The 72089-nt window shown below is 41.5% G+C and overlaps 1 protein-coding gene and 1 pseudogene across 1 annotated transcript; one reads left to right on the top strand and one right to left on the bottom strand.

The window, feature by feature from the left end:
- Positions 1 to 6544: 6544 nt before the first annotated feature.
- LOC127199658 (60S ribosomal protein L13a-like) lies at positions 6545 to 7144 on the bottom strand (annotated as a pseudogene).
- A 17397-nt stretch (positions 7145 to 24541) lies between these two features.
- Positions 24542 to 67831, top strand: Cog6 (component of oligomeric golgi complex 6). Its single transcript, XM_051157124.1, has 19 exons — positions 24542 to 24723; positions 25721 to 25864; positions 29082 to 29153; positions 30825 to 30883; positions 32972 to 33083; positions 34180 to 34262; positions 34620 to 34690; positions 36497 to 36590; positions 41095 to 41223; positions 41298 to 41389; positions 43856 to 43920; positions 48555 to 48646; positions 50310 to 50427; positions 53270 to 53401; positions 53714 to 53881; positions 56521 to 56628; positions 57382 to 57435; positions 59749 to 59828; positions 67482 to 67831. Exons 1-19 carry the CDS (start codon positions 24571 to 24573, stop codon positions 67627 to 67629), a joined length of 1974 nt encoding a protein of 657 aa, XP_051013081.1. The 5' UTR covers positions 24542 to 24570; the 3' UTR covers positions 67630 to 67831.
- The last annotated feature ends 4258 nt before the right edge of the window (positions 67832 to 72089 follow it).

Here is a 72089-nt window from a genome sequence, read left to right as displayed (position 1 = left end):
ATCAGACAGTTTTATGCAGACTTATCAAGGAGAAAAGCAACCAATAGATTTACACATATGTTACTATTAACTACAACAATAACTAACATGACAAGATGTTCCTAAGGATTCCACAGGAGCACCCTTACCTTGGTGAAACTAACAGGTTTTTGGTTTTTGTTTGTTTTTTTTATTTAAAGTCGATTCCACAGAATGGAAATCATATCTGCTACTAAAAATTTAGCCAATTACCCAGGAATAATAAATTAATAGATCTTAGAGGGGAACTTACTACATCTACTTAATAAACAAGCATAATTATTAGCTGACTGCTGAGATAGATAGCTAGATAGATACATAGATAGATACATAGATAGATAGATACATAGATAGATAGGTACTTATATGCACAGATAAGTGTAACCCTCCCCCAATCAAAAAGAAAACATCATTAAAACAAGACAATCAGTTAAAATACAATAACCGCATTTTGTGTAGCACCTAGGCCCAACATATACATCTTCTACACAATTACAGCAAATTAGACTCAAGAGAAAACACAGAAAGAGGCCAAGAAACATGGGCAAGACAGAGGACTAAAAATCTACTGTGAGTTTTTGTCTCCTAGAAGTAGCAAAGAAGCTTTATGTGTGTTGATTCAGCAATATGGATTCCTAAACAAACAATATCAACTGACATTCTAATGTGGAAGGGAGAAATTTCCTAGAACTCTTCCTCCAACAAATATAGGCAACTAAGAAATGGAGAGAGGGGAAATATTAGTCTTCCCAAGGCACAGCCACCAAATTTATTATCTAACTCCAATGATCACCTCTGAAATGTACATAAAATCAACACTAATCAAATATAGCAGGTTCTATTTATATAGTTATGTACTTAAGTAGTAACAAAAAAAAAAAGGAAGAAAACATGAATTTGAGAGGGAGTGAGGAAGGGGTAGATAGAAGAAAGGATATGGAATAAATAATGATACAATTATAATTATATAAAATAAACCTATATAATTATATATCAGACAGAAAATTATAATTCTATGCCCTGAAAAGCATGGCAAGTGACATAGTAGGATCTAGAACTAGGAGTATTATGACCCTATTTTAAACAGGGCTTGATAAAAGTGGATTTCAAAATAATTTTCATGTGTAAAAGGTAGAAAGGCAATCTGTGACACTAGCTATTACTTTTTAAAGATTAGTAAAAATCTCACTCTGAGGGGAAATAGTATGGACAGTGGAAATGGTTGAAAAGAGGTTACAGGGTAGGAGAGTGAGTATGGTGCAAAGTGAAGGTGGAGATCAGACATGGGCAAGAGGGGACAGGAGGACAAAGGGCTTGCAGATAGAAGAGAAATGTGGCTGGGGCCATCTCTGAGACAGACTGGAGGCCTACAACAAGGTAGGCTTCTGGGAGGATATGGGGGTGACTCTGGCTGAGGATCCTAGTAGCAGGGGTCCTGCAGACTGAAGAGACCACCCTCTTAACTAATATGGCCTCCTAGTGGAGGGAGGTGAACACTAACCCACGCACAAAGACTTTGACCCAAAATTTACCCTACCTACAAAATGTACAGGGATAAAGATAGATCAGAGACTGAGGGAATGTCCAAGCAATACCTAGTCCACTGTGAGACTCACTTCATGGCAGAGAGCCAACTGCTGACACTATTAATGATACTCCACTATGTTTATAGATGGGAGCTTAGAATAGCTGTCCTCTGAGAGGCTCCAACCCAGCAGTGGATCAAAACAGATGTTGAGAGTATAGCCAAATATTGGGCAGAGCACATGAAGTCTTGGAGAAGAAAGAGAGGAAGAATAGAAGGACTCAGAGGGGACAAGAGCTCCACAAGAAGACCAAGTAAGCCAACTAACATGGGCCCAGAGGAGCACACAGAGGCTGATGCACCAACGAAGAACCATGCATGCATCCGACCTAGGCTCCCTACACAGATGTAGCCAGTGGGTAGCTACAAAAGGCAGAACTGAGGGAATGGTGCCCTTGGTAACACAGAGGACTGTGAACATTCAATATATTATGTGGACTGCTTACACTTTTTGAGATTTGGCTTGTTTTGATCTGATTATGATTACGATTTGGTCTGCTTTGATTTGATTTGATTAGGACTGTGCTCTGGCTTTTTCTTGGTGAGTTAAGAAGCATTTAGCTTTTTTTTTTATTTTACAGGATGCAGTAGTTGAAAGATTTTGACTTTTGGAGAGACTTTGGAGGTTTCAAGAGACAATATTTTAGAGTGTCAACTTTGTAAGTGACTTGTATATTTTAAAAGGACGACTTTCAAAGTGTGTTATTTTGTAAAGACTTGAGGAAAGGCCCACGAGGTTCAATTCTACACAAAGAACGAGAGGAACCACTTGTGTTGGCAGGTTAATATACCTGAAGAAAGGCCAAGAGGAGACCTTGGTGAGGGGACAGCCTCAGTCTGTGGAGATCCCAGAACATTGGAGAAACCATGGTCAGGAGAAGAGCATCGAGGGCAGCAGTAGCTGTGCATGGAGCTGCCTGAGCCTGGGAGCTAAACTATGTGCTGGGAATGCAAAGCAGAGGAAACGGAGCTGCTTGGGCATTTTGGAGACCAAGGGACCCAGAGTGGCGGATGTCAGGTACTAAGATGCTTACATTGTTGGATTTGGTTTAGTATTATTATGACTGTGACATTGCTTTACCTTAAGTTAGAACGTATGCATTCTTTTTGCATGAGTTTGCAGTTGAGAGACTTTGAATGTACAAAGGGACATTGGATGCTTACACATAACTTGGACTTATAAAGTCCTGAAATTTATAAAGACTGTGGAACACAGTATTATACTGTTTCTAGTATGCCATTAAGACACTAACATGACATTTTGATGAACAAGAAAAAAGTCATGGTTTATTAAAAGATATTTGTGTGTCAAATTGACACCAGATCAATTGTGCTAGGTTTGTTTTGCTTCTTGTTTTGGTTTGTTTGTTTAGTTGGTTGGTTTCGTTTGGCACTATGGCACAAGCTAAAACATGTCTGGTAAGAGGGAATGTCTGGGATAACGCCTTCATTAGACTGGCTTTTAGGCAACTCTGGAGGGCATACATTTAGATTGACAATGGATAAGGGAGGGCCCAGATCAGTGTAGTGGTGTCAACTTCAGACAGTTGGTCCTGGGATTTATAAAATGTAGACTGAACAAGCCATAGGTCATATGCCAGTAAGCAGCATTCTTCCATAATATTTGTATCAGTTCCTGCCTCCACGTTTCTTGCGTTTGAGCTCATGCCCTGACTTTCCTTCATGCTGGCCTGTAACCATCAGCTGAAATAAAGCCTTTAATCCCCAAGTAGTTTTTGGTCAGAGTGATTTATCATATAGAAACATAGAAAGGCAAACATGAAGTTGTAGAGATTTTTGTTTGTTTGTTTCAACTTGTATATAAGGACTAATGCTTACATGCATAAGTATTATAAAAGAAAGATTTTTAGTTTCTAGTCAGCTATGAACTATAGCATTTTATTCTAACTGTTCCATGTTATTTATTTAAGGCACTTCATAGACATTCCTATAAGTTTGATCAGGATTCTATAACTTTATATGACTGGAAATTACATAGATGAAATTAAAAGATGCTTTGGTAAGACTGAGTCCTTTCTTTAGGATAGGATACTCGCGAGCATCAGTGTCTTACAGAAAAATGGGCAACTATATCCAACTACCACCATTGCTTTAGGAAAAGATCAAGAGATTTTAATTAGTACTGTGGAAAAAATACGTGCTTCTTTAAACACTCATTTAAAATTGTTCTATTATTTAGCTTGAATGTTGCAACATGTGTGTATACTTACTAGCTTTTATGAATTTGGAATTTGAGGTGTATTGTATTGCTTTTTCTTATGAAAATATCAGCCTTCTCATTTGCAAATACTGTCTTTAAGAATATTTCAGCCTTATTTATCATTTGTATATATTGTGTTTAAGAATATTCCAGCCTTATTTATCATTTGCAAATATTGTTTAACTTACTTGAGGAAATCCTGCCATGTCTGAATGCACCAGTCAGAATCTGTGGCTTCCTTCTTTTACATTTTAGCATATCTTTGTAATGAATATTTCGTGATTTGAGGCTTTTAGGTTTAATTATGTTGGTGACTACAAGATCCTCTGCTTGTGTAAATCACCCAATGACAAATATTCTACAGAATTTTGAGTTTTTGTTTGTATGATACATGAGATTATTATACACCTTCTTCAGGGAATGACCCTGGGAGAGTGAGGCCTAAACATGCAGCAGACAAATGCTGCATGCAATAGGCAACCTCATTCAGAGAATCAGACAGGGTACACTCTGAGGGGTAAGAAAGGCCACATGAGTAAAGCACACAATCACAAGGAGAAGCTGCATGTGGCAAAACATGATTTTCCATACAGGCATATGAATAATAGCAGGAGAAGCAAACTCACTCCTGTTTCTTACACCTGAGAGAGACAAAACAAACAAACAAACAAACAAACAAAGGAAAAAAACCCACCAATTCAAAGAACAATTCAGTGCTTTTGAAGAAACTGAGGTCACAAGACTTTAGCCTTGTTTATTTGAAATTTTCTCACAAACATTTCTGAATTCCCTTCCCACAAGTGTATTCTTGGAATGTGTTCCTGAAAACCAGTGACTGTGGGCCAGAACATGTCTCCAGGTGCCTGGGTGGGTTGATACACTGTAGGGGCCTCTCCTTCCCTGAGAAAAAGGAGAAGGGAAATAGGAGAAAGTGGGCGTGAGGGTGGGACTGGGATGTGGGGAGCAAGGGACTGGGATCAGGCTGTAAAAAGTTAAAATTAATAAATAAATGGAAAACATTCCTTTAAAAAAGCAAAAAGACCAGATGATTTCGGCTCATGCCTGCATTTTCAGCACTCATTTGATTATGACTTGAGTTTTGAGAGTCCTTTACCTGCCTGGGCTCAATAGCAATACTCTGTGCCTTTGTAAAAAAAAAACAACAACAACAAATAATATCAAATGTGTGGGTAGATTATGCCCTGGGTATTACCCAGTGTACTAAAACATGAAAATAAATATTGTTGAAAAATAATAATAGTCCAGTCTCAGTTTACTCCGAATATTCAAGAATGTCCCCAGATTGCTTTTAGGAAACACGAGAAAGGCTTGAATAACAAGAACATGATCTCCTATCTCCAACAGACATGGTTTCTGTCGCTTGTCTGAGGGTCACTGTATGTCTTAGAACTTCACATTTTCAGTAGCCTGTGAACGGGAACGGTCAGCCTTGCAAGCACTCTTGGTCTTCTCATGTTTATAATTCGCATCCATTTGCATCTGATGAGTCTATCACTATTACCTATTTGTCCATAAACTGGTGAAAGACACCAGAAAATTGCAGCAAAAGCAGCAGCAGCTTATTCAGTCAGGAAGTTTCCAGAAATCTGAATAGGATCTCTTACTCAATGGAGAAAATTAGTGGTAATAGGGAGATATCACTTGAGTATTTTTACACAGATTTAGAGAAATGGCTAGATTTCCAATTTTCATTCCAAAACAGTAGCTATATAGCTTGAAGCATGCAGAAAAAATTAAAGGTGTTACATGTCCATTTTAGCCTTACTTATGTATGTAAGTGTTTTTGCTCACATGTATTCTGTGTACCATGTTGTGCCTGGTGCCTGAGCAGCTCAGAAGAGAGAATCAAATCCCCTGTAATTTACAGATGCCTCTGAGCTACCATGTGGGTTCTGGAGGACACTGAGACACCTCTCTAGCTAGTAGGGTTTCTTCCTTCCTTCCTTCCTTCCTTCCTTCCTTCCTTCCTTTCTTCTCTTTTTAACAGTCAAATACTTTACTATCACACAGAACCCTTCAGCTGTAGGGATGGAGCAAAGACAGCCCATGTGTTCGGCCATGTCATCAAGCCCAGTTGTGTGACCCCCCCCATGCTCACAGCTGCAGAATATGTCACAGGGGCAGATGGACCGGACAGCCCAGCTACTCTTTTTTCATTTTAAACACTGAAGCCCAAGTCAATCCAATTTAATAAAACTCAAAAGAGCTGTCTAAATGGATACTCCATCCATAGGAGCAGTGTCTAAGGCACCTGTGGAGGAATGCCTTGAGTGGATGGAGCAGTTGTCAATAAAGCTTTCTTTAGCCAATGGGCAGAAGAACAGGGAGTGGAAGGCGGGGCTTCCTGGAGAGCAGGAGGAGCCAGGAGTTGACAGTTGAATTTGGAAAATTAACAGGGAGTTGGTGGAGAAAAGCTGCCCAATGCCCATCAGATTGGCAAGTGCTTGGGATACAGTAGGTAATGAAGACATAGGAACAGATTAGTTTAGTTTTAGTTTCCTAGTAGAATAGCAGCAGTTTGGATTCTGCCCAGGGCAATCCCTGCAGCTATGAATTACATTTCAGTCTCTTTGTGTCAGTTAGTGTTTTTCCTAGGCTATACAGATACAAAATAACTGCAACAGGCACCTTTTGTCCCCACTTCCCTGGAGGGCTGTGGGGGAAGTGCAAGCCAGGCAGGCAGGAGGCACAAACAGTGTCTACTGGGCTCTCACCAGGAGTCTCTTGGTCTTGAGAACCTTTGTGAACCTGCTGACCTTCTCCACAGTCTTTTCTGCCTGTTTTGCTAGCTTCAAGAGCTGCTGTTGCTTCTGATAGTGGGTCTTGGCCTTTTACTTCCATTTCTCCTCCAGAGTGGCTGTTGCTGACTGGGACTGCCACAGGATCTCATGAGAGAGAGGACCCAGGTAAGCGACCTTTCTGGTAGGCTTCAGCCCCACACCCTTGAGGACAGCAGAGACCACCATCCGCTTTTCTTGTCATAGGGTGGAGGGATCTCATCTCACACCTTGAGTCATTCCAGGGCAGCCTGGCCTCTCTTGGTCTTGTGCTTCCTACAGTGTGCTAACAACAATGAGGCTCAGAAGAGATGGGGGCCTGGAGAAGGGTTGTTGTTCATCTGCTTCCAGAGTAAGGTCAAATACTTTAATTTGTTTCTGTACAAATTTCCAGATATGCTGATGCTCTCACAGCATACAACCACCACCTCTGGACCAGTAATATTTGCTTGGCCACAGTGGCCGCCAGGCACCCCAGAAGAAGGCCTCGCCACCCAGCACACGAACCTGACCCTCCGCCATCTTAGGCAGCCCCCTGAGATTTTCTGTAATGTACAAGAAATGAATTTTTTTTTCAATTTTGTTCTTTAAAAAAAAAAAAAAAGATCTAGAATTTGGTTTTGTTTGTCTTTTTAGAAAAATTCTGTTACTCAAATGGAAAACCACCACACCTCAGACTGTTGCATAAAGAGAGGGAGGCCTGGTGGCACTCAAAGAAGGAATAAGCAGGCTACCAAGATGAGACTTGATAGCCTATGACCATATAGTGGGGGAGAAAGTTCCCCTCGGTCATAGACCTAGGGGAGGGGAATAGGGTGAAAGTGGGAGGGAGGGAGGAATGGGAGGATAGAAGTGAAGGGATAACAAATTAGTTGCAATCTGAATAAATTAATAAAATTAAAAGTAAAAAGTAAAAGAGAGATGTTATCATGTATCTGATGGTTATACTAAATATTGTTAATTATGAATTAAGTGAATGAAATAATGTTTAAGTTACATGTATTTAATTTTAATACTATGTAATGACAATATTAAGAAACCAGGGTTAGAACATTAAACTCAGTTGCCCCTTATGGAGATTTTCCTGTACTTACATTGGAACGGTCATGGAGCTTCTTCATGGCTACCAAAGAACAACAGTTGGTAATCTAGAATATTCTGGGAGGTAAAAGTACCCAACCTTCATAAATAATGTTGCAGTGGACTCTTGAAGAGTCCTTCCATTTCCTTTCCTTACCATTTCCAGTTCGCTGGCAGGAATATTTTAGGACCAGTACCAATGATTTGTCCTCTGACCACAAGTTTGAATCATCAGAGCTGATTTCAGGAGAAAACCCTTGGGTACTTGCCTGTCATCTCTGATGGAGCCTAGATCTACTGATCCATAGTTGGATCTGAATGGCTGTGGGCTAAGACTTTGCATTCACTCATCATCACTAACCAAGGAAAATATTATTACAAGATCTCTTACTCTATCTGTTCAGACTGTGTGTGGAATATTGAATGAACTTCAACTTGACATGACCACACAACCTAGGACCCAGTCATACACTTATAGTTACTATGATGTCTTGGGCAAAGTAACATTTGAAAGATATGGCAAATTCAGCAAAACGTAGGAAAACATAGAAAACACAAAGATGATACGGGAGTACCTAGCAGTAAAAACTTCTGCCTTTCATTCAGAGATGGTTAGTCTGAGGAGAGGAGGGACATGTGCCTACCTGGAAAATAGGTCACATGCTGAAAACAAGTTTCACAGTATAATTATTGCACATGGGCTAAGTATCCATTTGAAACAACCATCTAAATAGAATATTCCATTGAAATATTTAGCACCTTAAAGGAGTGGTAAAGTGAAAACATTCTCGATTTGGAGTTATAATTAATTGTACTTTATTGTTGAATTTTGTACTTAATTGTTAAAAAACCATGGCAGTGCCCCACAGAATTCATAAGTATTCAAGCTAGAAGAAATACACACGCAGGCCGACACATACACCACCCTCATCACACACATACAGAGTGAGAGAGAAAGACAGATGCACAGAAAGAAAAACAGAGATAGAGAGACCGACTGATGGAGAGAGAGAGAGAGAGAGAGAGAGAGAGAGAGAGAGAGAGAGAGAGCATACACAGTCACAGAAGATGATAGAAAGGGACATATACACATACAGAGATACATACCCAGAGAGACATAATTACACAGGATACACATGCATGCTAAAAAACAGAAAGACAAAAAAATGCACAAATAGGTATGCAGAGAGAAAGAACAGAAGACACATTTATTAAACATTAAAACACACACCAAGACACATAGAGCTACATCTACACAGAGAAATGCAAAAGAGAAGAATGGGAGAGGAGAAGGAATTATATACCATATAGGATGTACAATATAATTTAAAAGAAAAGAAAGAAAAACCTTATTCCCTCTAAAACTGACACCCTTTAAACCAGGTATATGCATGTGACCAAGTAATCTCAATTATTTATTATGATGAGTTTTATTATTTAGTGAGGCTCAAAGTATAACTCAATGCCATTGGGCTGTGAGTTTCATTTCACCTGAACCTTGGACAAATTCAAGAAAAATATTGCTCTAAAGACTTGTTATATCTTAGATGCTTTAGTTCCAAAGGGAGGAGATTGTACAATATGATTTGTAAATTCGTCATGAACAAATATCTTCTGCATATATTTATATGCATATCTCCACATATGTGGAAATTAAGGACAGAACTCGATTTTAACTGGATGTGGTTTGAACGTAACTTACATGCATTCCTCTCATCAGTACTACTTTGTCCATGATGTCACTCACTGTATCCATGTTTGTTGCTTTAAATACAGCACCTATAAAAAGTACAGAAGAAAATGCTATAAAATAACTTAAAAGTACATGATTATACAATCAGTTACTGTCTAATCATTACTTATAATCTACACTCTGTAATGACACCTCTAATGTGGAATGAATACCTTGGTTTCTTCCCTTTGTATAACCTCTCTGGAAGACTGTCAGTCTGACATAATCATCTTAAAATTAAGTGCTTGAGTAAAGGGTACTGAAACACGACAGGTAAGAGCTTGTGTGTAATATAAGGAGACTAAGGAGCCATGAGTGCTGGAACTCAGCATTCTGAGTTTTCTTTCACTATGGCAGCAAGCGTGGGTGGTAAAAGAGAGTAGAACCGTTTCCTTCCTCCCTACTGTACTCCCACCATTTTACAGCTTCACTGTCATGCGCAGCCTGTGCACACTTCTAGGGAAAAGGATAAGAACTGGCTGCACTTTTTTGTCGTAAAAACCAATATGAATGAGCACTTTCTCCATATTGGGCTTTGTATATAGATGGTATACAGTGTTGAAATCTATTGTGGTGAAATGCCTAGGAATCCAAAAATAAATATTTTAGATAGGAAACCCCATCTCTTAATACTATTGAGAATTATAGTGTTAGCTTTCTACTGCCTTTGACATTTAGAATCTGCTCCTGGGACCCATGAAGACAATACTAAGAAAACAGAATAAAATCAGTTGACAGGAATCTTAGTTGATATCACTGATTTACTGGAATTCTAAGATATCACCATGGAATATGACAATGGAGAGATAGGTCTATTTTTATGTGGACAGTTTCTATAGTATCAGGTTATCTGCAATAATCTTTGTAAGACTTTAGAAAATGGTCCCTTAAGGAAGAAAGACAGCACAAGTACCCTTCACTTATCCAGCAACATTGAAGCAAAGCCAACAAAACTACTACATAACCCATACATTTCATCTTTTACCTGTTAGGTATAACCTACCTCCTTGGAAGTGTGTGTGTGTGTGTGTGTGTGTGTGTGTGTGTGTGTGTGTGTGTGCTGATTGATCTCAGTCCCTACCATAACATACCAAGCAAATTAAATTTTATGAACAAGGACATCTTAACCTTAGAGATGTTATATGTTACTAACTATAGGCTAAGAATTATGCAAAAGCACCTCAGAATCTGAAAGAAGAGCTCTGACCTGGTGGTGCTAATGGAAATAGGAAGGAACCAATGTGTGCTTTTGCTCAGGATGTGGATTTAATACTCTTTACAGTAAGAAAGCTCAGGGCTCTCAAAACACACATGGTGAAAGAAACTAGCAACTCCAGTAAGTTTTCCTCTTACCTCAACATAGGCACTTTGACCTAAACACACTACACACATGTGCAGGAATGCACACACACACACACACACACACACACACACACACACACACACAATGAGAGTAATAATTTTTAAGATAAGTAAATTTTCTCATAATTTGTTGAATATATAAAAATTTCTGTTTAGTTTCAAAACAAGGAAGTATTTTATAGAAAACCTGTACATGATAGGGCAGCAATATTTTAATGCACATCATTGTAAGATATTGTGTTTTCAAAAGATTTGAAACATAAATTTTCCATAAATGAAAAAAATAAAGCAAGGAAAGGGGTGAGTGATATAATTCTATCTCAATTAAAATCATTTTTAAAAATTTAATATAAAGAATATCCATTTCTTTTGAGAATGAGGTTTACCAACTTTATTCATAACTTAAAAATAAATGCAGCAAACACATTGCAAGACATCATATTGGAGAGAAGAAATATTCACACACTAGAGGGATTCACAGAAAAGAAGCTTGATATCCAACGTTAAATGAAGACAACAGTAGGAGACTCATAAAAATTAGCTATTGGAGTAGCAACATGGAAGCCACTGTTTAGCTGAGTGCAAAAATATGTGTGCAACACCAGGAGGAATACTTGTGCAAAACATTGTGAAATGTATAGTTAGTCCCATTTATTAATTTCTAATACATTAGCCCATCCTAGGTCACTTAAACATGCAGCATAGGAGATTTTAAAAAGCTAAGTATTTTCCTGAGATAGAGTCAGAGAGCTGCATGCACAGGAAAGTTAGATAGCTTCGAAGTCTACAGAGGAAGGCATACTTATTTTTTTATTCATATACAGTAAGGTTTATATAGTAAAGCCTAGAGACACAAAGAATTGTGACTGAAACAACCTGGGAAACACTATATGAAACTCATAATTAAATATGCAGTATATCTTGGACACATAATAGTTACGGACAGATAATGCAAATTTAGAATGACTGTCTTTAATGTGATTGAAATTTTCTCATAGATATAAGTTGGACCTTCTGAAAACTATGTAGCTTCATTAATATATGCTGTTACTCTGAACTAATTATGATAGCAAAACTCTATCCACAATAAAGTTCTTCATAAGCATTTTTCTTTAGAATAATTCTTTCAAATGACTGATACATTACAGTGTAGTAAAAATATATAGAAATATACATCTATGTATTCATATGCTATAACTAAGCCCATCCATTATTTTGGGAGTATACATAAACAGATGTGAAGAAAATAATCAGGTTTTCCTTGTGTTTTCAACTAGTTGGTTCTTAGAGAGCATGTATATCTATATAAGGAAATAACAATCTTTGTTCACCTCAAGATGGAGGACAGAAGCATTTATGGTGGTTAGAAACAAACAAACAAACAAACAAAAAAGCAAAAGCAAAAGCAAAAATGCAGCATTCATCAAGAATTTGTGAGATTTTAAGTGTCTGTCTAGAAAAGGCATTCCCCATGTCTCTGACAAAAGGAGCATACTGCACTTTCTTGACCTTTGGCTCATATCAAGGCATCAACACCCATGCTGGCCTCAGGGTAACTAGGAGAGAAGTAAAAGCTCTTGTTACACATCTCAAAGCCCCTCCCTACACTTTTGTCCGTTCCCAAACATTCCGATCTCCTTCTGTATTCTGCTAACTCCCAAAATGTTTTATAACTCCTCTCTATCTCTTTATGAAGGAAGAGTTCGTCTCTCTCCCCTAGATATCTCCATTTTTCTCTCCTAACAGTCTCTTTTCTCTCCTAGTCAACCCTGGTCACATGAAGTCTGTTTTTTTTTTCCTTTGTCCTGAACTCTTTCAGTTGCCTTTGAACATTTTTTGTCTCAAATCTGTATATTTTTTAAGTGACTATTCCTCTGCCCAAAACATGTTACATCTTTCAAGGAATATGTACAAAGACACCACAGCTTTTACCTAGGAAGCACTAAAGAAAGATCTCTTTGACTCAAAGTGTCGAAGAGAGACAACAGCCAAAGGTTGTCAGCACACACGTAAAACACTAATGCAGAGGTGCGCTTGCTCCAGGGCAAGTTCAATGTGGTGGACTACTCATCAGAAGGATATGCTAATTCTTAACTGTCTGCCATGGAGTGAGGATGGCAACATCTGCTGAATGTAAAAGTACTTGATTCCTTTTAGTAGAGAAGGAAAACAGAGGGCAACATCCAACTTCCTGGGAGCCTGCTACATGTCAGTGGTGGACTAGTCATTTTGAAATGTTTTTATTTATGAAGGATAATTTTGGTAAGTGTGACTTAAGACATGTTTTTGTAAATCACACCTTTAGCATGATTATTATTTGCTTTGTTATTACCTCACAGGTGTGGTCAGATGTGATATCTATTGGGTGATTTGCAATGCCAAACCAAAGCACACCTGACATATGAGGAAGTCAACTTCCAACAGAAGGGTTTCAACTGTGTCTTTGTGATGAATCCTTTAGTTTGTCAGACTGTTAACTACCATGCCTCTTATCCTCAGGTAAGTTTCCATAGTTAAAGGAAACTGTCCTCATCAGTTTATCTTAAGGAAGGGAAGCATCTCTAGAGGGATGCTGAGTGTGGAGGAGGCTATAACCCTCTTCATCTTTAAGATGGGTCCAATGACAACCACACATTTGTTATGCAAATTTACTTTTTGTCCAGAGTCAATCTTTTCCCTTAGGGCCCAGTGTCATTTGTTTGCTAATGTTCTGAATATTTTAGCTTCATCTGGTCCCTTTCTATGAATGAGAGATAGCATGTTCTGTATGGGACAAAGACAAGCTTCTGTCATTACAGATCCACTTGGTTGAAGAATGAAAGTGGCTCTAATTGTGCAGCAGAGCAATGGCAATTACAGGTCAAGAGGCACAACTGGAAAGGATAAAGGTTTTGTATTTTTTCTTTTCTTTTTTACCTTCTGAATATATTTTCTCCCCTAATCCATTCTTCCCAATTTGAAACATTGCGGTTTTGTTGGAATCAAATAATTCTCAGCATTGAATCCTACTTTTGCTCCCCGAATAATTTTGGTGAGTGGTCCTCTCTCACGTTTTCCCTTTCCTCTATGAATACCCTTCCCAGGCATGCCACTCTCAGTTACTATTGGGATATTTCTCTTTCAGTAACACAAATGCTATTATTAATTCTTGTCTGCTGTGGGTTCTTATAAAATTTAAAATCTATGATGTCAAGAAAATTTTTGTCTCATTACACTTCCTATGACAGAGACTTGCATTCCCTTTTTCTGCAACTTATTTTCAACTCTCAACGTGAAAACATACATCAGAGTCAAGAACCAAAGGACACTTTCATTTCCCTACACGGTTTCACTATGTAAAACTGACTGCCTTACACAGATTTACCCAGTGTTTTCTATTTTGTATTTCTTTCTTTCTTTCTTATTTATTTATTTATTATTTTGGTTTTTCGAGACAGCGTTTCTCTGTATAGCCTTGGCTGTCTTGGACTCGCTTTGGACACCAGGCTGGCCTCCCACAGCAATCCACCTGCCTCTGCCTCCCAAGTGCTGAGATTAAAGACATACACGACCACGCCCAGGTGTGTTTTCTCGATTTTCAAGGTTGGAATGATTACAGCCATGAGGACCAGAAAGCTTTGCTGTAAAATATTCATGTCATGGGCAGCAATTATCAAGTATCTGACAAGATAGTTCTGTTCAAATACAGGATAGTGCTAAAATGGATGCTGGAAAGGAAAGATATATTCTTTTCCTATGACAATTTAGTAACTTATTTAAAGTTGTTTGAGCCATATTAGGTAGCTCTGAAATATATTCTGCTAGGATGAGAGGATTAATGTATAGCAAAGACCAATGCTTGCGCCTAATTCCCTGATAATAAAACAAAGCTCTCTAGCAATTTTAATTATAAGGTTGAACTATCTCAGAGGCAATGCTATTAAGGAAGCCTGCAGAGTCATATGCAGTCATAAAGGAAGCTGGAAGAGTTGAGGGTTGGCACTATGCGGGGACTAAATTTCACATACCCCTATTTCCTCCAACAAGATGGTGGGTTTGGGTCTTTGCTAAAATCCATGGGAAAATGAGTATACTATACTTTGTAAAATTTTTCTTGAATGACATCACTGGAAATTCATTGGGAGTTATTTCTGGGAGAGACTGTGTTAAAAGGCTCTCACACTCATGGCAAGGTTCTCTAAACACTCCTATATGATGAAATAGTTCATTTAGAGCACAAGTTCCACAGGAGTTATATGGACAGGACAGTTCCAGACGCAACAGTAACTCACCGGTATAACAGCAGGCAGATTGCCATCCTCACAAATGCTCATGAAGGACTTTCCAAATAGGAGTCCCTCCATGGGTGCCAGGGCAAAGTTATAATTTTCATCAAGTTCCTCCTTGTTTGGTGGTATTGGTATTATGTAAGCATCCCCCTTGGCTCATACAGGAGCCATATGCAATCAATGATTTGTAAAAGATGTTTTGTCAGATTCCTCAGCATCTAAGAAATAAGGAAAGACATTGTAAATTATAATTGAACTCACTTAACCCTCAAAAGCACTTTTCATTAAGTAGAATGCAGACCTTCTGCATCATCACAAATAAACAGGAAATAATTAATCAATATTATAACATTTCTAATAATGAGATTGCATTGTGAGTCACTTGATATCTAGTTGTATGTGGCAGAAACTTTTAAGTATAATCAGTAAATTCTGGTTTTTACCTTGAAAGCTATGCATAAAGGTATTAGAATCAAGCACTGATAGTGTATTAATCTATCAGTGTGTGTGACTTTCTGACCAAACCGCCATGGGCAACTGTAATTAACAATAGTATCTGCACTTTATAACACTACTAACCTGACAACATTTCTATGACAGCCCTTGGCTTTTCCCCGTGAACTATAAGCTCAAATCTGAGATTATAGATTCTACTTCTTCCCTATGGGTATATTATGCTATATTAAGACTTGCAAGGGGGACAGAAATGGTGGCGCATGCATTTAGTCCCAGCACTTAGGAGTCAAATCTTAGACAATGTCTGTGAGTCTGAGGTCAGTCTGGTCTACAGAGTTTCAGGACAGCCAGGGCTGCTACACAGAGAAACCCTGATTTGCAAAATTAAATTGACATTTTTATATATAGTATTATGAAAATACAGGTGTCAGTTTACCAAGGTAACTGACATTTCCCATATATCCTTAACGACTTAATTAATCCCATTCCTGGAATTTACTTCTTACATAAACGCTGGACCACTGGGAAGAGGGCATGGAAATTTAGAGAAGTTTCTAACAATAGGAGAAGACCTACAGTGACGTTTCCCTTCACAGCGGCTTTAGTACACTCCCCAGTGCTCTCTGTTATCAGTAATATTTTCAACACTAAATGATTCTAACTTTCAAGCTACGATGATAGAACATCACTACTCACCTACCATCCCCTCATGATTAGCTGAAGAGTTGGACTTCCGGGAACTGCCTTATTTCCTGTGAGGCATGTCATCTCACTGGGACAGCTGTTTCTGAATGTTGTTTTTCTGTTATCTCACCGTTGTCAGACTGATTTTTCACGGAACCTGAAGCTCTCTTTCCACAGTGGCAAAACAATAAGATCTCATAATAAGTCTTTGCCAAATAGTTTTGGCGAGTTTTGAACTAGAAATTTTACCAGAGAAATATGTGACAAAAACAAAAGTCTCTGTTATTTTGCAAGGTGGTAAATCACATTTGATATATGAGTCTTGGATGCTAAAAATGTTTCCTCAAAGTTAGAAGAAAAAAGAGAAACGTAATTGGTATACAAGTGCTGAGATTACAAGCATAAGCTACTGTGATTTCCCCAAGTTGTCTTTCTTTTAAATATGTCTTCCGTGTGTGAGCAATTGAAATCTTTTCTTCTCAGCCAACATTGTTAGTACATAACTGTGTGGTATGTAATCTAGTGTGTCTAAGCAAACATTGTGTCTATTTTGGTTGCTGTTGTTCAGTCAGGTGGTAGGCATTTCCTCTGCATAGCAGCGAATTTCGCCTCTTTATTCCTTGGTCACTTCTCATATACCCTGGATGTCAGCAGACTTCCTTTCAACAAATCCTTGACAGTTTCCAGACACATGTAGTTGGTACAGGTATCACAGATTAAACTTTCCAATAAATGCACCAAGCTATTTTTATGATTACACTTCAGTAATTACTCAATAATTCCAATATTTTAGAGCTGACCCATGTACCAGGCATGGTTTGAAGTACTTGGGGTAGACTAGTGAAGAAACTGTACCAGTCATGACCTTCTATAGTATAAATATATAAGAGATGCACAAACCCTACGCTGGCCTTTTCCATTGTTCATCATATTTTTTAGGAATGAATTGCAGTGTTTGAAAATAGAAAACTCTTCCAGCTGTGGCTGGCTCAGGTAGTCTGGGAGGGATCATTGCCTGATGTCGCTGAACGTATATGTTTCTCACAGCATGCCTAGCCTCTGAGGATTTCTGGGTCAAAGTGTAACAGGGGAAATTGCTGTTGAGCTACTCACTGCACATGCACAGCTCAACAGTAAGTTCTAGGTGGTGCTGACACCATGTTTACTAGTTAGGCTAATTACTGAGAATGCGGCATGGCATGATGAAGGAAAATTTAGAGTTTGTTAATACGTGTTCCTACATAATCCAATCAGTCAGCGGTCACCTCACATAGGCAATACCCGGGTGTCTTATTCACCTGTTATATGGGTAGCTAGGTCTGCGGTAAGCTGTTTCTGAACTCTTTGTATTTGTCATGTGACCTGCTCCTTTTGGGTAGCATAACTATAGGTAGTTTAATTTCAGTCCCACCAGCCCCATCATCTCAGCTCATTGCTTATGTAAAAGAATCTCTATACAAGGCCAGATTGAGCATAAATTAGGCTTATGATCAGCATACCCTGTCGCTTTATTAAAATCAGCAGAAAGTCCCCAATCACAAGCCCAGCTGCTCCCAACTGCCAGACGCACTTTCAAAGTCGGCTAGACCTTCTTGTTACCAAAATAACTTGAGCCAGAGTTGCCCACCCTGTTCCACAATCTGCTGCCCATCTCCCTTTCAGAGATAATTGCAGTTTTCATATTTAAATATGTAATACAACTTTCTCCTCAAAGAGGAGGCCCCCAGATCCAGAACTTGATGCCTCCCTGAGCTCCAGAAAATAAGCCTAGAGATTTCTTGTCTCATGTTGCTAAACATGAGATGAGGTCAGTCTCTTTCATGTTTTTTTCCACAGAAACGGCCTCTCATCTTCTGTGCCCGAGGCCACACTGTCTCTGCCCATGGTGCCATAAAAACCCCAGGAGACAACTGTCTAGGTGGTGGACTGATTAGTCATCTCTATCATTTTAATTGATACGTAAATTCTTCTAGGTTATGCTTCTGAGGTCTCTGATCACATTGATTACTAAGCTAATGGTTGCCTGACAGCAGGAAGACAATTAGACCCACTGTTAATTCATTAATCAATTCACTAGCTAGCTAAAACTACTAGGTCTTTTATTAAAAGGCAGACAGGCTTGCCTTACTCACAGGCTTCATGTTAAAAGATAAAAAGATTGAATGTTCCCAGTAATCAAGTGCCTGTATCTCCTGGTGAATAACTGGATAGAAAAAAAACCATAAAGTTTATGTAAGGTCTTAAGATATAGAAGTTTAATTATAAAGCTCTAAGAAAATGTCTGAGGATCTAAAAAGGTGTTTGGGGGTTGGTAAATGCAAGTTATGAAGAAAAGCTTCTAAGAAATTATTTGAAGGTCCAAAAAGGTATTTAACGGTCTGAGAAAATGTTTAAAAGTTGGTAAATATAAGTGAGGAAAACTGGAGGGTCTAAAATATTAAAACATATAAAATTTTAACATTGACGAATAGAGTGTGATAAGCAGGTGGACGGTGACTACCTATTATTCTGTCTCAGCACAAGGTCTTAATTTCCCTTTGGATGTCTTCTGTATATGGACTTGTGTTTCTCATTACTTGGTGTCAAAGGCACGAGTCTACTCCTGTTGTGTTACAGACTCCTGTTAACTGCTTCCTCTAAAATATAGACCTCAGTACAATGGCAATATTAATATACTTCCTTTGTAAACTAAAATTTATTTAAGCTTCAGGAAATCAAAAAACGCATAAGATCCACCTGCCACAGTTCAAATGAACTCCAGATAAGTATACCTACCTGTTCCTGGAAATGGGAATTTTGCCTGTCTTGGGATTCTCCACCTTCTCCAATGACTAAGAATTTTAATTCTGTCCCTAGTCTGTATTTGTCTCAGCAGATTTTACACTTGGCTGTCAGACTCCATCCAGGGATCACCTGCGACTGCAGGCTGCTGAGCTCTGGACTTCCTTTAAGCTGATGTTAACCAGTCCAGCTAATGTGATTGCTCCCTGTCTTTCAACTAGATCACTAATGAGATGCTTCTGATAAATACCCCCATTGCCTGCCCTTTGGCTGTATTCAGCCTTCCTGGGTCCCTGACAACAACGTCCTAATGTCAGCAGGAAGAAGATACAGAAGAGAACAATGTCGTCCATTGTCCCACATAACAGGCTAAAATGCTATGTCAAAAAGGGCTCCCTGACATAAGGGGCAAATGGGCCCTTAATCTTGTATGACCATAAACTAGGATTATGTTTAATGAGAAACTCTATGACCTAGCTGTTCCCACAAATTCCCCAGACACAATCCCAGCTGCTCCCAACTATCAGGCACATTTTCAAGGTCATCTAGAACTTCTTGTTACCAAAATAACTTGAGTTAGAGCTGACTACCCTTTTCCACCAACTGCCTCCCTGTATGAGCTAATTGCAGCTTTTGCCTTTAAATACGTAATACAACTTCCCCTCAGGAACATGGTTCAGATCCTGAGCTGGCTGCTTCACTGAGCTCAGAAAATAAAGCTTTCATTTTAAACTTCTGCCTCTGGAGTGAGGTTTCTTGGCTTCCACCTCAAACCCAATACCGGTCTTCTGAGAAATCTCGAGGTTGATTTGCAAAGTGGTTGTGCAAGTTTGTACTGTCACAAGCAATGGAGGAGTGTCCCCCTTTCATCACATCCTCACCAGCACATGCTGTTACTCGAGTTGTTTTTTGTTTTGTTTTGTTTTGTTTTGTTTTTTGTTTTTAGCCATTCTGGTAGGTATATGATGGAGTCTCAGACTCGTTTTGATTTTTATTTCCCCAATGACTAAGGGCACTGAACATTTCTTTAGGTGCTTTTCGGCCATTCAACATTCTCTGTTGAGAATTCTCGATTTAACTCTGTACCCCATTTTAAAAATTGGATTATTTGTTTTGGTGGTGTTTATTTTCTTATATATTTTGGATATTAGCCTTCTGTTAGATGTAGAGTTAGTGAAAATCTTGATGTACTTCTCAGAGATTCTGGACAAAAACCAAGAGCCAATTTTCTCCAGAGAGTTTGACTTAGGTTGCATGTTCTACATTAAGCCCATTAATATAGAAAGATTCTTTTCAAGTTCTTACCTTTTCTTCCAAATGGCTGCAGCTGGCTCTTTTATTTTTACTACAACTTCCAACAGAACTCTCCCTCTAACCACTTTCATAAATCCAATTGCCTAATTTGGGTCTCTGACATCTTATTGCTAACTTGCCTCTCTCCCAGTTGGAATCAATCTCCACTGACAGCTAAAGTTAATTAGTTCTTACCCTTCTACTTGCCTGTATTAGCACTGTGACTAATGTCTTTACTACCTAGTTGGATTTTGCACCTTTATTATATGGATTGCCTTCTTACCTGTCTTAGAATCCACAAATTTATAGTTATTACATTGACTAGAAATGATTCTCTTGGGTTGTATGCTGTCAGGTTCAGTCTGTAAATCATGACATCTTGATCGACAGATGGGCAAGCAGTCAAAGTGAGCTTGTGTCCAGACTTTTGAGCTTTGTGTAAAAGCAGGAATATAGCCAGTAGTCCTAAAGTCTGTCCAGTGGCTCCTCTGCCAAGACCCCACACTGCTGGTTAATTTCCAGCTATGTTTTCATCATTCCTGCAGTTCTATGACCTTCCTTTTTATCTTGCCAATAAATCAAACTGGGGATCAGAAAACACACACACACACACACACACACACACACACACACACACATACACACACACACCAGTTTTGAGTCCTATGAAATGCCCTAGTACAATGCTTGTTTTTGGTAATCAGATTAACATGTCACCAACTCTATGTGTCAGTCACCTTTTTTCCTGGTTACCCATTTAGGCCCATGAACAAAGCAAAATAGTGTTAAGTCTATGGATTCAATAACACCTGTCACCCACGACTGACAGCCAGTTTACCTAAGCAGCCGAAGCAGAGCCTCTGAATATCCACATAACCCAGGAGGACTGGCTGCATAAAATACTTCATATTCTTCCTTTAGGAAGAAATATTTTGTTGTTTTCAGCTGAAGTCATACTTGAAGGTACTTGATTTTCTGTTACTCTCCAATTACACAAGACTTTCTACATTACCATAATTTTGCATACACCATGCTAATTACATAAAATATTCTTTACAAGGAATGAAATAGTAAACCTGCAGAATTCATTAGTCTTAGTATAGATTTCACTTTGAAAAAGGAACTGGCCTATACTGTAGAAGTTATGAACAACCTGCTACAGCAACATCCAGGAGATGGCTCCTGATTAGTTTAGGTCCCATGCTGTTCTTAGCTAGTGTTCACTTTTTGTTCATTACCACCCTTAATCAGAATATATACATTGGAAACAAATCTGTGTGTGTGTGTGCATGTGAGTGTGTGTGTGTGTGTGTGTGTGTGTGTAGAATGGGACCTCCCATCATATTGCCCTTGTCTGAAAAAAATCTATCATCATCTTAACACCAATATTGTAACATCTTGGTGTTTTCAATTGACAGACACGTGGTCTTGCATTAGAAGATATTAGGGCCATCCGGCTCAGTGGCACCTACCTGTAATCCCAGCACTTGGGGATTCAGAGGCAGGTGATCTCTATGAGGTGGAGGTCATCTTGGTCTACAACATAATCCAGGACAGCCAAGGCTACACAGAGAAACCCTGTCTCAGAAAGAAGGAAAGACAGAAAGAAAAAAAGACAGACAGAAAGAAAGAACGAATGAACTTAGGACCTTAAGATAGATGATCCGCAGGCACTCATTGAGCTAAGTGCTGAGAACGCATGATGCTGGGGGAACAAAGCACAAGAGACCCAGGCAGCTGTATGACAGACCCTAAGGGGGAAACCAGAGCTAGCTGTGGAGTGTGGGAGGACGGATGGGACCTAGAGAACCACCAGATCATCTCCTAAATTGCGGAGCCCTGGGGCCGGGGGTGGGGGGAATAAAAAAAAAAAACATGAAGACCTCATACAGAAGCATGAAGAGGCTCTGGTTCTTTTCTGTGACAGTGTAAGTCACCTCACTGAATATCAAATCTTGATCAGAACTAATATTGGAAACAGACAGAAATCTTACATTCTAGCAACAGCTTTATAACATCTGTAGGTATGAGAATTGTACCATTTGCCCTGTTTTATTCTCTTTCTTTCTTGAATAACTACTAGAGGATTGGTAATTGATAGTTACTTTACTGATAGACCACAGCATATGCTAGTGAGGCTAGCTTGAAACAAGAGTCAGAGCACAGAAAAAGCTTGGCTTGAATGGACTACAAAACCGGATTGGACTAAGGGTCCCCCTCATGCAAATATTAAACAAGAACATAAAATGTCTTTTATAAACCATGGGTGTTTGAAAGAAGTAAAAGAAACTTGTTCTAAGTACTGCCATTTTGTTTTCAGACTCCATTTTAATCATAGGGTGAAACTAAGTTCTGGTTCCCAGGCCTTATGGGGAACTGGGAACTCCTCAATAGCTGACCAGGTTCTGTTATTCATCTTTTGCTCTTCAAAACGTAAGTGTTTCTGATCAGAAAATAACAAATGGACTTAATTGGTTGGACTGTAAACCCTACATTCTGTATGAGTTGGCATAGATGACACAAGGAAAGACTTTATCTCTAAATCATGATTGTTGCAAAAGAAATGTAACTAACTTGGCAGAGATTTTTATTCTTTTCAAGCTTAAAACTCTGCAACCTTCTAGCTGTAGGGGTGGTGGGGGGTTATGGTGGGGCTGGAAGTTCAGCTTGAGAGTCTGTTCTGTGGGCCTGATAGATCAATAGTGGCTTGATGACAATATTGTTGTCATCTGCACTGACCTGGTGTTTGAGTTTTATTGGATCTGAGTGGACCCCGTAACAATGAGGAACTTACACTAGGAGTTACATTTTTAGTACTATGAATTTGGCATGGAGGATTAATCAGTTTTTAAAGAAGTAGTGGGAAGAGTTTTTATTTGAGAGAAATATAAAAGACATAACTGTTGATAAGGTTCCCAAGGTCTGACATCTTTAGAAGAGTGGGGCTGTGGTCAGAATGCTTGTGTTTCACTAAAATTTAGACACTAAGTTCCTGGCCTCTGTCATTTGGAGGCTGAACCTTGAGATCTGATTAGTTCATGAGGGTGAAATTATTTGTGATCTTATAAAAGCTCTCAGAGAGCTAGCCCATCCCTCCTTTCTATCAGATGAAGTCAGCAGCACAAGCATGTCTGTCCATGAACACCGAAAGGGACGCCCCCGGCAGACCCCAGAGCTGCTGTTGCCTTGATCCCGGACCTCTCATCCTCCAGAACAATGAGAAATAAATTTCTATTGTTTATAAGCTACCAAATCTATAGTATTTTGCTGTAGCAGCTGAAAGAGACTAAAGTAGGTTGTAGGAATTAATATATAGAGGTTTGAAATGCACAATGTGTTTGTTCCCAGCAAGATATTATGCTGAGAGTGTTGCTGCCGTGGAGCAATGCCTAGAAATAAGACCAGGGCAATAATGTGAATCTAAACATGTAGGTCTAATTGAGAAGGTCCGTTCACACCATCCCAATAGAGTCATTATTACTAACTGCCATCATGGTTTTTTTAAATCAAAAAGGGATAGTGGAGAACGGAGAGATGGCTCCAAGGCTAAGAGAACTGGCTGCTCTTCCATAGGATCTGTGGGGGCTTGAAACCATCCTCACTCCAGTTCCCGGGGACATGAAGACCTTTCTGGCCTTCACAGGTCCTGCATGCAGACAGCACACATACATACATACATGAGAAATACTTTCTTGCCTACTGCTTTCCAGCAACACTGTCTTTGGTTAGTTTGTGAGAAAGCAAAGTTCCTTGCTTCTGGGCCTTTCTATGTAGGCTTTCTCCTTTTTGGGAATTTCTCGCGGCTCTGAATCTCCTTCATAACTCAGATTAAAGGCCAGGACCTTGCAAACCTTGAGTAGCGCATTTCTTTCCTCTCTTTTTGTTGCCTTCTGTATATTGTCTTGCCCAAGAGCGTACACAAAGTATATTTTCCAGTGCACACCAGAGGCCCGGCCAAATACTGTAGCATCGATAGGCGCTTTTCAGAAAGGTGAATTAGGATAAAGAGAATTTAATTAGAACCCGTTGTTGACCACGTAGGCCAGCTACTGGTTTCGGTGTATTTTACATATAACTACCTCATTAGCTTGGCATTTCTTACATTCTGATTCCTGAAGTCCCTTTAAATACCTCCAATCTTTTCTCTTCAGCGCGTGCCTTCCCTCTGCCAGGACTTTAAAACAAACCCTGCTAGTAGAGGCCGCCAGTTACGCCACGCATGCGCGGCCGGATCGCGTATGCGCAGGCGGATACACATGCGCAGTGCTCCCCTTCTGCCGGGTCTGTCCGCGATGGCGGAGGCCAACGCGGAGGTGGTTGCGGTCCCCGTGTCAGGGGCGGCCAATGGCCTCAGCGATGGGGCCATCGCGACCCCCGCGCAGCCCAACAACCCGCTGTCGCGCAAGCTGCACAAGATCCTGGAGACACGGCTGGACAATGACAAGGTAAGCGGAGGGGGCGGGGACGGGGGGCGGTCCCCGGGGGATCCGGGAAGTACCTTCCTGACTCTCCGTAGCCGCTGTCGCAGGCGCAGGGAAACTCCTGCCTGATTAGCTGTTAGCTGTCCGTGGACTGTGCGCTCCTGCTGGAGTCTTTACTAGAGCACCTGCCCACACGCCCTCCCCGACCCTTCCAGAACAGGACTTCGCAGGTCATGTCAGAGCTGGCTGGCTCCTTGGAAGCATTGAGTAGCCAGTTACATTGGCTATGCCAACGTGGCACAAAAGACAGAAAAGTGAGAGCTGTAAAGCCGTAGGCCCATATGTAGGTAAGTGAGAATAAGCGATCACAACCATTTGAATCCTACGTGGTTTTTGTTTTTGTTTTTGTTTTGTTTTTTTAAAAAAAAAAACATTACAATGTTGAGTTAGAAACAAGGTTCAGGACTAGATAGGATAGCGACATGCTTCAAAACGCGCGTTGACAGTTTGGGTTAACAAGCTCGGGGTTTGCCTCTAAAAGAAACCACAAACCATTTCTCAAAGCTAACCTCCGCCTCACAAAGCAAAGCGAAAAGAAACAAACAAAAAAGTCATGGTCGCTGGTTTGTGTGGTTTTCTTCGGGAATGATCAACAACAAATTTCTGAATCCAAGAGGAGAGGAGGGGAAACTGTGGTCAGGGTGTCAAACAAATAAAATTACAATTGAAAAATGAAAAACAAAGAGTTTCCTCTTTAAAAAATTTATATATACATATTCATATTCAAAGCAGTTCTGCTATGTATTACCTTGTACATATATGAGTGTGTGTTACATGTAAGTATACTGTTACTGTGTCCTGGAAGTAAGTGTACCACTTAGTAATTTGAAAGTCAGACATTACTTTTTGAGTTATTTAATGCAAAGAAGCCAATTGAAAATAATTTCATTGGATTTTGGCGGGCTATCATGAAACCACTAAAAGTCAGCCCAGTGATTTCCCTCTGTTGCCACTTGTGTAGGAGATGTTGGAAGCCCTCAAGGCCCTTTCAGCTTTCTTTGTCGAAAACAGTTTGCGGACTCGAAGAAATTTGCGTGGTGATATTGAGCGTAGAAGCTTAGCCATCAATGAAGAATTTGTAAGCATTTTCAAAGAAGTGAAAGAGGTATGGAACTTCAGTCAATGTATATGGAAAGCTATATGTTTGGTGTTTTGACAAGTATGTTTAAAATTAAATTGCACTGTTATCTGGTAATATACAGTGGTCAAATAGGAACCAGCTTACCTCTGATTTTATTTGTATTATTGTCATATCTGAATTCTTTACGTCTATTAAAAAGTTTTTTTGAGAAATTATCTTGAGAATTTAATTTCTTAATAAAAAAATAGGATTTCTCTGAATGGATTTCCAAAGGAAACATTTCCTCACTGATGCACTGCCTTAGATGATCACTTCTGCACTGGAATTGATTCGTATTGAGTTACTTTTGTTATCTCCTAAAGTCCATAATGTCCAGATCAAGATGATTATTTCAACGTGAATGACAATTCAACATACTTGACTCTGTTTTAGTCAACCATCAGATAAAGATAAATGTTATTTATTATGTTGTGGATTTCTCTGTGTAGCCCTGGCTTTGTAGACCAGGCTGTTTTCAAACTCAAGAGATCCATCTGCCTCTGCCTCTGTTGGGGTTAAAGCTGTGAGCCACCACACCTGAGAATTCTTTTTTTTTTTTTTTTTTTTTTTTTTAAGATAGTTAAGAGTGTTTCCTGAGAACTCGGGTTCAGTTCCTAGCACTCATACCAAGTCGATCACAACTGAACTCCACCAGCTTCAGGGGACCTGACACCCTGTTCTGGCCTCGTGAGTTCACCATGCACACATACGCATGCTAGCATGTAAACACACACACATTTAAGAAAGAAAGAATCGTGGGGAACACGTTCAGACTGCAGTCTTTAAGCACGTTTGCCTGCTGAAGGGAAGGATTTCGTCATTACCAGAAGCAGAAGCTGTCTCAGAAAGCTGTGGGAAGGAAGAAGTGCCCTCATCAAGCCAGGGTGGTTTGAGCCTCAGGAAGAACAACTGTGCACTGACTCCATCTCACGTGTGAGTCACAGTGACAGTACAAGTCACACAGGAGCTGCTGGGATGAGACAGGCCTGCGGAGCAGATCCCACAAAATGGCAGGAGAGAAGCAGCTCCCAGAGGTTGACCTCTGCCCTCCACACAGATGTACACACACCTGAAATCAAACAGAACTCACATTGGTTACTTTTGGTGGGTATGCACACACCAGCTCACTATATTTGAGTTTTCTAAGTGAAAGGCAGAGGTCTAGCATATAACCTTTTGGGCCAAATATATTGTCAGGGAATCTTCTCCAAACTGTAGGATTTTTTTTTTTTTTTTTATCAGCATCCCTGTACTGTACCCCGTTGTTGCTGGTGTGGCTGTCACGTCTCCGGTGTCCCAACCAAGAATGTCTGCAGACATGCCCGTGTGGCAGAGGGGCAGGATGCCTGGCGTTCAGAGTCACTGCCCTGGCAGTGATACAGTGATACATAACCCCTGCTGGAGGTGCATGGCATCAGTTGGGAGGAATACTTGCCACAACCGGAACTGGGCATGGGCATGCTCTGGATCTGACTGACGGTGTGCATTGGTGGGTGCAGGCAGGACTGGGGACAGAGGAGAGTGGGGCCACTGGCAAGATGCAGTCAGAGCAGTCTGCCACTGTGTAAATAACTGAACCGGCTCCTTCACTGCCCAGGCTGGAGTGATAGTTTATGCATTAAGCAAGAAGTAATTGTCATCCGATAACTATTTGTGAATCTTTTTATTCGTTTTGCACATTGGTATTTTTGTTGTTGTTGTTGTTGTTGTTGTTTAAGAAAATTGAAGGTGTTGGGGAAATTGAAGCTGGGCATTAGAAGGTTCTTGCTGCTGAGTACTTCCCACTTTTGTAATCCTAGCGCTCTGGAGGCTGACGTAGGGCTTTCAAACCTAAGGCCAGGCTAAGTATATAATGAAACCCTGTGTCCAAAGAAAGACATGAAAAAGGATTGTTGTTAAATCTGAGCGGCAGTCAGCCTTTTAACCTTTTCAGACATAAAGGTAAGATCATGGATAAAATTTTACATTTGGAATTGCCTGAAAATAATGCAGTTTGTAGGGAGAGAGGAACCGTGGATAGGGACACAGGGCAGAGAGAGGAACCGAGGATGGCCCGAGTTGGTCATTGCTGAAGTGGGGTAGCGAGTACATGAGAAGTCATAGTATTGAAAGTCTACAGTATGTAATTACCACGAATAGAATTGGGTACAAATTAAAGTGAGGAGCTGGTAAGAAAGCAGTGGAGGCTCATGAGGGATCTGATGCCCTCTGCTGGCATGCAGGCATACATGCAGGTAGGGCACTCATACAATGAAAGTGAAAACTTTATAAACAGGTAGGTAGCTCAGTTGTAGAGTTCCTGCCTACCATCGCTCAGAAGTCACATCATCATGTTGTATTGAAGTGCTTTCCCATATTCTGAACATAAAGTATTTTTTAAAGAAATGAAGAGGCACCGTGTGTTTTAATTTATGACCTTTAACCCTATGTAGGTATCTTTGGAAAGCACTGGTCATCACGGTTGCTGATCTGTACATCCTTTCCGTCGGTTCTGTTTGTTTGGAGAACTCTTGACTGTCCTCTGTACACTGTTGGACATTTACTATTTTGTTCTGCATTTTTTCTTTTTTAGAAATTAACAGATAAAACTATAAATATAGAATTTATATGTAAATGTAATGTGGAAGTAAATATGAATTTGGAATAGGTAGGTCTGGCTAATATATTTATTACTTGGGTAGTTATTCTTATGTTCTTTTTTAAAGTTTTTTTTAAAATTCACCTTTATTTTATGTGCCTTGGTGTTTTGCCTGCATATATGTCTGCATGAACAGTGCCAGATCTTGGAGTTACAGACAGTGTGAGCTGTCATGTGGGTGCTGAGATTTGAACCTGGGTCCCCTGGAAGAGCAGTGAGTGCCATTAACTGCTGAGCCATTTCTCCAGCCCCTACTCTTATGTTCTTCAAATGTATAAACAGATGCTTATCTGTTAAGATGTTTTTGTTTTCATATGCCCTAAAAAGAAAGGGTCAGTTTCTTTACAACTTTGTAACAGTAGGTCTTATTCTTTTGAATCATTTTCATCTTAAAATATGGATTCTCTTCTCTTTGACATATATTAATTGTACATAATAATGAATTTTATAGAGATATTTTGTTATGCTTTGACAAAACAACAACAAAAACTGGGATTTGGCCTAAAAATGAAAAAATTTCTTTATTCTACATACAGTAATTGATGTTATTTTTTTCCCTTTCAGGAACTTGAAAGCATCAATGAAGATGTCCAAGCAATGAGCAGCTGTTGTCAGGACATGACGAGTCGCTTACAGGTACCTCACAGTGCCTGGGCTTTAATGTAGCTCCTGGGAAAAGTGAGCTTGCAAAAATATATAGACATTTGACACAGTGCTGTGTCAAATGTCATGTTTTTAAAAGAACCAAAACACATGAATGCCCTTGTGTTTCGTTTCGTGTTGTCTTCTTAACATTGGCCAACTCCAAGAGCCTTCATCTTCCATCTGAGCATGCGGAAGTATTTGTAGAATGTAGGTGAGTCTTTGTGGTTCTTCAAGAACATGTAGCCAGTACTTAGAGGAAAACAGCAAATGCTTTGCATCTGTGACTTTCTCTACACTAGAACTTATCACATAATAAAAATACTAATTTTCCTTGGGTTCTGTTTAGCTGAGGATTAAACTGGGTCTTTACAAGATTTAATTTCTTACTATTATAATGCAAAAGGGTAGAAGTTAGAATTTAATGCAAAACGTCAACCAGGGTAGGCCTTTGGAGACTCAGTTTCAGAAGCCTATGTAGAGCTGCCACCCTCACTTGGCTCCTAAGAGCTGGCGATATGCCGAACCATCTCTGTTCAAGTCTTTCTTAACAGTATTTCTAGAGATTCAGGTGCAGTCATTCTGCACAACAGGATGCTTGGGAAGCAACGGCAGAATTTTCCACTGAGAATAGAATTTTCAGGAAGGAGGTGGGGCTTTGGTTGCTTGCAGTTCTAGAGACGGGACCACAGAGGCTGGGCTCCTCGGTATAATGTTCCAGCGTGAAAGAAGACCCATTCTCTTGAGGTCTTTGATCTGGTTCCTCTCTCTCTGACTGATTTTCTTCTCCATGTGCTATGTCTGTTAAGGTAAACTGTACAATGTACACTTACTGGTGGCTTCCTTTGTTGATAATTCTGGCTCAGTGTCTGCATGGCATGGCCCATTCCATCCTTGGTCATTTGTTTCTATTCCTTGCTGTAGCCTTGATTTTTGTTTTATTATTCATTTATGTATTGTTTTGTGTGGGCGTATATAGATTGGAGAACAATTCTGAGTTGTTTCTCTCCATTTACCATGTGGGTTCTGGAGGTGAAACCTGGGTCACCGGGCTTGGCCTTACTCTACTGAGTCATCTTACCAGCCGCTGTTGCCTTATTTTTGTCATATTCTGTTGCTGGGGTCTTGAGATTCTTGTTGGGCTCACTTCTGCCTTGTTGGAGTCTGCTGCATAGGTGGCTGGCCAATCTTTAGACAGTGTTGTTGCTCACAATGTTCTCATTTTTTGGCCCTGGCATAAAAGGGGGCAGGAGAGCATTGCTTGGCATGAAACTCGGGCAGGAGCAACCAGGCCTGTCTCCAGCGCCTGTTTGGCTCCGAGCCGTGATTCCCATCACCTGGGCTGTTGAATGTTGCACCGCTGTATAGCAGTGACATAATTTATAGCCCCGTTGAGTGGACTCATGGTCTGACTCACCAAGCCATAGCTCAAGTTGCATTCTTGCCCTCACCTTGCGTTCTTGCCCTCACTTTGTTCTCCCAGTGCACCGTGTGGAGGGAGCCACCTGTTAGAAAGATGGTTCATGAGCCCTGAAACTTATGTGCCAGTTACTTGGGCCTTTGGAGGTCTTTGCCATTTGTCTGAACTCCTAGGAATGATGATATCATTTTATGAAATATAATGAAGATGGAATGTACTGATGCTCAGTGTATTTATACTTTTAGGCAGCAAAAGAACAGACTCAAGATTTAATAGTAAAGACCACTAAGCTTCAGGCAGAAAGGTAAGTGTTTCTTTATACAGTCGCCTCCTCATTAATGCAGATTAAGTGGAAAGTTGTAAATAATGCTAAGTTAAAATGGAAATAATGTAGACTGTGATTCAAGGCTCACAGAGGACACAGGCTTCTAAGCTATACCTATAGCAACTTTAACATGAAAATAGTCATTGGGAACGTTATGCCTGCTTCCTGGTTTGAGAGACGGTTTTGTTTTGGAATAGAGGCTATCTGGTATTTGGAATCAATTGTAATGGTAGAGTGTATGGTCACTCAAGATGGCAGAGGCACCACTTCTGTTAATGAACCACAGGGAGAGACATTCTGCTTTGTGCCTGATAATTGATGATGAAGGTAAGACAGCTCCAAAAAAGGTTGTTAGTAATGTGGTTAATTTCTATTGTTTCAAGGAATTTTATGATACTTTGTAATTACTTTTAAACCTGTATAATGAGGTTTGGACATTACCTAATATAGTTAAAATCCATTAGATGACTTCTGGGTAATAGGACATACACCTTTTACCTCTGTGTAGAACTAATTAGGAGTTACATTATTGTTTGTAGTAAATACCTGGCTTTTGTTTCCCTTTTAAATTTTTATGTTGTTCATCACAGGGACATTGGCTTGGTGAATTTAAAGTCTTTCAACTTGTGATACAAGTAACACAAGGCAGACCTGTTCCGTCATGAATATAATGGTTATTTTTATTAATTCTCAGCAGAATGTTTTCCTGTAGAATATTGCTAATCTTATGGGCAAGGGCTCTACCACAGATATATCCCAGCCTCAGATATATCTGAGATGCAATCTTCCTGTCTCTGTGCCTCCCAAGTGTTATAATCACAGGCATGTGCCACCGTGCCCAGCTGTGTACCCATTATGTATACAGCTCCAGATCCAGGGTTCAGCCTGACACCAGGAGTGTTGAGTGCGGCTTTAGGAAGTTCAGGCAGTGACTGGCCTTTAGATGGAAACCCTTATCAGTCCCTCGGTCACCACAGAGTGCCTTCTGCTATAGAGCATGCCTTTTCCTAAATGGCCAGCTCGCCCTCCTGTGTTACATCCAGATTGTATAGTTTACAATATTGTTTTTCCTGTCAAGTACAAAGAGTGCTATATTAGGGTTCTCTAGAGTAACAACTTTTAGGATGAATCTCTATATAGATAAGGGGTTTATTAGAATGCTAATCCAACAATAGCTGTCTGTGAAGGCAAAGCCCAAGAATCCAGTAGTTGTTCAGTCCAGGAGGCTGAATGGCTCAGTTGGCCTTCAGTATACCCTGGGATCTGAGTAAGTGGTCTCCAGTGCTGGTGAAGGAATGGATTTGCTAGTGAAGGCTGGAGCAATCAGGCAAAAAGAGAGAGCTTTCTCCTTCCATGCCCTTTATATAGGCTGCCTCCAGAAGGAGTGGTCCAGACTAAATGGTTATCTTCCCACCTCAGAAATCCAGATTAGAAGGGAATCTTTCCAGTTCAGATGATTTAATTAAGAAGAAAGTCCCTCACAGGTTGTGTCAACTGTTTAGGTTTTAGTTAATTCCAGATGCTGTCAAGTTGACAACCAAGCACAGCCACCGCAAGTGGGGAAGGCCAGCGTAGAGACAGGGCTTTGCACTTACAAGTCTTGATCTCCCATTCTAAAATACAAACAACCAGAACTGCTTTTCATTTGCTATGTGTTTTATGTGAAAACTTTGAAGTCAGGATATATTAATGAGTGAGAGAAAATGCTTGAAATGAACGGCATATTTCTGTCTTAGAAAATGCCCTTTGTAAGAGACTGTAAGTTGGCACAGGCGCCACATGTGTGTATATTTCTTCCTTTCCATATCGAACAATCCCGTTTCCTGTGTGCAGATATGCAGGGCAGAGCGATAGGAGCTAACTGTGTCTAATTGTGCCTGCCTGATGAGCTTAGAATGACGTCATCACATGCTTACCGATGACCTGTAACACCTGAGGTGGAGAGAAGGCTCTCTTGTTGGAAATCGTACCCAGCTTTGTCTTGTTCTCTAAGACAGTCTGTCAGGGAGGTTGTTAGCTTCGTAGTGTGCAAAAGGGTAACCTACTTCATTTTTCTTGTTGTTACAGCCAACGACTAGAAATTAGAGCACAAGTGGCGGATGCCTTTTTATCCAAGTTCCAGCTGACTTCTGATGAAATGAGTCTTCTCCGAGGTACAAGAGGAGGCCCCGTTACTGAGGTATATGTCTGTCAGGGTCACTTAGAGTGTAGCAATTATAGATGCTACAGGGAAGATGCAATTTTAAAAGCGTAATTTTCCCATCTAGGAAAAGTTAATTTGAAAATATTTCTAAATTTGAAATTAAGTCATGTGTTTCAATTAGTTTGGGGGGTTTTAAATTAGTTTGGGAGGTTTTATTTTTAAAGTTTTACATTTTTTTTTAAAAGTCAGAATACAACATAACTACATTAGCCCATCTTTCCACCTCTGATCCTTTCTGAACATGTTTTACTTGTTAATTGCTCCTTGTACAAACTGTATTTTTAGTTCTGTATTTAAAAGAATATCCTCTAATTATCCAGTCTGGTGTGGTGGCACACACGCGTCTTTAATTCCAACATGTAGAAGGCAAAGGCAGGTGGATTTCTGGAGATTGAGGTTAGCCTCATCTACATAGAAGGATTTAGTGTTTCTTTATTCCCATTTTCATTAGGATAATGATACATTGCTTATGTTTTCTCTCATAGCTTTATCTTTCCTAAATTGGAATCCCTGCCCCTCCCCATGCTTAACAACACTTCGCAATCTGAATGATGGAACTAACCCTCTCAAAGGCTATTTTCTTCAACTTTTTCTTTAAAGTCATGCAGTTTGTCCAAAAAGGACTCTTTCTGTCTCCTAACTCCCAAGGCGCCAGCATACTCTTCCAGCTGAGTCCTGTTTGTTTCGTGAGCATCATCGGTTCTTTCCTCCTAGGTGAGGGAGCAGGAATGTGCACGTAGCAGAGACCAAAGGCAGGCAGGCAGGCAGTGACTGCAGGGCTGGGCTGCTCCTGGGTATCCAGGACTTGCAGCCCCCTCACTCGGCTGTGTGTTTGGTGAGGGACAGGGGCCTAGTCTTTTCGAATGACCTATCACTGGTAACTAGCATACTGTTTGTTACATGGTAATTAATGTCAGTCGTAAAAGTGAAGAAATACCTATAAAAATGCAGTCAAAATCTGTGTAAGACTTCATTAGAATAGGTGGGATTTTGTTTCACTTTTGTAGTGATCTTTTAATTTAGGGTAGTGTAGTTTTCCTAAATTTTATTTTAAGTGATTTTTTTTTTAAAGGACTTTTTCAAGGCATTAGGAAGAGTGAAACAGATTCATAATGATGTCAAAGTTCTTTTGCGAACCAACCAGCAGACAGCAGGGTGAGTAGCTGCTTGGTAAGCGAGTTGCATTGCTGCCTGCATTTATAAACTTTTAGAGTCATTGTAGGTTCTTTCTGAAATTATATTCTTTGAAATAGGAATGTAATTTTCATTTGCCTTTGGGAATGGTGAAAGTTTAGAATAGCCTCGTATGCTTGACTGAAAGGACAGTGGGAATTAACTGATAAAATTAAAGTTGTACATTTAATTGTAAAAAAAATTATGGAAAATTTCCATAAAATGATAAAAAGTTAATAAGTGCCAAAATGTTATGTAATTAAACTTGAATAATTAAATTCTTAGATACAATTGTTGACTAAAGTTTACATTGTAATAACTCTTTAACTTCCATTTAAGTTTGGAGATTATGGAACAGATGGCCTTGCTTCAGGAAACGGCTTACGAAAGACTTTACCGATGGGCTCAAAGTAAGGTTCTTTTTTTTCATACGTATTAGCATTTAATTCTTAAAATTTCACTTGCCCTTTATTTGATTTCCTAAGAAGTATTTGTATGTGTGTGGAGACTACGCGTGTGAGTGCATGTGCCCACAGAGGCCAGAGCAGGACTCCTTGGAGCTTGAGCCACCGGTGCTTGTGAGCCTCCCAACGTGGGTGCTGGCCACTGAATCCTGCCAGGGCAGCATGTCCCCTCAACTGCTGAGCCATCTGTCAGTCTCTAACTTTACATGTTCAGGTACTATGGTGTTTATGTTTGTACCAGGGACATTGTTGAAAAGGGGGTAAATGAAGACAGGGTTTCTGCTCTAAAGGAAAGTAGCAAAGATGATGCTCTGTCCTGGACTGAGTAAATGAAGGCAGCATTTGATTGGGCAGCTCTTGCTATTTAGGCAGCTGTCATGTTATAAATGGTAATCAATGCCTTAGTCCGCTACGATAAGTTCCCTCAGACCATGAGGTATATTAGTCTGTGGTTAGTGTGTCATCTTGGCAGGCTAGTCAGAAATCAGTTATGGTTCTCACCGTGGTAACATGACAATGTCGGATGGCCCCGTTCAGGTAGTTTCTGTCCTTTCTTCGTCCAATGTTGGGCTAGGTGGGTTGCCTGCATTTCTAAGAATGAAGTCTTGAGCGTTCCGTGCTGGCTGCCGCTAGGATTCGCACCTGATTGCTTTGGTACATGATCCATCTTCATCATCATTGTCTTCCATCTTCAAAGCCCACATGCCTGGCCAAGTCACTTGCATTTTCCATTTTCCCATTTCCTTTTACTGACTTGTTAATGTTGTCCTCTTTTATTTTAGGACTACGTAGTTACCTTAAACTTACTTAGGGAGTTTGAGAAAATACCCGAGTGTCAAGGGCTTTCATTTTTAGTCCATCTGCAATGATGCTCTTGGCACCTAAGACAGTAACAGTCATAGGTTCCATGAACTTGAGTGTGGGTGTCTTCAGACGCTATTTCCTAGACACAGGAGTCCCACACTCTGTCTCCAGTGTAGACTCAGGCCACGGAAGTCCTGCAAGATAGACTAAATCATTATGCTTTTTTTTTTTTTTTTTTAGTAAGTGTTTGAAAAATAGCATGTTATATCGGGGAAAGCAGTTACTTTGAGCAGTAGTGGCGTGTGAGCGTGCAGTGGGTTAGTAGGTTAGTAGTTAGCACAGCTGACTGTGCAAGGGTTAGCTGGCTGTACCTGCACTACACTGTACTGGATGCCTAGTCCTTTGTTTGCTCTTTGTTGGCTTAAGGTCTGGATTCCTTCTTTTTCTACCTCTCTTCTTGTTTATACAGTCTACTCCCACGTGGGCTGGTACCTTGCTCTCTCTGTATCCAGGTCTTAGTCTTACACAGCTCAAGGTGCATTCCCACTGTGACACAGTGACTGTCATTGAAAGGCGGTCACTGGGATAGTTAGCGTGCATTGACATGCTGCTGTTTTGTGATAAAACTTTTCACGTGTTTGTCTAATCCTTGTGACTGGACGCTCCTTCCTCAAATGCAGGGAGCATTACCCCAGATTTCTCTGTGCTCCCCTAACATCTAAGCTAGTGTTGGCCTGCTGGGCTGCCTTGGTTTCCAGGCATGGTGGAGCCATGTTAAGGTGCCTCCGCCTTTCTCAGTCATACGTCCTCCAGTTCTTGGAGCACAGTAGGCATTTGCAGGCATGTCATGGTTAAACCTGAGGCATAAAGTAAAGTAGTGATTGCTTCTGAAGAGCAGAGCTGGCGTGTGAAGAGACAGCCAGAGTTATAATGCCGATTATTTTCCAGGTGAATGCAGGGCGCTGACACAAGAATCCTGTGATGTGTCTGTGGTATTAACTCAGGCCATGGAAGCCCTGCAGGACAGGCCTGTCTTATACAAGTAAGCCATGCTGCTTTGCCTTCCTTTTGCCTTCCTGACCTAACTACATAGGGTCACATTCTGACAGTGATGCTCAATGACACTTCACTGCTTTTCAGGGTGTGTCATCAGGGCAGCAGGTTATTTGAATACTGCATGTAATAAAGGGAAGCCCAAGGTATCCCTGCAGTACAACTGTCTCTTAGTTATGTAGCAGCCATGTGGCTTAGGCAGTTTGCAATCTCAGTAACTCCCTTGGAATTCTGCATCACTAAAACCCCTATAGCAACACAGCCCTGGGAGGAGGCAGTCATGTAGAGATTGTATCATATAGGTACTCTGAGGAGAAGAAGAAAGAATATTCACAGTCAGAACAGTGGGGGGTTTTTTTTGTTTTGTTTTGTTTTGGTTTTTGGTTTTTGGGTTTTTTTCAGAACCAGATCTTTGATTTTTGTAACTGTGCCAGCCAAGGTCTTCAGACTAATGCTTTGGTTGGGAACCCTATGCATTTTATTTTAAATTTTGTATCTTAATATTACTCATAAAACAAAAGTCAATACATTTTTAAAGCGCTGGAGCAGAATAAAAGCCAGCAAGTATTGATGCTGAGGGAGATGGCCAGGGTTCACTCAGAGCCACCCTTGGAGGGTCCCCTTTCATTGATGTTTATATTGTCGAACATGGATGCCGTGCCCGGCCAGCTGTGGGAAATGACAGTGTTGTCTTGCAACTTACAAGTGCATGTTACAGGATAGGCCTCTTCTGAGTGCTCGGGATAAAACGTCATCAAAGGCGTCCCTCAGACTCCTTTGATGTCAGAATGTCATACAAACAAGTGGATTTTAATAGAATGAGTCCTTGATTGTCTGAATGCCATGTTCCAGGTGCTCTGTGGCTCATGTCCTGTGATAGAGAGGAGGCTGACCGTCAGGGTGCTCTTCCTAAGGGAGCAGCGCCCAGTGAGCCTCAGGTTGAAGAGGTGTTTTCTGGAGGAGGCAGATCGTTCCTCTGGAGGGCGTGGTGGCTGTGAAGTGGTACACATCTGTGACAAGCTGGTGCTGACGGTTGATCAGTAGCTTCATAGCCTTGAGGCTCCCTTCCCCCTGATAGTCCTGGCCGTGCTCACCAGAGGCTTGAGTGCTTGGACATCTGTGCTTGGTTTTAAGCAAGTGCTGCACTGCCTGCAGATTTATCCTTGTTCAGAGGTTGATGTTTTCAGACAAGCACCTTGTGTGTATTGGTGACATCTTCCCAGCTGTCCTCCACTGCCCTTCTTCTGTTCCTGATAGACCTTGCTTCAGAGCGAGGGTTTATAGAGTTCTGAGTTTGTTTTCAAAATTTGCTAACCGTGGCTATCTGTCTGGTTTATTTTACTTAAAATGGCATCTTTGGTTCCATCCATTTTGCTGCAGAGGGAAAGATTTTGTGCTTCTTTGTGGTTATTAATGCTCTGTGCTACGTATGTACAACATTTTTAATTCATTCGTCTGTTGATGAGCAGCTAGACTGATTTATGCCTTAGGCTACTGTTCATGTCTTACCACCCAACTGGTGTTGTGGTTGTCATTATTATTACTATTACTATTACTACTACTACTACTATTGCTATAATTGCTGGTTTTGTTGCTGTGTGGGATTGGGTCCCTCACTTACATGTAGAGCTCACATATTCAGCAAGGGCAGCTGACCAGTGAGCTGCAGGGACCCCATTTCTGCCTCCTCAGTACTATGATTTCAGGTGTGCACTGTCGAGCCTGGCTTTTTACATGGATGCTGGAGACCTGAACTTAGGTCCTTGTGATTGTGTGGCAGGTCCTCTATTGACAAGCCATCTCCCCAGACCTCAGGTACTGAGCTTTGAAGATGGCTTCTTCGTCAGCTATCCTGAACGAATGAGCCCTTGTGCCTCTGTGCACTTTAGTTCCTAGTTGGTGCAATGGTGCCTGTTTTCCAAGACTGTGGAGGGCTAATGACGGCTGAGCATGTCACTGTGTGTCAGACATTTCTAAGCAGTGCAAAGATGGCCAGAAAGCAGTGGCTGTGAGGCAACAGGATAGCAGAGACCAACTCCAAAGAAGAAGGAAGCAAAGACTTAGCCTGCAAAGCGCAGACCAACAGAGTAGTGATAGGATCTGGAAGGCTGTGAGAGATGCTTAGAGGCTGAGTAGGAAGGCAGTCTCCAGACACCATTCATTAGCTGTGGTGAATGCTAAGAAAGGGAAAATTGCCTGCATAAGTAATCATCACTCAGTGCCAGTCTCAGCTGTGGGGTGTTTCTTGTTTATTAACAGCAGGGGGCAGTGTGTGTCCTTCATCATCTAGGCCATGTGCAGCCCTCTCAAGTGACTAGGTAGCATGCACAGTGTCTGTAGAAGTTCTTGAGAAAGTTGCCTAGCTTGTGTTCTTGGTAGTTGTGACTGTAATGGTGATGTGTTGGACTAATAAACCACTGTACCTATCAGGGTTCATTGCTAACGCAGCCTGGCACCACCTGGAAAGAGCCCCAAAGGCAGTTATCCGCAGCAGGCTGGCTGTGGATGTGCCAGGGTGGGGTGGCACTGCCCTGACTGTTAATTGAGATGAGAAGACCGCCTGGATGTGGTGGCACCATTTCATGGGCTGGGTGTGAGCTGTGTGACTTAGAAGAAGGAAATAAACTTCTTTCTCTCCAAAGTTGCTGTGGGTCAGGGCGTCTTTATCCCAGCGACAGAAACGAAGCCAGAACAGCCATGTGCACATACTGCTTTTAAAGCTGAGTCTACATGGAGGCTTTAAACAAATGGTTAACCCTTGATCTTTAGTAAGCCTGAGTACAAGTTACCTGAGGGTGTGGCAACTTGTTCAAAGCTGATTCTTCTCTATTTTTTATGAATTCCTGTTATATTCCCAAAAGGAGACTCTACAGTATTCTTTTGATTTCCTTTTTAACCAGAAGTTTAAGCTACTTAGGTATTTTGAATATTTACTCTTGTAAAAGAAACATTTTGACATTTTGACCTTTGTTGGGAAAGTCCTGTTTAGTTTTTAATCTGTCTCTGAGATGGACACTCCATGTGTAAAGATTCGTTGAAGGTTCTTCCTGCCTCATGCTGAATTTCTTTAATTATATTTATCCTGCAGGAGGAGTGACTTTCCTGTTAAATGAAACTTCCTGTGATTACACAGGTTAAATCCCTGTGTATTCCCTGTGGAACACTGGGTGGTTTCAATGTGTGATTGACGAGCACAAGAAAGAAAAAAAGTGAATTTTTTGCTTTTAATTTGGCGCACGCCTTTAATCCCAGCACTCTGGAGGCAGAGGCAGGCAGACCACATTGAGTTCCAGGCCAGCCTGGTCTACAAAGCAAGTCTAGGACAGCCAAGGCTACACAGAGAAACCTTGTCTCGAAAAACCAAAAAATAAATAAATAAATAAATAAATAAAAATCTTAAAATACAGAAAGTAAATGTGAGACATTGAGCTGTGCAGCAAAACTTTGTCTGACCCGTGCATGCCTGTCCCTCTGCTACAATGCATCTGCAGAGATCCGAGCACTAGGGTGAGCAGTCCTCAGAAGAGGCCACTGTTTCTAAGCATCCGAGCTGTCAGCTCACTCCCTTCCCTTTCAGTCAGAAATAGCATAAGAGCACCCAACCCTGTTCTTACGTTTAAAGTAACATAATAGAGAAAGCAGTGTAGCCTAAGGAAGTAATTCTCTGAACATCTTGGAGAAACTTGGTAAATTTTGTTAGTTACTGGATTCCTTCTTAATATTTTCGCTGGTAGAATACTGTTTAGAGATTTAAAAATTGGTGCTATGGAATCTGCTGACTTTATATTGTTAAAATTCTTAAATTTTTTGCTGTGTACAGAATGTAAAGTGGGTATGAAGAAAGGCAGTTAATGTTAGGAAACAAGAACTGATTCCAGCCATCCTCACAGTTTATCCCAGATCACCCTGCACTCTGGTTCATAGCTTTCCATCTCTGTCAGCTCCTCCCCCATGATCCGTAATAATGGGTGACTCCTAATGTAAGAGAAAGATAGCTGCTGGCATAGGTACCAGTTAGTAAATGTAACAAACAACAAACGCGTCTCATCTGAGTCGAAATAAGCTTTTAAAATATAGCAACTTTGGGTTTGGTTTTGGTGCTAAGGAAGAGTAACAGAAGGAGATTTTTTAATGTGAAAAAAAAGGGGGCTCCTGGTATTTGGGCAGCAGAATTCTAACTAGCTTCTGAGAAGTGGGAATGTGGCGTTCTGTGGTCCTGGAGCATCGTGTTTTAGCCGCCACAGAACAAGCCAGCTGTTCCTATCGCTGCTGCTGCTGCTGCGGCTCCTTCCCCTCCTTCTCTTCCTCTTTCTCCCCCTCCTCTTTGTCCAGAGCATTCTTTGTTTGAAGGAGCAAAATTTGTACCTTTTGATTGAATGATTTGCAACTCTGAGTTGCAAGCCAGCACTGCTTGTGGCTTGCTGACCTTAGGCATGGAGGGAAGAGTCTGATAGCGGAAAACAGCTACTTCTCACGTCGTGTGTTTTTTCTAGGTACACCTTAGATGAATTTGGAACGGCCAGGCGAAGTACCGTTGTTCGTGGGTTTATTGATGCTCTCACAAGAGGAGGGCCAGGAGGTACACCCAGACCCATCGAAATGCACGCCCATGACCCACTGAGGTATAGTAATTGACACTAGGAGAGGTTTGACACTTTTCCCTGGGGCATCTTTGCTAACAAGTGCTTTTCTTTAGGTATGTGGGAGATATGCTGGCATGGCTCCATCAAGCTACTGCCTCTGAGAAGGAGCATCTGGAAGCTCTCTTAAAGCACATAACTGCACAGGGTGAGTGTGCTGACAGTTATTGCTAACACTTAATAGCGAAAATACACATGGCCCCTGTGTTTCCGTTGCTGTCTTCACTGAGACAAACACTTCACACTTAGATGGCACATAAGCATCCTACTTGCATAACCTTCCCTGCGCCCCTCCACCCCCCACCCTCCACAGTTCTGCTTAATAGATTTCTGTGCTGTCATCTGTTGCTCCGCCATTCAAGTTTAGGGTCTATTTGCCTTCCGCTGCCCTGCTGTTTTCTGGTAAAATATGGCCAGAGTGTGCAGCATATATTACTCAGATTCTGAGCATCAGACTGAGGCCAGCATGAGTGAGCAGGCTGGGTTGCTTATGTCACTAAGATGTAATCATTTATTTCTATTACCCAGGCTCTTTTCTTTCTCTAGGGGCTGTTATAAAGTTCTTTGTTTTTTGTTTTTTCTTCTTTTGATAATTGCGTGCTTATAATGTTTTTTCGGGGCTGGGGGGCAGGGTTGCTTAAGAGAGAACAATGACTATATTCCAGAGTTGTGATGCCCTTAATTTTCTAATTTTCTTAGTTGTAACTTTCTTAAGAAGTATATTAGCTACTTTTTTGGTTGCTGTGATAAATTTTCTGATGGAAGGAAACAATTCCATTGTGGCAAGGAAGGCATGGGAGCAGGAGTGAGAGATGGTTTTTCATAATGGTCCACAGTCAGAAGCAGAGAGAGATGATGGTGGTGCTCCATCTTAGTGGTCCTCAGTCAGAAGCAGAGAGAGATGATGGTGGTGCTCCATCTTAGTGGTCCTCAGTCAGAAGCAGAGAGAGATGATGGTGGTGCTCCATCTTAGTGGTCCTCAGTCAGAAGCAGACAGAGTTGACCTGGTGCTCTCTCATAGTGGTCCACAGGGCGACGAGCTGGTTTGCCTTAGGTACTTTTGTTCCTTTTCGCATTTGGATCAGTTTGGGCCCAGCCCACACTTAGGGTAGGTCTTCTGCCTCATTTAAACCACTTTAGAGATAGATATACCCAAATATTTGTGTCTTGAGCCATCCTAAAATCTAGTTAAGTAGAAGAGAGCAGCCATTACAAGAGACTTACTTTAGAGTGTTTAGTGTGTACGTTAAGGGTGTTCTGGTTTTGATAGGAAGTAGAGAGAAATGCTATTCCTGGTATTATCAGACTGGCTGGTGTAGTGTGGCCATGCATTACTGTGGCTCCTCAAATGGTTTGTGGGAGAAACCATGTCCAAGTTGATGGTGACACTTGATGTCACAGACTCAGCTCTTAAGTACTGAGATTTAATGTAGCATATGTGTTAGATTGGTACAAAGTTTGCATTTTTTGTTTGTTTGAGATGAGGTTTTACACAGTCTTGCTGTGTGTCCCAGACTAGCCTGATACTTTTGCTCCTGCCTCAGCCTTCTAAGTGCTGGGACTATAGAATGAACCATCACGCCAGTCACAATCTGTACTTTTTTCTTCTTTTGTGACTCATATTACTCAGTTTAAAAGAATGCATTTCCAGACTGATTTTAGTGGTACACACGCTTAATCTCAGCACTCAGAAGCAGAGGCTGGTGGATTTTTGTGAGTTTAAGGCTAGCATGAGTTCTAGGCCAGCCAGGGCAACATAGTTAGGCCATGCCCCTTCCCCAGAGGAAAAAAGAAAGAAGGAAGGGATGTGTTCCCTTGAAGATGCCTCCCGAGAAGTCCTTATGAGGGACTGTTTAGAAACTTGAAGATAAGTGAAAGGTAACATTCCGAGGCTCACTCTGAAAATGAAAGTGGTTAGCTGGGCACATGCCTTCAATCCCAGCACTTGGGAGGCAGAGGCAGGCAGATCGCTGTGAGTTCTAGGCCACCCTGGTCTACAAAGTGAGTCCAGGACAGCCAAGGCTACACAGAGGAACCATGTCTCGAAAAACCAAAAAAAAAAAAAAAAAAAAAAAAAGAAGAAGAAGAAGAAGAAAGAAAGAAAGAAAGAAAGAAAGAAAAAGAAAATGAAGGTGGTTGCCTGTCCACCTCACCTTATGAGGGGTCAGTGCTTGGTGACAGTCAGTACCAAGATGTCAGCTTCTCCTTGGGTTGCACGGTCAATTTTCAACCTTCCACTCTCAGCACCACTAGAGCAAGGAGGCATTTGTGGCTCCATCCTGCAGCACCATTAGTTGCCTCGTCCAGCTCTCCGATATCTTGGGGGGTTGTTTTGTTTCACACTCAGGTTCTTCACAGAAATGGTTCATTTTGTTGATCAGCATTTGCACAAATTGTCAGCATTTTATAGACACATGCTAGTTAGTAACACCATTAGAAATGCGTCAGAAATTACAACGTGTAATGTCCCAAAGACACTGAACTTAACAAAATGTTGCTATTTACTTTAAATGTCGTTTATGACATTAAATATAGGTATTTTTGTTCAGTAGTTCTTAAACCTTAGAGTCAGGTATAACTTGGTAAAACATAATTATGTTGTACTTAATTTTAGGTGTTGAAGAAAATATTCAAGAAGTCGTTGGGCATATCACTGAGGGTGTGTGTCGGCCTCTAAAGGTAAAGGGTTGTATCTTCATTGTGTTTTCAGGCATCTAACCAAAGTATTGATGTGTTCGTAGGAGGCCAGAGAAGTTGATAAGTGATAGCTTGAAACCAAGCCACAATTTGTCAAATTAACACATCAACTAGGCTGACAAGCTACACTTAAACTAAAATCAGTGCCTGCTGTCTGAGAGAGGCAGTGGGGATTCCCTAGTGTACATTTGCCGGCTGAATATAGCTTGTGCTTCCTGTGCCATGACAGCAGGCGAGGAAAAGGGTTCAGCTGAAGAGGCAAGTGAACGGTGCGTTTACTAGTAGTCGTACTAATCACATGCGGACAGCGGTTAGCGGTTAATCCAAGTGTGAACATACTTACCCGCTGCTGTCACTACCGAACTACTCGCTATGCTGGGGCAGGACTTGGAGTCAGCAGGTTCAGAGCTCATCTGCCCTTGGCCCAGGGCTTAACTTGTCTGAGCTACAGTAAGCTCATGGGCCTCCTATGCCCAGCAGTGAGGGTGACCTGAGGCAGACACAGTGCGTCGCTCCCAGGGCTTGCGCCTGCCACAGACTTCTTCCTACTTAGAGAAAGCCTGGCAGTGACTGACTTCCCTTTAGTATGTAGACATTAAGTTGTATAGTTTTCTTCTTCTTCTTCTTCTTCTTCTTCTTCTTCTTCTTCTTCTTCTTCTTCTTCTTCTTCTTCTTTTTCTTCTTCTTCTTCTTCTTCTTTTTTCTTCTTTTCTTTTTGGTTTTTCGAGACAAAGTTTCCCTGTGTAGCTGTCTTGGACTCCCTCTGTACAGCACGCTGGCCTCCAACTCAGAGGGCCACCTTTCTGAGTGTGCTATGATGCCTGGCAGGATTCAGTCTTATCATGTACTGAATACCTTTTATGTCTAAGATTTTCTTTGGTATTTTGATCCAGGCAAACAAACCTCAGAGATCACCTACTTTTTGACAATTTATTATGTCTATAAATTTAAAATCACCATAGTTTGATAGTTTTGAAATTATTTTATGTCTTCCACCAAATGAAATACTTCCTGCCAGTGTGATGTTCAGACATTCATAATCCATATATATTTTGTTTTCTTTATATATTGCTAGCAGTTGTTTAAAATACTGAACGAAAGATAAATTAAGCTCTTACCAAATGTGGTGGTACATACCTATAGTCCCCAGCATCCCAGGAGCCTAATGCAGGAAAATACTCAGTTTGAGACACACCTAGATGGTACAGTAAGTTTGGAGCCTGTCTGGGTAACACAGAGTCACCCTGTCTCAACACCTGTCCCCTAATTTTATTTTCCTACAACTTTTTAAAAATAGCCAAAACATCTATTGTCATGTTATTAAAAGTTTAACTGTTTAAAAAATAAGAATAATAAATTTTATATTAGTGAGATATGGCTAGTAGATCACTAAGAAAAATATTCATTAAGATGAAAGTTGTCTTGGTTAGGGCTACTGTTGCTATGATAAAACACCATGACTGTAAGCAGCTTGGTAAGGAGATAGTTTATTTTGCTTATATTTTCATATCACAATCTATTCCTGAGGGAAGTCAGGACAGGAACTCAAACAGGGTAGGAACCTTGAGGCAGAGGCCATGGAGGAGTGCTGCTTACTGGCTTGCTCATTCATGGCTTGTTCAGCCTGCTTTGTTATGCATTCCAGAAATACCTGCCCAGGGATGGCCTAGCCCACAGTGAGCTGGGCCTTCCCACATCCATCATCAACCAAAAGAATGTCCCACAGGCCAGTCTGGTGGGGAGAGCTTCTCATTTGAGGGTTCCTTTCCCCAGATTACTCTAGCTTCTGTCAAGTTACAAAAAAAGCTAGCTAGCACAGAAGTCTCCTTCCTTCTTTCCCTCCCTCTTTCCCTCCCTCCCCTTTCCCCTCTCTTCTCCCTCTTTCCCTTCCTTCCTTCTTCCCTCCCTCTTTCTGGTCCTCTCTGTCCCGTGCTTGCCCTGGCACTAACAGAACAGCACTCTACCATTTCCTGTGTCCTGGCTTTGCTGCCTTTAGGTTTCCTGTAGCCCATCTGCCCTTTAAGCATCTGCCTAAGCCCCCCTTGTCCCTCTAAGAAGGACCGTGAGTCACTGAGTGCTTGGGTGTCGGGACTGTGCCGTGAGCTTCCTGTCTGTTCTCAAGCTTTTCCAAGGTCTTGTCCCCCACCATCATTTCCATTCTAATTTGCAGCCCATTGCTGCCACTATCACAGCTCTTCCCTTTTTAAGTTTTATTTTTCTCTTGTAACAAAAATTGTGTATTCCCCAAATCTTTTGGTTTTACTGAATAGCTGGTATTTTCTGTGGCCTTTGTGAGAAAGGGCGTTTCCTTCTTTGCCGTTTGTCACTCTCCACTTTTTCCAGCTGTCTCTGCTGTCTCTGCTGTGACAGCCAAGGGCAGCTTTCCCTCGAGAGCTCTGAGATACAAGAGGTGGGCATTTGCCATTTCTTTGTCTTCCCTCTTTTCTTTCCTCCTCTGTCTACCCTTCTGCTGTTCTCAATAAGAATTTTCTTGATGTCTCTAAATTCTGTAAGACTGATTGTCAGGTAACTGAGCTATTGTTACACATCCATCCGCCCAGAGGAGCCCATCCAGTTAATGACCTTATAATTTAATAGTTGTGTCAAGATTTAAACACACCATTTTGAGTGATGAAGTATACAATTCTAACCCTGGGGCTTGGTAAGCAGCAGTCTAGTCAGCCAGTAAGCTCAGTGAAGGCCTTGTTCCAAAAGACAAGATCGAGGGTGATAAAGGAAGGCTCCTTATGCAGATTGCTGGCCCCTCCACAGGCATGCAAGGGTCTTCACACCCGCATGCAACATGCATGTATGCATGCACGCACATCCAGAGAGGTGTTCATAAGGAATCGGTGGTTGTTAAGTATAGATGTCATTCCTTATCTTGTTGCCAAAGAGGATTCACTTTCATAAACATACAAAGGTGAAAATAAATTAATGTCCATAACTAAAGAAGTTCTTTGTAGGGGCTGGAGAGACGGCTCAGATGTTAAGAACACAGACTCCAGAAGTCCTGAGTTCAATTCCCAGCAACCACATGGTGGCTCCCAACCATCTGTTATGAGATCTGGTTCCCTCTTCTGGAGTGCAGGCACATATGCAAGGCAGAACATTGTATGCATAATAAAAATAAATAAATCTTTAACAAAAAGAGTTCTTTCTAAAACGTTTCAGATACAGTTATATTTGCTAGCTGTAGGAATAAGGTTATTGTGTAATTCAAATGCTGATTTCTATATCCCCTATATCTGGTTGCAAGCCTTCTTCTGAGAATCTCCTGTCTCGATGTTGTATAAACTCTCCTCCCCAATTTCCCTCTTGTATACCGGAAAGCAGCTTACGGCAGATGGATAAGCAGGGCAGAGAATAGGGCTAGACTTCCTGCCAGCCAGGGGAGGAGGAGTTAGAAGAGGAAATAGGGCCACAGGCAGAGGTCCAAGAGACATCAGGAGAAGGAGCTGGACTAGGAAAGCTATGAAGAACAAGTATCTCTGGGATGTACACTGGGAAGAAGCCAAATTAGCTTAGAGGATTAAGATTAGAGTAATAACGGCTCAGTTCTTGTGCTGTGCATCTTATTATTAAACAAATATAAAAGTCTCAATTATTTGTGTGATAGCCAGGATAAGAGAGAAACAAACAAACACGGTTTAAAAAAAAAATAACTTTAGCAGCTAACAGTATCTATATCCTGAAATCAAAGAACAGAGAAACCTCAATTTTCAAAGGGCTTATTGAGCATGTGCTGTGCACACTGTTGGAGCAGATGGTGCCTGCAGAGGTTGAAGGATGCAGGAAACACTGTCTGTGTTTAGAAAGCAGGAAGATGATCATGTGAGTAGCTGTGTAAGAACAGACAGAATAGATAGTGTGAGCATCATCAGTAACAGACTAAGGGAGAAAGCAACGGGTGGTCAGAGCTAATCAGAAGATTCCTGGGAAGTGTAAGTTCATTTTCAACTAGATCTGGCTTCGTCCTGGTAGGTAGCCTTACAGTTGGACAGATGTGGATGTTCATTTATGGGTTTCCTAGTCTCTGCTGACAGGAACAAACAGAAAAAATATTCTCTCTCTCTCTCTCTCCCTCTCCCTCTCCCTCTCCCTCTCCCTCTCCCTCTCCCTCTCCCTCTCCCCTCTCCCTCTCCCTCTCCCTCTCCCTCTCCCTCTCCTCTATCTCTCTCTCTCTCTCTCTCTCTCTCAGGTGCACATGCGCGCGCGCGCACACACACACACACACACACACACACACACACACACACACACACACACACTGCGGATTGAACATCTGTTTTTAGGAATGCTGCAGTTGCTTTTGCAATTTAGTCTTAACCAGCTCTACTTACACAGTGGTGCTGAACCTCAGAGTGGCCTTGCTCTAGTTTCTGTCATTATATCCTTAAGTCAAATGTTTCAGAGACTCAGTCACTTTTAAGAGTTTGTATAAAAATGTTTGTATTATAACTTAATTTACAGAATTTCTTTAGAAAGCATTTTGTGATTGATACATTAATGAAATTGTATCTTGAATATGTTTATGTTGTTTATATCCCATCATTAATGAAGAAAAGGTATACTTTTAAGAAATGTTCAGGGTGTTTTTCTTCATGTTTTCATAGGTTCGAATTGAACAAGTCATACTTGCTGAACCTGGGGCAGTTTTATTGTATAAAATTTCTAACCTCCTCAAGTTTTACCACCATACAATCAGGTAACTGAAACAGTGCAACACGTGTCCCTGGGGTGTTTATCTGTGGTCAGGACACAGTGTTGATGTTACTGTGTGCATCACAAGTGAAACAAGGCATGCAGTGTGCCTGTGTGCCTTGGCGGCTGTCTTTTTCTCTTTTTTTCTCTCCTTCCATTTCTGTGAATGACCACACACATATACACATACACTCACACACACACACAATACACACACTGACACACACACACACACACACTGTGCATAACAAAATAAACCTACAGTGTAAGCCTTTCCATGTCAGTAAATGAGATCCATGACCACCAGGCCACTCTGCCCGTAGGCTGGGACCTAATGAGTGAACTGTGTTGTCTGGGCACCAATGTTCTCATGTCTTTACTAGTGTTTAGTTTTGCATGAGTGATAAAACAAACATAGCTTTATCTTCTCTTCAGAAAATCAAGTTTATAGGATTGGAAACCATGTGTCTTATCTAAAAATATTAAGATTAAAATCTCACTATTATATCAGTGGAGAAAATAAGTATACATACTTATCTCCTTGCAAAGAAATAAGAAATCTCTTTGGATGGATCTAACAATCACCTTTTTAAATAGAAAATTGAATATTGCCAAATATACTAATGTGATTAATTATTTCAAAATAGTAGATTGTTGCAGTTAGTCTGTATGTGCTGCTTTCTAGGCCTCTGTGTAGTGTTGAGTAGCTATGCTTGGAGATGTGTTGCTAACAGGACGTGCTAGCTTTAATGAAAAGAATTCCCTGTCATGCAATCTAAGCAAATCACTCAGGGCTATTGACTGTCTTTCTTAAAATTCAGACGAGACTTCCCTTTGGAATCAAGATGCACGTCTGTTGTGCTAGAAAGTGTTTGCATGTCACAGATGTCAGTTCTGACTCACAGCCTTGTTAAACATGTGATGAAGTATTGGGACCCGGTACAGGTTGACCAAACCTTACCCAGAATGCTTAGGACCAGTGCTGTGGAATAGGTACCTGAGCCTGTACCCACCCAGCACCACTCATCTCCATACCCAAACCCCGAGTCCCTGAAATCTGAAGTTTTCTGAACAGTGATGTACACGGTTTATTTCAGACCCTCATACAATGGATGCTCAGACTTTCATTTGCTTCTTTCCCTTTTTAATCTCCTTTCTCAAATGAAAGGAAAACTGAGATTTTTATATGAAACTAGAGTGATTATTTTTAGCTTATAGATCACACACACACACATATTCCTATTTAAATCTGTTTCTGTTTTTGTTTCAGGTTCTCACTATTGTAGCCTAGGTCATTCAGTCAGTATCTCCCTCTCCCTTCCTTCTGGCCTTCCATCCCTCCCTCCCTCCCTCCCTCCCTATTCTCTCTGTGGTGTCTATGTCAGGTGACTTCTCTATCACTGTCTGCCTCATGCCCAGAGGAACCTGAAGCTTGCCTTTTATGCTAGTCAGAAGGCTTCTGGGGCCCCCAGTGGTGGGGTTACATGCACGTGCAGCCATACATGGCTTTTATGTGGGTGCTAGGGGTTCAAACTCAGGCCCTCAAGCTTGAAAACAAGCAGTCTTACCCATTGTGTGTCTCCAGCTTCCACATCTAGATCTGCTTGTAGTGAGATGAACTGTGCTGGCCTTTTTTTCTCACCTGAATGAATATTCTTTGCTTTTAGTGGCATTGTTGGAAACAGTGCAGCTACTCTACTGACGACAATTGAAGAAATGCACTTGCTAAGCAAAAAAATATTCTTCAATAGCTTGAGTCTCCATGCGAGTAAACTGATGGACAAGGTGGGTGCTCGGCTTCCCTGGGCTGCAGCCATTGAGTGGGACGTTTTCATGGGGTTTTTTTCTCTCTGCAAATTCACATTGGGGAGGTTTAGTGTGCATCAGGTCATAGCTCGTCTTCCTGGAATATCATAACTTCATCCTAATTTGAGAAAAATCTCAAGGTTACTGTCACTTCCTTGTCTTCTAAAGATTTTCATTTTAAACATTTTTCAACACAAAATTTTACAAATATGTGTAGCTAAGGCAAGCTTAGGACTGTGTATGAGCTGATGTGGCACAGCGAAACCTGGAGCTCATTCAAGATATTCCCAAGCAGTTACATAGTTTCACCTTCTAATGGTGCAGTGTTGTCTTCTGTGTCATATACATAAACGTTTATGAAAGTGAGTAGAAAAACTCTATGTAAATGAGCAAACAACAAAGCCTGGGAGACCCGTATGATCTACTGTTTTAAGCTGAGCAGAGTTCTGTAGCAGCAGGAATCACCTTTTGTCAGCTTCTTATTTGAGTTCTGGTGCTAGATGCTTCCATGGAGGTCCCTGTTGTATTGTCTGTCACATACTGGTCTGTTTACTAGCAGACAATTATCTTTATTTCTGGTGATACTTTGACCTAACTGTGTTTTGCTTGGTATTATGTGGCTGTGCTAGCTTTCATTTGGCTATTTGCAAACTATATCTTTTTATGCCCTTTTACTTTCAGCTTGTTAGAAGGTAACATACAGTTTGATCATGGTTTTGAAAAAATTTTATTTATCCTGTAGTCTTTGCTTTTGGTTAGTATCTTTCACCATTTGCATTTGCATGGCTTTCTGATAGTAGAATTGGTTTAGTTTGCACGTGTTTTCTGTATATCTAACCCATTTACCTTTGGATGGCTTTTAGTTTGCTCTTATTTTCTGTATGTCTTGAGTGTTTGTTCCCCTTTCTCTCCATTACTTCTTTTATTTTCTTCCTCTTATACAGTTCTGTTCTATTCTTATGCTGCTATTATCAGAGACAGCAACACACTACATTGTGTGTCCACCAACATAATGTACAATTATACCTTCATTCCCAAAGAGGAAAAGAAAATACAACCAAAAACTACTGAAAAAAACATTTTTGTCTTGATAGTTTTAATTTCTCCTGCATTTTTAAAGAGTTCATTTCCCAGAAATAGAATTCTTGGCTGACATTTTATGTCTTCCAACCCTTATGTATGTGTCATCTAGCGCATTCTAGTTACGCTCTTAACACTGTTAGCAACACTGGTTGTTAATCTTAGTGAGTTACAGATGGTTATGAGCCATGTGGGTGCTGGGAATTAAATCCAGGTCCTACGGAAAGAGCGGCCCGTGTTCTTCACCACTGAGCCATCTCCACAACTGCTCTGTCTCTATGAAGACCATTGCAGATTGGATGTTGTGATTCAGTCACCTGCATGGCCATTCGGACCAGTGTTCCTCAGAATGGGAGCTCATCCGCCACTGTTTCCTCAAACACTTCCTGCTCCTTGTTCGTTTTCTTTTCTGGGCTTTGCATGACGCTGGCGTTGGTGACAGATTCCCATGGGCCTCTGTTCATTTTCATTTCGTTCCATTTCTTTCTGCTCCACAGACCAGATGGTCTCAGTTGGCCCCTCTTGTGCCATTTCTTGTGCCTCCTCACGTTGGTTCCTGAGTCCCTGTGGTAAAGCTGTCATTTGAGTCTTCTTATTCCCCTCAGCATTGTTGTTTAATCACGCCTGTGTGTTGCAGCCATTGTTTTCAGTCTTCCCTTGGGCTCTTCAAAGGTGATTTCTTTAGGCTTTGAGCATACAAAGTCTTCAGTTATCCCACTGCCTGGCCTCTCCCAGCGACTGCGCTCTTCTTCTGTTGCCTTCTTTTCCCTGTCAGGGGCCATAGGTTTGTTTGTTTGTTTGTTCATGTATCTCGTTGACTTTTCTTTTATAAAAGAAAGAGAATTTTCATAGGTCACTCTGCTATTCCTACTGATGTCAATTATTTGTTAACTTTTATGCATGAGAAGGTCTTAGATAAATCCTAACATTTAAAAGTTTTGATATTTCTGTCTACCTGACACAAGGCTATAGCTTCTTGCAGACTTCTAATGGCCAAACTGTGCTTCCTTTATGATACTTACCTGTTAAAGTTAAAAGTACTCTGACACCCTTTTAAAGTTTTATAGGTAGAATCTCATAGTTGTATGAGTTCTTTTTTTGTATTAAAAAGAAATCAAATTAAGAAGTAAGTTCCAGGAGCCCTCTGCTGGTCCTTCTGGGCAGCAGTGATGTGTTAGGCCCAGCTTCTGCTTCCTGAGGTAACTCGGGCTCTGTTCAGCAGCCCATGCAGGAAGTCCACCCAGTCCTTCAGAGTCTGACGTGCTAGATCGAGGGGTTAAACTTACCCTTAAGAATGTTACTGGCACTAATTTTCTTTAAATTGCTTTTCAAAATGAGCATCGTATGGATAAACTCCTGGAGCTCTCCGGTGCCTCCTGATGACGAATAGAGTCGAGAGCTGCTGTGTGGATTTCTTTATTTTCGTAACTTAGGCTAAAAACAAAATAAAACTAGGTTATTTTCAATATGTAACAATTATAATTCTACAACTCAAGTGAACAACTTTTCTCAAATTCCTGACCTTTAACATAGAAAATTGTAATAGTAACTCTGGGGTGGACTAACAAAATCCTTGTCACTCTGAGCGGCATACTTCAAAATCAACTGTTGAAAGGTTGTGAGGTTGTAATGTATTAGACATGCCATGGTGTTACATTTGCGTTTTTATCCCAGGCCCTCCAAATGCTTTAAACTTTGTGAAGAAAACACAGGCAGCGGGTAAACTGTTCTTTTTGTCCAGGTTGAGCTTCCGCCTCCTGACCTTGGGCCCAGTTCCGCCCTGAGTCAGACACTCACTTTGCTGCGGGATGTTCTGGCGTCACATGATTCTTCTGTGGTTCCCTTGGATGCTCGGCAGGCTGACTTTGTGCAGGTAGTTTGTAAGTTCATTGATTGCTTCCTCACACTGTTAGACATTCAGTCAGATGTTGGCATGTGTAACCATATGCTTTGACAATCCCTTTATTGTTGGTTTTTCTCAATATTAAATCAGTTCTTAGTTTTAAAGGGGAATTACTTGATGCTCATTTTTAAGTTTTCTGGTTTTGTTATTAAATCTTTTCTTCATGCACTTTAAGTTGACTGTCTGTCTTCCAGTTAGTTTGGCACTTAATTCTGAAAGGCTTTAAGTCCAGGACCATATCCTGATAAAGAAATAAAGGACTCATTTCCTTTTTATTTACAGGTTTTGTCGTGTGTCTTGGATCCTCTCCTCCAGATGTGTACAGTGTCAGCCAGCAATTTAGGCACAGCTGACATGGCCACGTTCATGGTCAACTCACTGTACATGATGAAGACAACACTAGCTCTGTTTGAATTCACAGACAGGCGCCTGGAGATGCTACAGTTCCAGGTAAAATTTGCTAGAAAGTAGCTTCTCTGTGATTTTTCTGTTTCAATATGATAGCTTTACGTTACTGGCTTGTGACAAATGTCAGTCGCCTAATACCAGAAGTTCCTTAAGCTAGTCTATTTGAAGGATGTATGCACAGGCACGCGCGCGCGCACACACACACACACACACACACACACACACACACTTCTGGTTTTCAGCTTTAGAGAAGTCAGAATGTGAAATGGCTAGGGAACTTCATCAGGTCATAGTGTGGGATGGGCTCGGGAAGCTCTCTGATTCATTTGTGTGCTCAGTGCTGTGTGCGGATGTTGTGCTGTATTGCACAGTGTATTTCTCAGGCCGTGCAGCACATGTAGCGTGTAATACAGAGGACAGACGCAGGGTGGGCAAAAGTCTGGTTTGTTTGACAGTCACTGCTCCCATAAGCCAGCTGGTGGTGTCTCTCAAAGTTTATTTGATGGCTAAGTCAGCCATTTGTAAGGTGCCTGACCCTCGGCCTCCAGTGCTGATGTAATGACTGGTAGATGCAGGTTCAAAGAGACAAGGCTGAAGCAAGGGGCCCCGGATGCTCTGTTACCAAAGGCATGGATGCTTTGATAGTGGATACAGTAAGTTTGATTTGTTGCTTTGCATTTTTCTGAGGAGTGGCTTTTGATACATGTAAGTTTTCTCATTCTAATTTACTTAAGAATATTTGAGAATGATGAATAATCAAAAGTCTTAATAATGCTGGAGTTGTAAAAAGGCACAGCTGTGACCTGGCATCTCCCGTTCACCTACCTATACACTCGTGTCTTTAGGAATTTACATTACTATCTCTAAATGCTGGTATGTATGCCACTTAAGGTATTGGGGAGGCTTGAGTTTTTAATTAACTTCTTAATTAATTTAATTTTTAGCACATAAATGAATAAGTTTTATGATGGCTTCTCCATACATGCGTGTTTGCTGTGCTCTCTCTTCATCTATTGTCTCGCACGGCCTCTCCATCCAGTTACTTTCTTTCCCTCTCAGTCCCTCACCTCCCCCCCCCCCCCCCCCCGGCCCCGTACGTATCTATGTCTCCTAGTCCTCTCTCCATTTCCCACTTTCCTCATGACCTTCTCCTCCTGCCTCAGGATCACCTTGGCTTTCCTGACCCACACACAGCCTGAGGCAGGAGATTGCCTCTTTCCAGTGCAGTTAAACTCTTGGCTAGGCACTGCTGTCTTGAAGTGTATGACTACAAATCCTGCTGATAGCTGAGCTATGTAAGGGAGAATGATTAGTTTTCTATCTTGAGAAACTTTCATTTCCAAGGACTTAATATGCTTCATAATGTATTTTCTATATTTGTCACCACTCCAAACCCAAATCTCTACCATTTGTGTCAGACTTCTTTTCTCAAATGTTCATTGCTTTGCGTTACAGTAGTTGCATGTTTGTTGTCAGTGTTCTGTGCATTTTCCACACGGCACAAAGGTCTGTGTCTGTTAAATGGAGTTTGTTAGTTTGTCCAGGGTCTCTTATTCTCACCGCCCTCGTTCTATGTGTCAGCTGGACTCTGCACACATACTTCTAGTCATGGTCCGTCGCGGTCCTCCAGAGACCCAGGTCATGCTGCTGGGCTGAGGGCCTCAGGTTCCCATGTTGTCTCATGGCCTCCTGCTCCCATTCAGCTTTGCCGAGCTCTGCGGCTAAGGCCAGGGAGCCTGGCTCTCCTCTTTGGAGCGGCCAGGCCTGTCTGCCTAGAAGCCTGTAAGGATTTTCCTCTGGGTTCAGACACTTCCCTACAATAGTTGAGACGTTCTTCTCTTCCTGTTATTCCCATCTTTGGCATTTGAGAGCCATTTCAACTTGAAGATTCAAACTTTTCATTAACTTGTTTCTTTTCTTATATTATGAATCTGTTCTCCAATTTATTCTAAGTCTCTCTAAGCTGTTTCTTTGATATGGTCTTTATCTTCTATTTTTCTTCAGTGATTTGGTTGTTAACATTAACTATTTTATTTTTCACTTTCATGAAATGCTTATATTTGAACAAATTACTTTTCTTTGGTTTTCAGTAAATCAAAGAAGTACGGGCTTTTAATTGTACTTCCTTGGGGAATACAGGTGTTGGAGTTGCTAGAAGTAGGCAGGCTTTCACATGAGACAGAAATGAGGGTTGGCAGGTGCTCGGTGCCATTGGCAGATGTTGGTACAACTGGGAGCACTCCGTGGTATGGAAGGGGAGAGAGGACCTGGTGCAAGGGAAGAGCGTCTTCTTGTTGGGCTGCTTGCCCTCATTCCGCAGTGCCGATTCGCACCAGGCTTCTTCAGCAGTGGTGCTGTCCAGGGAATGGAGAGGCTCGGCATGCAGCTTCGAACCCTCATCGTCCCTGAGTCATTTACTTTACACAGTTGTGACTTTTGAGATAGATAAGAAGCAATCATATTCCGTGGGTGGCCAGTCCTAGAACCGTCTGCAGCTGTAGCTTTTTAAGGAGCAGGAGGACTTGTCTCCGAGGGAAGAAGCAACTGTTGTGCAGGTTGCCTTGGGACCACTTGGCTGCACCCAGTCAAGGCAATCACGACAGCTCCAACGTGCTCTGCCTGCCATCACTGCTGTCACTGCTAATGCTCATGGAAATATTTTTTCTGCTGTTTTGTTTTAGATTGAAGCCCATTTGGACACTCTTATAAATGAGCAAGCATCTTACGTTTTAACAAGAGTTGGCTTGAGCTACATCTACAATACTGTACAGCAGCATAGGCCTGATCAGGTGAGTACCAGGTGGCCTGCTTGGCTCCTGGAGATGGACTCTAGGTTTCAATTTTGACTGTGTCACTGATTAGCTGCCTTCTATGGTCATATCCTCCGCTGAGACAGGCTTAATTATAGTAACTGCCATAGGATTAGGAGAGTGCCTGAGAAATGCAAATATTTCCTGTTAAAAGGAAGGAAAATATTAAGGAATTAGTTTCACAAGATGTAAATACACAGAAATTAGTATTATAAAGTATACAAGATGTTCATACTAGTGAATATTTAAAGTCCCATTTCATTTTCAGCCGAATGAAGGCATGATTAGCTATACAAGTAATATTTTCCTCTATCTAACTTAGCAGATCATTAAAGGAAAATGTTCTAAACTGAAAAGATCTTACAGAACCCTAATAGTAATAGGTCCTAGAGTGGTGGGAAACCCTATCACACAGTAGCTGCCCTGCCAGCCCTCCACTGTCGTGTTCCCTAAGAAGGCCATGCCCCCCACACCTCACCAGCCCTCCACTGCTGTGTTCCCTAAGAGGGCCACGCCCTCCACACCTCACCAGCGTCCTCCAGGTGCTTGTCACTTTCTTCTCTTGCTTTGAGTAAATCTCAAGTGTGACAGCATTTCTGTTGTTGATAATTTGTTCATTTATGGCCCTACTGTACTGCAGTTAAGAGAAAACACTTTTCTTTGAAAGCAACTATGTGATTTTCTGAACTTTAGCACTCTTCTAATAGGCCATTTTTATAACTTTTCTTATAGGGTTCTTTAGCCAATTTGCCTAACCTGGATTCTGTGGCACTGAAGGCTGCAATGGTAAGTGCATAACAAAGCATCTCAAAGTGTATCTACTCAGGCAGTGCTGGCCGCAGCATCTGGTGATAGCCAGGTGTCCTAGGCAACAGCTTTTCTCTCTTGATGTTCTGCGCTCAGTTTGAGCCCAGTAACCACCCCTATGTGTGTGCTCTTTTTATCAGCTCTCACTAGGATTTACCATTTACTGGAATCTTCCTTCAGGCCTCGATCATGTCACCAGTACAGTTCAGGATTTCTTCATTTTCAGGGTTTGGTTCCTCACCTGGCGGAGAACAGGAGTGGTGACAGTTGGGAACTCAGGCTGTGAACTGCAGACTTTCTATTGCCATGCTTGCTGGTTTAAACCTGTTTTTTTTTCTGAGATGCTAACTGAACCTGATCCCTGGGTTTAGAATAGCGTGTTACTCTTTAGCAGGAGACTCGGGAAGCTTTCAGTTCATACTTCTTCAGTGAGCAGCTCCAGTTGTAGCAGTAGTAGAATGCTGGCCTGGCATGCACGCAGCCTGGCGTTCAGTCCCCAGGACTGTACAGCATGGACACACACACACACACACACACACACACACACACACACACACACACACATGCATATTTAGACAGAGGACACACATGAACACACTCATACCCTCACATGTAAACTCATTAAACACACACACACACACACATGCATACAGGTATATACACACTCAAGCACATTCACATCGATACATGTATCCACACTCGTGCCTACACTCAAGCATATGCAGTTAAACATACATTTACAGTCTCATGTATGTACAAATAAACACCCTCATACACATAAAGGCATGCACACTAATACATACTCAAGTTCAGTCATTGATACACCTATACATCATGCACACTTCTAAACACACATACACACACTCACGCGTACACTAATACCCATGTCCACAGTGTCGAATACACACACAGGAGCTTCCTCCTTCCTTTTAGCATGAGCACCACTTTGGGCAGCGTGCTCTTCTGACCTAAGTTGTAGGTGTGCATATATGTTCTGTGCATACCTCCCCTTGGCATGACTTGTAAGTCATGTAGCCCTGTCACTCATAAATGAAACTCAGCAGGTTTCACAGCAGCCCCGTTGCTCTAACTCTTGAATTCTGCTCACCCAGGAAGCCAGCTTTCCAGAACCTGGAGGCTTGCCTGCTGCAGTTGCCACTGTGCTGAGCTCTTCAGATAATTCCCAACAAAATAGAAGGACTCTAGATAACTCTGATCTCAGAGATGCCCTGTATATTACTGTCTTAATTTCTTTTCCTGCTGCTAGAATAGAATACTCTCACAATCGAGTTACTGGAGAAAGGGTTTGTTTTAACTCAAGTTAAAGAACTGCCTGCCTCAATGGGGATTTGAAGCAGCTGGCCACACACAGTCCATAGTCAGAAGAAGAGAGCAGTGAGTGCATACATATCCAACTCCTCTCTGCTGCTGTTCACTTGGCCCCACCCAATGAAGTGGTATTGCCCGGATTCCGTGTGGGTCTTCTCACAATTAACCCCCAGTTAAGGAGATTTCTAACAGGCATGCCCACAGCCCCACCTGATTTAGACAGTCCATTTTGAGATTCCTGCCCAGGTGATTCCAGGTCCTGCCAGACAGACAGTTACGTTAACCATCACAGCCATATTCTGGGGCTAAAAGTAAGTAATGCTTATGATAGCACCATGCCAAAGAGGCAGCAGAACCGGCAGTCCTGCTGTTAGTCAGCAGCTTAGAGCCCTAAGTGAGGCAGATAGGGCACATTGCATCCTGGTAAAAGACTCCACGTGGAAGGAACACGCATACTGTATACACTATGCAAAAGTTGTACTAGCAAATTGGAATGTCAGAGGGAATTTCATGTTTGAAAGTTCTAATGACAATGAATGGATTTCAGATTCAGTTAAAAAGGCCTAAGTTTCTTAGAAAGTTATTGGTAAGGTTCGGGGATGGTTCAGTCAGTAAAGTGCCCCTCACAAGGCTGAGAGCATGCCTGAGCTTGGTCCCCAGAACCCACTTAAAAAGTCTGAAATGTGTGCACAGAGTAACATGTGTACACACAAAATGGAAGTTGTGTGTAAACTTACACTGTCTATTCACTATGCCCTGCCTACCTTTTCAAACCCAGGTCCACGTATGTTTTATATGGGCATTACAGGGTGTTTCGGTTATTATGTTTTAAGAGATGCTCATTTGAGCAAATATCTTTAGACTGTTGTAATGGGGGATTTTCTGAAGTTGTAATGCTCCCCAGAAGTGGCTTTGGTTAGCTCCTTAACCGTCCATACAGTTCATGTCCCATTCTTCTCTCAGGCTCAGTTTGATCGCTACCTCTCAGCCCCAGACCACCTGCTGATGCCACAGCTCAACTCCCTGCTCAGTGCCACAGTGAAGTAAGTGTCTGCTCCTAGGATGTGGGGAGACTCATACATTTTTAAACATCAGACATTTGTCTTGAAAATAAGTTAATTTTAGGAGTGAGGTTTTGCCTTTGAAGAGCTATAGTCTTCAGTGGTTTTCCTGTCTTAGTACCCCAAGGAGTTAACCTTGTCCATACTTCTTTCCTACATTTCCCTTCCAAATCTCTCATTAATATATAATCTTATTTTGGTAATGATTTTAAATTGCTTTAGCTACAGTCAGAGTTACATAGACATAACATCAAATTCCTTTGAGTAGTCATCCCATCAAGGCAACGTTGATAATATGGATTATGTCATACATATGTTGCAGTGTGGATGACTATGTTACGGTGTTCTTTGCATCTTAGTTTTCTGTGATACAAAACTATTAAGTGGTATATATGTCTCCTTGATTTAGAGTGGGGCTACATCCTGGTAAACTCATCCTGTTAAAATGTCGTTGATGGGCCTGAGCATCATGGTTTGGAGCATAGCACACGAGCGTGGCTGCCGTGGCACATGGGTCCACACTAGCAGGGCGACAGGGCACAGCCTGTCATTGCCCAGCAGGAGAGAGGGCACAAAGAAGCATGCCCCCAGCCTTTGACCAGGCCAGACTTTAAAACTTGCCATGTGCTTTGCACTGAGTGTATACTGTTTACTCACCAGGACAAAGTGGAAAAACGTTTGTCAAGCCATCATGTTTGTTACCAGTGTCTTCAAGACAAAGAAACCGCTCTTTAGACTTATCTAATGCCCTGAGACACCACAATAGTGCAGTTACAAGTAGCAAGGGGTTCTGTAAGTTGGCATCTTTCGTTTTAAGGAAAATATTACCATATTTTTCAGACTATAAGACACACTCCCCCCACACACACAAAAGGGAGGAGGATTAGGGTGTGCCTTATGGTCTGATTGCTGTTTTTACTGTTGGTCTTGTCTTACTGCTTTAAAAACTGGGTGTGTCTTATGATCACAGGTGTCTTATAGTCCAAAAAATATGGTAATAAAATTCTCTACAAGTAGATTACGCAATACTAAATTTGCATCTTTTTCCTGCTATTCTAGTAGGCAAGATTTAAGTACTTTCAGTGCACCAGACCAGTGATGAAGGGTTAGACCACATCCTTCTATCTTTGGGGAAATGATACACTGAAATGTCACTTAAACTTGGAGCAACATTTTTATTAAGAATGTAGAAAATAGCTACTGAATGTGAATAAAACACTGCAAACTCCTGAAAGCATACAGTCTCCAAGTAAGCACGCTGATAATCTGTTTCCTAAGGCTGAAATATCAGCAGTGAGTAGACAGGGTGGCCAGGGCCACGGCAGTCAGTAAACGGGGTGGCCAGGGCAACAGTAGTGAGTAGACAGGGTGGCCAGGGCCACGGCAGTGAGTAGACAATGTCAAAGCCATGGTAGTGAGTAGACAGCGTGACTTGCCTTGACATGAAGAAAAGGTCACTGTGTATCAAAAGTGGCTGAATCGGATGCACTCCACGCGCTAAACCCTCTATGTGCACAGTGCTCCACTCTCACTTTTTTGTCTTAAGGTTTGGCTTTCAAAGGAGATTGATTGGACATTCAATCTTGAAGAAAACTATTGAGCAGATTTAAAGGACCAGGAAGTAAAGACCATGTAGAAAATAGAGGGAGAAATAGGAAAACAAAATGGATTTAGAACGATATTGCTGTTTTTGATGCCAGACTCCCGTGTTCACCCTGAGTTCTATAGAACCTTAGGACTGTGCCAGCATCAGAATATGTTCTATAGAGAAGTTAAGAGAAGGGCAGCGTACATGCTTCTAAATGAGCATATATGACAGGGTATATGATTAAAGATATATTTTGTTTTTAGGTTAAATTTTTTTCTTATATTTCCTAAAAGTAAAAGGATGAACTTAGTGGAAGAATTGGGCTTTGTTTTTGCTTTGCTGGTTTGTTTTGATTTGAAGGAAGTGGGATATGTTTTTCTTTCAACTAGCACCTGTGTTCATTCTAAAACAAGCGTTTAATTAAGTAAAGGAAAAGAAACATGAGAGAAAGAATAACTTCCGGAAGCCCATCTGCCGAAAACAGCTACAGCCTGGACAGTGCTGCAGAGACCTCAGAAGTGCAAGCCTTCCCAGGGGTTAAAGATGGGTGGGTGGAGGCCTGTGGCCAGTGCTTCTCGAGACTCGCATAAATAGCATGTTCGTCTCTGCATCAGCTCACTGCCTTCCTAACAGAACTCAGCAATCTGAAGGATGCATCCAGAGGGAAGAGTCGCTGTTTATAGGAGCTGACTTTGGGTTGGAAACAGTACAACCAGAAGACAGGGTGGTGTTGCCAGTACCAATTGTGTGGTCCTCTGGGCTCAGTGGTAGAGAGCTTACCTAGGGTATGGGCAACCCTGCGTTCAGTTCCTAGTCCCAGTAAAGCAAAATTATACCGAAAGAACCCTCGAAAGCTATAGCAAAATTAATATATTTTACTATCTGCATAAACACCAACATACTGCTCTCATGGAGATAATAAAGGAAATTCTTCGGAATGAAGGAAAATAACCTCAGAGTTCTAAAGAATTCTTCAGGCTGAACGCAGGCTGGACATGGAAGTGAGTTGGGGGACCATTTACAGGGAAGTGCTATAGTGCACTGCTATAGTGACGTGGGCTACTGAATTCTCTGTTGGGTGTGCAACACTGTTTAAGGGAAGACAGTAAACCTTACAGCAGTCTCTGAAGCAAACAAGGAATGCGGGAGGAAAGTGCAAATGGAACAAGACGAGACAAACAGCAAGACTATAGACTAAGTCCAGCCTGCTAGGTTGCTGTTGGATGTAGAGGGTAGTGCACGCCAATGGAAAGGCAGGGGTCCCTCAGACTGAATGAGAAGGCATGGCCCAGCTGCCTGCGGTCTGTAATACACACACCCTGAGTGCAAAAGACACTTTACAATGAAAAGGATGACAGGAGCCAGGCTGTGCTAGCACTAATATAGCTGAAATAGCTCTGTCAACATAGGGGAATTAGACCAGGTGTTAGCAGGAGAACGAGAAGAACACTTCATGACAGCCTCGGTCAGTGCATACGGTACTGCTGCATAGAGCAGCAAAGCCTGAAGAGCATGTGGCCCAGTCTGGACGGCACTTGTTAACAGTTGTGGAGTCAGGGATGGTGACGCAGGAGCCCACGTCAGCCAGATTTCTGCAGGCTTGAGGCTAGCCTCATCCATGCAACAAGTTCAAGGCTGGCCACAGCTAAATAGAGACCCTCTCAAAAACAAAACCAGCAACGGCAAAGTTCCCACATCAGCATTCTCAGTATTCCTCAACGTGTTGTCTCCACAGCCCTTAAGTGGTGTGCATTTGATTGCAGCCCAGGAAAGCTCACTTTGAGTGAGCTCAGAACCTGAATGTGGAAAGAAGCTATTTTTAGGAGCAGTAGGCTTGTGGCAATGCTGAAGTTGTACTGGGTTGTCAGGCAACGAGAATCCTAAGTACTGATTAACAAGCTCCCTGATTCTAGAAGCAAGCAATTCATTTGGTAGCTCAGTGCTTTAAATAACTGTTTAAAGTACAACCAATTTACATGAACATATTTTAATAGGAATGATTTCTCTGTGCATTTCCTTAGTGATTTGTATTAAGAGTTTGAAGATTTTGACATTTGTAACTGGGCAAACAATGTCTTCGTGTTCAACATTTTGAAGTACAAGGAATGAAATGATGCTGCCCTTTGGTCAAATGTAGAGTTGTTCCTCAGGTCACTCATTTTTCTCAAGGATAAATTAGCTTCATGCTTATTCTATTTGCTGTGTGGTCCGCAGGGTGGATCATTTATAAAGATAGGTGTGGATCCAGCCACTCTAACTGAGATGGACTAGGGCGTTTCTAAGCCTGGCCCCACAGGAGGCTGGTGGAAGATGAGTGTGCTCTTTGGAGAGTAAAGGTCTCAAACTGTGTAGGTGTGTTAAGTGCTAGAGCCTGCATGCCTGAAAAGGCCCCAAGGTCATGGCTTTCCTTATACAGAGCACATTAGCCTATGTAAATGTAACTTCTTATATTTGGCCCTTCCTTTCCAAACCCCAGGGCATGCTGCCTCGTTCTGCAAAGTGTTCTGTGGCCAGCTTTAGCATCTAGGAGTTTCCTTGTAGAAATGAATCTAGGATGGTGATATAATCATGTTGTATCCACATAAGAGTCGAGTTTTTGCTTTTGTAAAATTAGCTTGGGTGCACTGCAGTACCATTTAGTAAACTGATGCCAAGGTTTTATGGTAGCAGAGACAGACCAGGATAGTTAGTGGTCTGACTTTATAAATGACAATACCTTTTATTACAATAACATTTTCTCCATTTGTATAATCTTTTAAAATGGAGAGTTTCATATATGCAAATGTGTTTTGATCAAATCCACTTCCAGTTCCTCCCCAGCCCCAACTGATTTTTTTCCTCTTAACTTCATGTGCTCTTTTTTAAAACCTCCTGAGTCCACCACGTGCTGCCTGCATGTGGCTGGGTGTAGGCTCATCTGCGGGAGCGTGGGCAGCCTCTCAGGGCCACATCCAGGAAGAAGACTGACTCTCCCTTCCCAGCAGCCATCAGTTGCCAGGAGCTGCTTGGGAGTTTCATATTGTGCACCGCTCTCCCAGTGGCTCGCCTGGCCTTGTGTGTGCAGCCCTTGCCTCTGCGTTCCTATGAGCAGCTACCCTGCTGTGTTTGGAAAACAGCAGTTTACTAGAAGTGCACTCCCTCTGGCCCTTAGAACCCTTCTCCTTATGAAAATCATGCTACAGAAATGATCCAGCACATAGCTTCCCATCAGCATCCGTGAGCTTGGCTAGAAGCATGCTAGAACCAGTTCTCCACAGCACTGCTAAGAAGCTCCCCTGCAAAGAGTCACACGCTCCCAAAGGGTCACAGAGCTGGACTTAGGTGATTTCCTGATCACTTTGGATTTAGTTACCCAGGCTCTCAAGCTTTTCCATTTTAGACGTCAATAACCTGTCAATATAATGATTCTCGTTATTTGAAACTGTTTCATACATGATGTTGCTAATTAGCAAGATAACTTGACACAAGGCAGGAAGACAAACAGTATGGTATATAGACAGACACAGAAGCATTCCAAGATAAAGAGTGAGCTTACAGTGTAATTCCTACTAGAAATTAAAAGGGAAGGCTAGTAGAGATTTCAAAATGAAAGAGAGGTAAAGTCATTTGAGCACTACAGAAGTAAGCATTAACATGCAGATAGCCAACAGACTTATTTAAGAACTACACTTCCTCCAAATACTCTTTCCATGTCCATGTTTGCATGCCCACACCCTGTGTGTATGCGTGTGTGCATGCGTGCGTGTGTGCGTGCGTGCGTGTGTGTATGCATGTGCGCACTAAGATGAATATAGGTATTAAAAGTCAATTGAATGGTATAGTTTAAATGCTGAGGGTGGTCTACAAAGATTTGTCTAATCAATACTTTATAGAAAATATAAAATACTGTCAAGGTAACCACAGTGAGTCACACAGCCTTAAGTTCCAGCCTTCAGAATTCCTTCATAGTATAGTTTAGTTGGTTGGTGGGTGGTTGGTTGTTTGATGGGTTGGTTGGTTGGTGGGTTAGTGGGTTGGTGGGTTGTTGGTTGGTTGGTGGGTGGGTGGGTGGGTGGGTGGGTTGGTTGGTTGGTCAGTTGGTTTCCCTCTACTGTGCTGTGTAGAATCACTGGGAAACATTTAGTGAAAGTGTATGGACTTGGCAGTTATGATTCACATCCTGCACTGTCAGAGTTCTTGCTTCTTACTTGAGGATTACAGGTGGGCTCACTGCAGGGAATCCCCACTCCCTCTGGCTCTGCTGAGCCTGGGGCTGAGCTGAGGGCAAGGGAGCCCTGCCTTCTTCCTCCTCTGGCACTACTTCTACCCTCTCCTCTACCCTCTACCCTCTCCTCTTCCTCAGTTCCACAGTCAGTTTTAAATCTTTGCTTGTCTCATATTGATTCTTAAACTAAGGAGCAGCATGGAAAATCCTGGGCTATCACATACCAATGCTCAGAACAAATTATCTTGCTGGGTCATTTTGGCCTGGTTCTGTTTATCTGTGTTTTTAGCTTTGTTCTGGTTTTCTTTTTTGAAAACTAGTAGTTTTTCCGCTGTATTGTAAATTATTGACTTTGTAAAGCTAATTTAGCTTGGAAATTTGGCCCGAGTTATAACTCAGTTTCTCTATTTTTTTCTTATAATAAGGACTTGAAAGCAAATTATGTAAGATTTTTTCAGTATGCTATATCTGTCAATTATTAAGTATTTTAAAAACAATGCTTAATATGCAATATTGTGCCTTATTCTGATTTCAAAGCTTTTGTATACCAGCATAGTTCTGGTTCCATATATTCTTTATGTTATAGTCAGATTGAAGGCAAACTATGAAGTATGAGGTTTGGGTAATAAGTATTGTGGCCAGCCCAACACCCATCATCTACTCTGAGTGACAAGCTAGAATTTGCTTCTAAAGGGGGGGGGGGCGGAAGTTTTCAAATGTATATATATATAAAACAATTGTTAAATATCTTCTCGTAATGATTTGGCTGTTTCACTTATGAAAAATAACTTTGACGTTACTTTGGTAGACTTGTTGCAAGCTCAGTAACTACAAGAACGTTCACCAGGCAGTATGTCACATGAAGCCTCAATGACTAAGTAGATCCCCACCCAGTTTGCTTCTATGTTTTAAGATTTATTATTCTGCTTATTCCTTTGAGGTATGGTCTCTCCCTGAACTTGGGCTTACATGTTCATGCCTTAGCTTGAAGCCAAGTCCCCAAGTCCTCTGTCTCAGTACCTCCTGGGATTAGGATTCTAGGCAGTCACAAGGGTGCTGGGATCTGAGCTCTGATTCTCATGATGGCGGAACAAATGGTCATAACTGCTGAGCCATATTTGTACCTCTCAACCTCCTGCCATCCTCCTTCCCAGCAGAATGCAGACAGCATCACAGCACCGTGCTTGGAGCACTGACCCAACATGCCCTCCTTCTCACTCACTTTGCAATCTTTAGCAACTTGTGAAAACTTGTCATGTTGCTTTAACTCAAGGATAGATCAGAGCCAGGTCAACGTGGGGTGGACTTCTCTCCTGCTTCCATCCACCTATTTTATTTATAAACCACGGAGTCTTACACGTGTATTGTTTTTGGCATTATTATAAAGAGCGTAGATCCTGGAAAGACAGCTGAAAAAACAGGGTCTGCTGTTGGTGACTTCATTGCATACATGTGTATGACAACCAAAATAATTTATTACTGACTTTGTCAGATGAGTTGACCCAACCCTAAGCTAATGTTAAATTTTCTAAACACATTTAAGGTGCTCTGGGTAGCAGTGTTTGGTAGGTTAGGTGTAGTAAATGCATTTTTCTTCTCCATATTTCTTAGCTTGTTTCATAAGGATGTAAGCCCATCCTAAGTCAAGGAACATGTATATGTGAGGCCCTGTTTTAGTCCTGGTGACCAAGCAGTAGGTAAGCCGCAGCCCTGGCTTTTAGAGGCTACATATTATAAGGAAGACTTTAGTAGACAATAGAGATGAAGCATGACGTCATTCAGACACGTGTTCTTACAGTTCTTGTGCTCATGTCAGGATCTGGTTTTGTTTGCTCATCAACAGGGAGCAGATTGTAAAGCAGTCTACTGAGCTGGTCTTCAGAGCCTATGGGGAAGTGTATGCAGCCGTGATGAACCCAGTCAACGCATACAAAGATCCAGAGAGTATCCTACACAGGTCGCCCGAGCAGGTGAAGACACTGCTCTCCTGATGATCTGGATGGCATCTGCAGATTATTGCTGCCTGGGAACACCAAGGGTGGTTTGGGTTTTTAATCTAGGAGTCTTTACTTTGAAGATTGAGAATTACGCTTTTCTTTGTATGAGACTGTAGGTCAGTATATCAATGTTGACTTGAATCTCTACTGCTGTGTATCCTCTGTAGGCAGCAAAGTTCTCTTGGTCATTAGCTGCCGCTGCTAAAGGTCCTTTGATTGGATTATAAATGGAGGCAGAAAGTCAGACGGAAGGTTTCAGGATTAAGTACGATGCGTTCTAAGTACCATGTAACATCCAAACTGCAGCTGTTATGGGTAATTGATGTCCCCTCATGAAGCTTCCTCCACTTTCCCTGTAATGAACAGCTTCTTGAACCTACCCCATGTCTCTCTCCACCAAATCAGTGTGAAAGGGCTTGTTAGGGGAAAGCATGGTTCAGGCTGGTTCTCCTTTCCGCTTACTTTCACACCCAGTGCCTCACTCCTTACAGGTGTGTACATGTTTAAACAAACACTCAGCTGAAAGGTTGGAAAAGAGAGGGAGAGACCTGCAGTACATTTTCTGTGCAGACGGCCTGCACGGTAGAAGCCTTGTGTTTCACAATGAGTATTCCCCATGCCGTGTGCACTCAGTCTAGACACCCACAAGCTCTGTTCTGGGTTCAAACTAGTAGGGTTTGTTCAGAACATAGTAACGACATGTTGCCCATTGTGTCCATCTGTCATGTTAGTCTTTTCAATTAATATATATGGGATAGGTTTATCAAAACTACATAATACATGGGAGGAACTTACATTGTATGTGATTTATTTCTACTGTGAAAAAATATTGATGTACTTGGCATTCTGTTTGCTAAAAGACAAATATATTTTTTCTTGTTATCTGGTTTTCCTAATATATTAAACTATTTCTGAAGCAACATTCTTTGCAGTATTTTTTATAATTTTCACAGATGTGTTTTGGAGAAAATACTGAGAAGGCAGCAGTACAACAGAGCGATGTGGTGCGGTATTAAGCTGAGAAGCATGTAAAAATGGGAGGCTATGAAGGCCAACATTAGAGCAGACTTAGGCCTGCTAGATGTCAAGCTTTGTATTTTGGACTGTGTTGATTTGCATAAATAAAACCTAATTAAAGGTGGCTTGGTGCATGAGAATACATGTTGTGAGGGCAGAACTGTTAATTTAAGGTGGCAGTACTCCCAGGGGCCAGATCGTGCATTCCCTATAAAACTCAGTCTGCCTTTTTTCTTTCAGAAATCGACAAGCTGCTCCTAATATTGTATAGACACATACAAGGTGGCAAATAGCCAAACCAATTTTAAAGCCAACCACAGTGTAGCGCTACTCCAAACAATGTGGTATTGCCACCATCATGGGCCCAGAGTAAGGGGACAATGTCCAATGGAAATGCATTCCATCCAACTATCCATGAACAGCAGAGCTTAACGACACAGCACTGGTGTAGAGCATCAGTGACGTGCTGGTGATTATGGGATGGCTTGGCTTGCTGTCAGGTGCAGAGTCAGAAGCCCAGGAGGAGGAACATCACATCCAAAATGGGAAGTGTGAGCATTACTGAGGGCTGATAATTTTCCTGCCACCATGAAGCAACAAGTGAAACGGGTATACACCGGTACACGCCGGGACTGTGGTTGAAATGGAAATTAGAGTTTAGAAGTATACCTATATATCTAGACACAGTTAATGTTTAATAAGCAAATAAGACTGCCAGTGCTCAAGAGCCCATTTGACAAATGGATAGAACAACTATAAGTCCATCCCATCTCAAACCATATTTAAAAATGAACTCAGAGTGGGTGGAAGACTCCGAGTGTTAGAGCCAAAACCATAAAGAACTTGTTATAAGTCTTTGTGGTCTTGCATTAAGCAAGAGTTCCCCACCCCCCATGTACATACACACATCAGACCATCCCCCAACACACTTCATTAAGGGTTTTCATTCCATGACACCCAGTGGGACAGGAGGATGGATTTCATCAAATGTTTTTTTAAAGTGTATTAAAGGGCAAGACGTGTGCAAGTTAAGACAGACAAAACCCAGAGTAGAAGGAGAGGTGAGCACCCCCCCCCCTTGGCCTTTGAGGGGGAAGTGAGCTGGTATATTTACCACACTCATGGCCAGAGCCCATACCCAAGATTTGTTGGCCAAAACAAGACAACGCAAGGGGGTTGAATGAGGAAACATGAAGTTGAGTTGGCGTTGGGTAGATCTGGGAGGAGTTGGCAGAGGGGAATAAATATGTTAAAACACATTGTAAGACATTCTCAAAGAATTAATAGGAAAAAAAAAAAACAGGTAAAAAATAAAATGAAAAGCAAGCCAGGCATAGTGGTACACGCCTCTAATCCCTGCACTCAGGAGCCAGAAGCAGGAGGATCTGTGAGTTGGAGGCTAGCCTTGTCCACATAGCAAGTTCCAGTACAACCAGGACTCTACAGGGAAACCCTGCATTGTGGGGTCGGGAGAGGCGATAAACGAAAGGAAAATCAAGAAAACCTTTTGTATACCATATATTTAACAAGGGCCTGGGGTGTCGACTACCTGTCTTCAGAGTGGAAAATACAACTCCAATGCGCAGGCTGCCTAAGCATTTCCCCAAAGAAGACACAAAAGATGATGAGTAGGCCCGTGAAAAGAAGGCACAGAAATGGTCAGCAAGCTCGTGGACTGATGTTACGAAGAGCTACTAGTCATTAGGGAAATGCAAGTTGAAGCCACAATGGAGACACCACTTGGTACATACGAGGGTAACTATAACATTAACAGTGTTTAGAGGGCGGTAAGTTAAACATGCGAGTGAAGAAGCTCAGCTGTCATTAATGCTTGTGAGAGTGTGAGATGGGCGTGGGGAACAACTTGATGGCTTTTTAAAAAAAATTAAATAGGATCACAAAATGACTTAGACATTCAATATGCCAAGAGAATTAGAAAACCACACGCACACACCACTTTACAGAAATATTTATGGCGGCATTTATAGTCTCCCCAAGTGGCTAGAACCCAAAAGTTCACCAGACAGTGTCATTCACCAATTTTTAAAAGGAGTGAGGTTTTGATACATGCTACAGTGTGGACGTGTCTTGATTGAAAGAAGCCAGCACAAAAGGCTACATCCTGCTTGACTCGTGTATGAAGTGTGCAGGAGCGGGCCAGGTGGAGACAGTCACACAGTAGCAGCTTGTGGGGAACTAGGGGACACAGTGGGAACTGAGTGCTCATAGGTACCTTCTGGGGAAGATAGAAATATCCTGGAATTAGTGATGATGGCTCCACAGTATTGAACATGCTGTCAAACCATTGCATTTTACTCTTTAAATTTACCATTTAGTAAATTTAAACTTCCGATGCATTTTAATTAAAACAAAAAAAGACTTGCAGAAAGTAGACCTGTAATGTGCCAGTTTGCACATCTCAAATTCTAATATTGAGATCTTACATGATGTTGAGACTTAGAAACAGCACCTCCTGGCAGGTGTGTGGATAAGCCTTCCAGAGCCAGAGCTGAGCGGCAGGAATCTTCCTCTGTGGCTCTCCATTTGATTTTTTTCCCCAGGGTCTGTCACAATGTGGAGCTCACTAGTAGAGCATGGCTGGCCCCTCAGCAAGACCTGGGATCCTCCTGACTCCACCCTAGCTCTAGGATTGAGGCACCTACATGCCACTGTGCCTGGCTTTTCACATGGATGGTGGGGATCCAAACGCAGTTACTCATGCTGGCTTCAGAAGCACTTTTAACAACTGAGCCACCTCCCCAAGCCATTTTTTTTAAGTTTGATATGTTGTTTAGATATTATAGCCAGAGTTACATATGATCATTTTGGGATCATAATTATATTTAAGTATGATTATCAGTCATATGCTTATAAAAATACTATTTTGCTCAAACTGCTTTTAAGAATAGATGCTATGATATTTAGATAGATCTAAATATTATCTGAGAAGCTAACGTAAAATTGCATTAGTAACAGCATGCCAATTTTATCAAATCCAGCTAACATTAGTGCCAACAAAAATGCTGAAAGTTAAAGCATATTGCACTGAAAATAAGTAAAAACACATCATAATACTAAACTTACAAACCTGAGCTGAATTGGAGGAAAGTGTAGATGGGGCAAAAGTATGTACAGCATGTGCTGGCTTCTGGGGATATATAATTTTCGGGCAGAGTTTATTTAAAAACAGTGGGATTGATTTGTGCTTGTCAACTGTGCTTCATCAAGACACCTTTCTAGCTGACATTGCTTCCTCCGATTGGGGTTTCCGCATACGCATTTAGAGTATTTGATGTTGCAGCTTATATGCTGTGTCCGTTGCTTCTTGTTTAGACTATTAAAGCTTTAGTGTGTATCTGTGTGTGTGTGTGTGTGTGTGTGTGTGTGTGTATGTGTGTGTTTTGATAAATTTCATTTCAAGGTGTGGCTCCAGTCAT

This window comes from Acomys russatus, chromosome 15 (assembly GCF_903995435.1).
Source record: "Acomys russatus chromosome 15, mAcoRus1.1, whole genome shotgun sequence".
NCBI lineage: Eukaryota > Metazoa > Chordata > Mammalia > Rodentia > Muridae > Acomys > Acomys russatus.
Note: the sequence above shows the minus strand (reverse complement) of the source record. Positions and strands in the feature narration are given on the sequence as shown.

Excerpts from the sequence above, each read along its gene's own strand:
- Cog6 (XM_051157124.1), top strand. The coding sequence starts at position 24,571 with ATGGCGGAGGCCAACGCGGAGGTGGTTGCGGTCCCCGTGTCAGGGGCG. Across the intron at positions 48,647-50,309 it reads TTTTACCACCATACAATCAG|TGGCATTGTTGGAAACAGTG; the intron begins GTAACTGAAACA and ends CTTTGCTTTTAG. Across the intron at positions 56,629-57,381 it reads AGCAGCATAGGCCTGATCAG|GGTTCTTTAGCCAATTTGCC; the intron begins GTGAGTACCAGG and ends CTTTTCTTATAG.